This window comes from Callorhinus ursinus, unplaced genomic scaffold (genome assembly GCF_003265705.2).
Source record: "Callorhinus ursinus isolate GAN/ISIS: 27379988/994484 unplaced genomic scaffold, GSC_fseal_2.0 scaffold10, whole genome shotgun sequence".
NCBI classification, from domain to species: domain Eukaryota; kingdom Metazoa; phylum Chordata; class Mammalia; order Carnivora; family Otariidae; genus Callorhinus; species Callorhinus ursinus.
Window position 1 is genome coordinate 32,866,599 of NW_027397072.1, and position 72,089 is coordinate 32,938,687.

Below are 72,089 nucleotides of genomic sequence, written 5' to 3' on the forward strand. Positions count from 1 at the left end.
TTCCTTCAGGGAAAAACAGTCAACATTTTTTCTTTTTTTCTTTGTGACACTGGAATGTGTGGATTTGGTTGAAGCAAAGGGGAGCGCTCGGGTCTAGCATCCGGGAACTTTATGGCTTTGTTCACGTGGTTGGCAGATGACCAAGAAAAGTAACCTGTGTGTGGTTATTTGCTTATAAGATCTATATTGAGTGACTAGTGTGTGCCAGAGACTGACTTCGGTGCGGGGGATCATCAGTGAGCAAATCAACAAAGGCACTCCCTTCAGGAGCTGGAGAGACAGACAACAAGCAAACATGTCTCTTGTGCTGGAGGAAGGTGCTTTGAAGAGAAATCGAGCTGGTGAGAAGAATGTAGGGTGAGGTGGTGGGTCACTGAGCTAGGGAGGTCAGGGTTGGCCTCACTGATAAGGGGACATTGGAGTGGAGATCCTGAACAATGCAGGTGTGGGAGGAAGTGTCCCCGGAGAGGGGACGGAAGTATAAAGGCCTGAAATGGGACGAAGCTTTGCATATTGCAGGGTCAGCAAAGGAGGCAGAACGCAAGAGAGTGTTAGAAATGAGGTTAGAAGGCAGATCAGGACGCCAGGTCAAATGAAACGTCATTGGAGGCTTTTGAGCAGGAGAGTGGTATAATCTGACTTACACAAAAATAAAGACAAAAAACTTCTGGCTCAGTGAATTAATTTTCCTTGGTTTCCATGTCAATATCAGGAGGCCGGTACTGGGCATTTGGGGCATACAGGCAGAACACATGGTTAATATGCCCACTCTTCCGAGATGAACTCAATCTCTCGGACTGTGGAGGTGTTCAGGTGTCCAGGGCAGAGTCACAAAAGGGCGTCGGAAGTGTAACCACGAAGTGGTAGAAATAACGAGTAAGAGAGAGGGGGATGGCAGGGAGGGGGGCCTGGAGTAATTGCTCTCCTTTGTTACATCCCCGAGAAAGTAGTTACTTGCTGAAGGAACTTGATGAAAACTGACAATATTAAATGATTATGGCATTCAGATGGCAAGATTATGCTTCAAATCTCCTGATTCTCTTGAACATAATAAATTCATGGAATTTAACTGAAAGACAAAGAAAGCTGAACTCTTGTACCTAGGCATGTTTTCAGTTGTTTCTTTAAACTCCTAACAAATCCATTGCTTGTCACTCAAACATTTTCCTGGACTTCCTTCATCTTTCTGGGTCGAGCTTTTTCAGGGAGAGGTTTCATCCCTCCATTTCCAGCGGTCAGGGATAATCCTCTCTCTCCTATACTCAGACTTCTGGCTGGCGTCCCCCCCTGCCGAGCCCCTCCCCCCCCCCCCCCCAGCCTCTCTTTCCTGAGAGCTGTCAAGGCAGCATTTCAGGCAAGGCCAGTCTACCAAGGAGCATCCCCGGAGCCTGACACAAAGTACTCAGTCAATGCTTGATAGCTCAGTGAATGAAGGAGCAAATGAGTGAGTGAAAGAATAGGAAAATAGAAAAAGCTACACTACATACACTATAGGATATAGCGTTGGTATAACATGCATAAACAGACTCACTTGAGATTTCTTAATGACCAGGATTTCTCTGTGAAGACTTCCCATCTCACCTAATTTTAGTCCAAAGGCTTTCCTGCATAACTCCTTGAACAATCATATTTACCTTATATCCAAGTGAGTGGTTCCTCTTGAAAATTTATATATATTTTTAAAGATTTTATTTATTTATTTGTCAGAGAGAGAACACGCACAAGCAGGGGGAGTGGCAGGCAGAGGGAGAAGCGGGCTCCCCGATGAGCAGGGAACTCAATGCAGGACTCGATTGCAGGACCCTGGGATCATGCCCTGAGCTGAAGGCAGACGCTTAACTGACTGAGCCACCCAGGTGTCCCGAAAGTTAATATATTTTAAATCCCCGATGAGACTTAGCTTTCTAGGTCATAGAGGAAGTAGGTAATCCCCTGACAGCTGTCTGTCTCTTGCATGGCTTTCTGAGTGTCCCTTTGATTCACTGCCCTCAGAATCACAAGCATTTATTTGCTCCTCTCTAGCAGGAGCCAGTGCAAATTAGTTCAAGAAATAGTAATCGTTCTTATGTGCCACGCCCTGTACCAAAGGGGGGAACATACTATACAATACTCCAACTAGAAGATAACCTCAAAGTTTGGAAAATCCTCAAAAAGCTTTATTGCCTTATGCAGTTGATATTAAAGATGCTTTAGCGGAACTCGAAACCATGATTTAATTCTTATGAAATACACTAAGATAATTAGAACCACTGCATCTGATGATCTCTGCCGTTGTCATTCAAATCACTGAAGAAACACATTTTTCTATCTGTCGTTTGCTGCATCTTGGTGACACACCCAAAGATGTCCACCCCCACATGTGATTTTTTTTCTCTGAAAGATGAAAGCAAGGCTTCAGCACAGAGTAAAAAAGACCGTATTGTTCAAAATCATTGAGGCCAAAACATTAAAATTGAGACCTGGAAAATATGGCGAAAGGGAAAATGCAAACCACACGGAAACCCTCCAGTGAGATTGACACAGACAGTACCCGCACAACACGAGTGTGCTTAGAAACTTAGGTGTGCGGGTTCCCAGGTGCGATCAGCAGTCCACTTCAGGTCGCTTAGAAGAAAAGGAGTTCATTTTAAAATACAGTAAGGTGCTCAAGAGGGCCAGAAAATTTGTCTGGTTGGCCATATAACCGGGAACACCATGCAAACCCTATGACGGGATTGTTGCCACAATGACCCCTGGCAGCCTCTGCTGGACACCCACACCTCAGGTTGCACCACTGACGGTGGACCCTGAATGCTGCCCTCTGTCCCTGCTGACCCTTGAGACCCGACGCTTATTCTGCCACCCTTCCAGAAAGTAGGTTCCATTTTGGTTGCCTGCTTAATTAGAGGTGCTACGGTAACGAGTACCCTTCCCACTCTCACCCATTGGTCTCTTTATTCTGATTTTGGGAGAAAGAGCGCCATCTGTTGGTCACTGGATCACAGTGCACACAGCGTCCTGCAGGGAGGCATCTCGGCCTCTCCGGGAATTGGCACTGCTAGCCCAAGGCCTTCTGTTCAGGGGATGGCGTACCTGGTGAGAAAGCCCATGAGCATAGGCCTATGGTCTCACTTCCATCACTGTAACTGAGCTCTGCTGGGAAGCACTGTTGCATGAAATAAACAACCACAGATAAGGTAGTTTGGTAAGTCCATGAAAGGTGCTCCTGGCCTGGAGGATCCAAATCTAGAATGAGTAGTTATTCCAGAGAAGCCCAGTCATCGCCCTCTCCACAAGGGAAGGGGTCCCCACTCTAATTTCCCTTCCGCATGTGTATCATAACAAGTCTCAGGGGTGGTCACTGCTGCTGAAAGTTAATCAGCGGTGGTAGCGGCACTCGGTGACACGTCCTTCATTGGGCCAGTACATTATCTCCCCTCCTGAAACCACAGCCACCTTGTCCATGAGGCCCTGAGCAAGGGTGGCTAGGGAAAAGGGAAGGCACAGGGCGGGCAGACTTCCACCTGCGTACTTAGAACCTTAGAACAAGAGTTACTACTCTCGACCATTCTGGTGGGACACAAGTACTCCCCCCTACTGGGCCCTGTCCTGAGATGTCCACCCCAATCCTCTTTCCCTGACCTTTCATGTCACCGGCCAGCCTCTCAGACTGGTAGCCTGCCACGACAGGGTGAGCATCTACCTCTCAGGCTGTCTCTCCTTCCAGGCGAAGTGGACCATGTGGCCGACTCCAAGTTCTGCTCCCTGGGAAATTTCCTTCCTCATTGGCCCCAGTGGGGCTGAAAAGCCCCAGCAGTTAAACTCCAGCAGGTGCCAGCCAAACTTGCAGAACCATCTGTAAGCCAGATTGGACTTTTTTCCTCTTTGGTGAGCTGCTCATCAGGAAATCCCCCGTGGGGCCATGGTCTCGGGGGAGGGTAGGAGTGTGGCGGGCAGGAGGCACTTTGCAGGATAAGGTGCTGACTGCTCTTGTAGCTCATGAGGGCCATCAGCTGTGGAGCTCAGTGCTGATATACACTGCTTCCACCTGATTAGAATGTGCTGTTGGCCTGGGCTCATTGACGGATAAAATCACTCTCAGTTCCAGATGGGCAGTTAGGTCACACAGTCACCTGGTGTCCTGTGGTCAAGCCCTCAGCTGCCAGCCAAGAGTTCTTTCTAAAAGGAGAATAATTACTTGTACAGGAGAGCTTGGCTTTGCTCCAAAAGCGAAGAGGCTACAGCTATACTTCCCCTATTAGGACTTGCTGCAGGCTCCACACAGCATCCAGATTGCTCACAGACATTCTGAGCCACCATGAGATCCCCTGAGTCATAAGGGCAAAAATGCAGAGCTGCTCACAGTGGGCCTGGACCAGATGGAGAGTCCCTCCTTGCATAAGCCTCCATTAAAAGTAAATGAGTCAGAGCAACAAACCCAAAGGTGACATAGATTGCCTTCTGATGCCAAGGAATTCCATCAAGCATCTGTGCCTTTTTCTTAATAGCACTAATGGTTGCAGTTCCTACAAAGGAATTATTGCTTTTGTTTGGCCATTTTGGTAGGATGGGTGTGGGGCCAGCCTGGGGAAGATGGGATCTTGGTCCTCCAATAACAGACACCCTTACTCCATGGTTTGGAAGCCATTGTGGAGACTCTGCATTTGCTGAGGGTATCATTCCAGGCATAGAGTCAGGATCTAGGGAAATTACCACATAATTTGTCACTGAGAAAACTGAAGCAGTCAGAAGAGAACTTGCACAGTCTACCACCACCACATCCGCCCACCCTCCAGCATCTGTTCCCACTTACAGTCTGTTCTACAGTGCGTGTTTCTGTAATAGGCATTCACTCAAATATTATTGCTAGGTTGGGGATGATGTCACTCTAATGTGGAAATTGGGTCGGTTCATAAGTAACTTTTTCCCCCAGCACATTAATATTTTGTGCCACCAGATAAGAGCAGCTGAATGTGAAGACACTAATGGAATGAGCTCAATGAGTAATCTGCAGAAAGAATAAGGTAGTTTGCATGAGGCCTTCTTCACTGCATCTTCTTATTGATTCCTTTGGGCCACAGGTTCTGTCTTGGAAGTCCTGACTGTGTACATAGCAGCCAAATTCTCTCAAGCTGCCTTTGCCCTTTTCTTGGAAAGGTGAAATCCTTTATTTACTGATATATAGTTGACCCTTGAACAACCTGGGTTTGAACTGTGGGGGTCCACTTTCATGTGGTTTTTTTTTTTTAAGATTTATTTATGTACCGTGCACACGTGGGGTGGGAAGGGCAGGGGCAGAGGGAGAGGGAGAGAATCTCAAGCCGACTCTGCGTTCAGGGTGGAGCCCGATTCCGGGCTCGATCCCACGACCCTGAGATCATGACCTGAGCCGAAACCAAGGAGGCTGTCAGGCTGTCAGGAGTTAAGTTGCCGGGGACTCTGAAGTTATATGTGGGTTTTCGACTGTGTGGGGGTTAGGGCCCCTTCACCCCGGGTTGTTCAAAGGTTTGACTGTATTTATTGATTAGGAATGTTAACCAGTTCTTTACAAACTATGTTAATTGGTGTTTTGTTAGTAGGCAATTTCTAAAGTTGGATAAGTTTGGGATGGTCTGGCCGGTATTTCTTCCGTAAATTCTGCTATTTTTAGTGCATGAATTTGAGAATGAAACATTTTCAGAAGCACATTTATCATGTTATTGCAGAAATGCCTGTATGCTGCCTTCCCACTCGTAACCATGGAGAAATTATTCATGCTCTGATCGAACGCTAATTCCCCCACGTGTGGAATGTATTCCAGCCCCCTTTTCAAGGACACTGCTCCAGCAATTATCCTTGTCCTACCTCATGAGTTTTTCGCCTTTCCCGGAACATTCTCTTCAATATGAAAAACATGCTGTTACTTCTCCCACCTTAAAAAAAATATATCATTCTCTTGATTCCATATCCCTTACCAACCTACTAACTCCATTCTTTGCTCTCTTTTCATCACGAGTCGTTTGTATTCATTACCTCCGGTTTTTCCCGTATTTTCTCTTAATTCCAATCCAGTGTGACTTTGCTCCTTCCCCACGCCACCAAAACTCTCATGGTCAAGGTCACTAATGACCTCATTGCTAAATCCAAGGGTCAATGTCTAGTCCATAGCCTCTACTCATTTGCCTTCCAGGCAACCACTCGCTTTTCTCCTGCTCCCTTGCAGATTCCTTCCCTTCTCCTGACTTCTTAGTGTGGAGGAACCTGGGCCTCAGCCCTGTTCCTCTTCCCTCTTCTCCTCCATTTAGTCCTTTGGTGATCCCATCCAGTTTCATGGCACCAGTATGCTGAAAAATCCCCAAATTTATATCTCCAGGGCAGAACTTTGTCTTAAACTTCAGACTCATGTATTCAATTGCCTACTCGACACCCCCACTGGGATGTTTAATGCACATCTCAAAGTCAGCAAGTCTAAAGATGAGCTTCTGCCATCTCACACCCAACCCACCCCCTCCGCAGCCTTTTCCCCCCATCAATTGATGGAAGCACCCTACTCAGGGGAATTGGCCAAGTATCTTAGAGTCACTCCTGCCTCCTCTCCACCTAGCACACCACTTATCAAACACAGCTGCAGATACTGCTGGTTTAAGAAATGAAATATATTTCAGAATCCAGCTGCCTCTTACCACCTCTGCTGCTACCACCCTGGGGCAGGCTACCATTTTCTCTTGCCTGGATTATTGCACATTCTATAAAATGTATGTTAGATTTCTACTTGTTCAAACCTGTCTGGTAGTTTTAAGTCAAAGAGAGTCCTCCTAGCGATCTTCAAGGCCCTGTTTGGTCTAACCTGCCACTGCCACCTGCCACTGACTTGCTCTTCAAGCTCTCCTCCCCCCTCACTCACTCTGCTCCAGCCCGATTTCCTCTCTGCTGATCCTCAGATACATCAGGCATGCTCTTGCCTTACAGCCTTTGCAACTGGCTATTCCATGTGCCTGGAACACTGTTCCATGTCCTTTAAATATTTGCTCCAATCTCCCATTCTTAATGAGGCTTGACCTATTAATGCTTTTATAAAAAGAGCAAACTTTATTTTCCATCATGTTGGAGGATACTGGCTGGATTCACATTGTTATTATTCCCATTAATGTTTTATATAACTTGGGACATATAAAAGGTATTGCAAATAAAAATTATTTTTATTCCAATGGAGAAGAAAATTACATGTTTAAAAAATCAAGTTTAATATCAAAAGAAGTAACACATAAAAGTTTCTACATTTAGAAAAAATCTGACCGTGAAAACATCACCAACCTTGTGATGACTGCAATATACTTTATGCGAACCCCTGAAAACCTCTGTTCCAAGTTGCGGCTTCTGCTCAGAAATAGTGCAGGCAGGGCAGAACTTTTCACCTTCCGACAGAATACGAAGTTTAAGGGCCCCTTGGTATAAATGTTCATTCACTGGTCTTGGTCGGCAACTTTTAGCTCTTTAGGGTATAAAACTGAACTCTACTCAGAACCTGCGTCCAGCCGCCACACCTCCTGTCCTCAGGGGAGTCTGTTTCCTTGGGACTCTGGGGCCCTATCGGGGTCCCAAGACAACCGCCTTCCCTGCTGTGCAGCTGCCCTGGGACGACTTGATCCTGGCTGCAAGAGTCCCAAAGAGTGCGACTTCCTGTATTTGTATATGAACGCATCTGTCCTTCCAAGGCTAACTTGGTAGCATTCCATCGGCACTAAAGAGCCAAACGGTGGCATTTTGTCTAAGCCCCCCTGGCTAATGGCTTCGGATGAAGATGACACTGTGTCTGATAGGTCAGTCTTCTCTCCATGATTCAAGCACTTCTCGATTCCAGGTTCATCTGTGTGGCTGCCCTTGGAATTCAAAGGGATACCGCTCTGTTCACAATCTTGGAGGTGCTTGTGGTGATCTTCGCTGAGCAACAACACAATGGTTCCACCAACGTGGAGCACTCTTGACAAAAAATGGTAATTAGCATGAGTATTTCTTTCTTTTTAGACAACAAACAATCCCACTTTATTTTAAATATTTGGTGTTTTTAATTTGAAATTTAATTTTATCTATTTAAACACAAGGATTTTGATAATTAGGTAGTATCTTCCATAATGCATATTCATTATAGTAATTACAGAATCACTAGCACAAATCTGCTTTAATTATCTATTTTTACTCTACTTAAAAGGCAAGACTCAAAGTAATTCATAGTCACATTCTAATAAGTACAAAGGAAAAGGCAAATGAAAGAATCCTAACGAATCAGCATATATTAGAGGTAGTAGGCTGTTGGCAGAAGAAAATCACCAGAAAGAGTGAGGACATGCAAAAGGGAAGGACAACAGGGAAGACCCTGAGATGCAATCACTTGAGCAAATTCTGCAGAGCACGTCTATGTGGAGAAAGTGACCAACACCACAGTACCGGGAGTTGCTAAAGAGATTACTGACAGCGGGAGAGAGGCCAGCAAAGAGTTAAGGAGGGTGGCAAATGGCAAAAGGCAAGTCCGAGGTGCCCCAGGAGCGCATTAGGTGGGTCCCAAACCCGCGCTGTGTGTTAAGGACAAGCAGGAGCGACGCGGGCCAAGTGACAGAGAGGGACTGGAGCAAGGCAGGCAGCTGGAGGCAGAAAAGCAGCAGACAGGAAGACTCCAGGAGGGGGAGGCACTGAAAGAAATTCAGCAGGAGGGTGAATGAGAGGGGGTGGGAGGAGGAGGGAGGGAAAGAGCCTGTTGGAATGTGTGGAGGGACCAAAGGAACAGGGCGGGGTGAATTCCAATCCACAGTTGGATAAACAGCCTGGAGGCCAGGAGAAGACCAGGGCTCAGCAGTAGAGATTTTCAATAGTACACAGTAGCTAAAGCCATGATGGTGGAGGACATCATGGATCACGGGTGGGGTGGGGTGGGGTGGTGGCAGTACCGAGTGGGAAGAGAACAAGGGCCAAGGAACCGAGACTTCATGTTTAAGGGAGGAGAGAGGAGGAAGGGTCCATAATCCTACAAGAAAGTCTGGACAATAGTGATGGCATGGAAGCCAAAGGTGCACACTTTCCAGAAGGGAATGGTCTCAACAGTGTTTAATGTGGCAGGACTAACAAGTGACTAGGATTACGATATGTCGTTAGTGAACCTGGGCACAGCAATCTTGGTTGAGGGCAGGAGCAAATGCTGGTCTGCCAGAACTGAAGGGGGACTGGAAGGTGAGCAAGCAGAGATGTCAAGTGTAGACTATTCTTTCAATAAGTTTGGCTGTCTAGGTAGGGAAACGGGTGACAGCTTGAAGGCCAGGAGTTACAGGGAATCTCCCCTACACCCGACAAAGATGTCAGGCGCTCAAGTAGCTTTCCCTCATCTAAACAATCAGTGAATCAAGACAAGTTTGTCTCCAAACTACACTGTATTATGCTACACTGCCTGTATAAAACCTCAAACTATGTAAAAAGTAAAAAATCAAACCACAAAGGCTGTGGGCAGGTGTCAGGGAGGCATGGTCATAGACGTTCCTTCTGTCCAAATACAGACACGGATCCTACTGAGGCCTTCAGATTAGGGGGGAAATCTTGAATACCTTCCGGAAAGTTCCAGGCTAACTGTAAGTCATTGCTCACACATACTAGTATTTCACCATGAGCTGGCTTCATAGTATGGCTGGTGAATTACCTAGTTAGGCACAAAGGCTGTGGTTATTACCTCTGGCTGCACAACAGAATCAGCCCACGAGTGGTTAAGAAATACACTCACATTCTACTCCAGACCAATTAAATTGGAGCCTCAGTGGGGAGGGGTGGAGAATGAGTGTCGGAGTTTTTCAAAAGCTCGTGAAATGGTTTTAATATGAAGTCAGGGTTGCAAAATCTGCTTGAGGGGAACGTGTACAGGAGCTGAGGAAATGTCTGAATTATAGGTGTTGCCCAGAAAGAAAGACCTCACGTAATATGTCAAGGGTTAGGTAACTGTGCAGCAGAGGAGGTTGCTTAGAAATAAGATAATCCACAAAGGAGTGTGGAGCACCCAATTCACACAATGGAGCTGAGACGGCTCTTAGCTGGACTCAGACTTCATGTCAAACTTTAATTTTTCTTACGGAATGTCAGCCTTGACACTGAATTTTCTCCACCCAAAACCCATGGCTCATTTTTTCTATTGGTGACATTATTTATATACAGGCTCTCGAACATCTATGTTGTCTTGCTCTATCAAATGTCCAACTGAGACAATTTCATGAACTGACCTCTCAGTCATATCTTTTTATTCCTCCATGTGTTCTAGGTTCTCTCTTTTCTCAACTTCAATGATCAGAAAACAGGCCTCACTGTCTGAACTCCTCAAAGAAATACTTTCACTGAATTAGATTCCCTGAAGCCGACCTTAGAAACCACGACATGAATAAAACACTTCTGCAACTTCATTCTCCAATCAGCAGTGTTGTAACCTCTCTCTGTTACTGAATGTTCCTTATGGGAACTGTTGTGTGGTTTAGTAGCTGGGATCTTGAGAAAGTTCATCTTTCCGGGTCCCAGTTTCTCATCTGTAAAGTGTGGGGGATTAGCACACAGGAGGCAGGGTTTTTGTGAGGCTTAGAAGTAGACACGTAAATTACTTACCTCAGTGAGTAAAATACACGTCACTATTTCAGATGCTCAAATTTCAGGCAATAATGACAAATTAGTCTCTTTTTCAGAATAAAAGTTGTAATAGTGTAGGATGATATAGAATAACTATTTCAATTATAAGCTTCTGATTTGAAACATTAGAAAATTGAACTACAAAAGCTTTGGGGGGAATTACTAAGATGCAATCAAATCTTAACTGAAGAACTAGGATGTATTTTGGTCAAATGCCCCATAACTCAAAAATTATATAAATAAACTCAACAACTTACCTCTCCATTTCTTGTAGAATGTTTTTGATGTCCTTCCCTAACTTAAACTTCTTCCCAAATGGAATGTCAGAAATAATAGTATCGACACTCTCTGAGGGCAGTGGCAATTCTGAAATACAGAACCAGAGAATCTGGTTACATTAAGTTCAAATATTTACAACCTAAATAAGAGAAAATTGAAGTACGTAGAATTATTTTTGTATATTAAATAAAGTTTAGGGTTGCTAACATTGTTTCCAAGAAATTGTAAGTTTCCAAAAGGCTTTTCACTAAATAGTAAACGGTAAAGTTATTATATTCTGTTCTTTGAAAACTGGTTTTTCTGTTATGATAAAATGACATAAATTAAGCAGAATCGTAAATTAATCAGAAAATTGAATTCTCTAAACATATTACATGACTAGAAAGTTGCCAGATCCAAGAAGAAATACATTAAATTGTCTACAAGAAACTTCTACAAATGATATTCTGTAACTTTCATTTCTCTCCTCACAGTTACATACACAATTTTGCATGTGTAGATCTATTTGCTTTTAAGGGAGATGATCTCAGCTTTCACTGAAATTTTAAAGGAGACCCAAAAGGTTAAGAACATCTAGTTCTAAGGTCAGAGGAAAGGCTAAACAAATCAACAAAATGAATATTATCCTAACAAAATTAAATATAGTGTTTGATTACTAAATCTAATTTTTTTCTCATGTTTACATTCCTCAGAAATTAGATTATCAGAAGGTAGTACACATAATCTTAACTTCCACATTTTCTGAGTATACTTCTCATTTTTTACTTATTTTACTTGCCACCCATCATGTAAATTAGATATTAATAAGGTAGATGTCCCAATTTTTTTTTTTTTTAAGATTTTATTTGTCAGAGAGAGTGAGCGAGCGAGGGAACACAAGCAGGGGGAGTGGCAGAGGGAGAAGCAGACTCCCCGCTGAGCCAGGAGCTGGATGTGGGACTTGATCCCAGGACCCTGGGATCATGACCTGAGCTGAAGGCAGATGCTTAACCGCCTGAGCCACCCAGGCATCCCCATTATTAATAAGGTAGATGTCCCAATTTTCATTTTGAATAGCATCTAATTCTGTAAAAATATAATAAAATTTAAATAATCTTTACTATTTTGAATACCATATCAATTTTTGTTGGCTGGAAATTTAAGAACAAAACAAAAAGTCCCATTACCTGAGAAAGTCTAATGAACACTTGATAATCTCACCTAGTTCTAACCCTTGCTCGAGATTAGTAGAAGAAAGAATAGGTTGTTAGAAAAAGTTTCAGGATAATATTCTTTCAAAGCCAGGCAGGAATTCTTTTTTTTCCTAAGTCATATATTTCTTAAAAGATTTATCTATTTATTTTAGAAAGCGGAGTTGTAGGGGGACAGGACAGCCTAGTAGGAGAGGGAGAGAGAATCTCAAGCAGACTCCGTGCTGAGCACGGAGCCTGATGCGGGACTTGATCTCATGGCCCTGAGATCACGACCTGAGCCAAAAACCAAGAGTTGGTTGCTCAACTGACTGCACCATCCAGGTGCCCCCAAGTCATACTTAAACTTCATGCATTTAGTTTTAGGATGTTGATATAGGACATGTACATTTAAATAGTTTCTATACTTTTTGCAGAACTACTCAAGGCAATGTACAGTGAAGGCAATCATGGTTATTGGATGTTTTATACATGAGAAACCACAACAGTTTACTCTTGAGTTTGAGCCCACATCTTTCTTTTGCATTCACTCACACACACACACACACACACACACGCACACACACACAATTAGCTGCCCAATTTGTTCAGGTTTGGTTAACATTTTTTTTCTTGTCAGTCTCTCTTTTTATTTGCAACTTTCCTACTGTGTATTATATAATTTGCTAAGCTGCTTTAAAAAATTTTAGAAGTTGAAGGAACAAAGTTAACAGAATAGTTCTTTCTAAAAGTTCTAGAACTAAGCACTGTCCAGTAGAACATAAAATAAGCTTTTGTGGATGTGTGTGAGAGTGCAGGCAGGCCCTGGTATCAGACAGCTTTCATTTGGCTCTGCCACTAACTAGGGGACTTTGGGAAATTACTGTGTTAGTTAGTTTCCTCATCTGTAAAGTGATAAGAGTACCTATCTCTGAAGTTTACAAGTGAGGTCATTTATGGAAAGCATTTAGAACGGGGCCTGACACAGAGTGAGCACTCAATTACGGTTAGGTCTCGTTGTGGTTAGTATGTACAATGTCCTCTCTGGGTGTACGGGCGGGTGACAGCCGGGGGAGACCAGTGGGCCGGAATCCTTCAAAGCAGCTCTGCGGGACACAACACGTCCTTCCCCCCACTCCTCAAAGGCCATGCGGGGCAAGGGCTTCCAGGCGGGCCTCTTTCCTACTCCTTTCCTCCCACAGTGGTTCTCAGGGCCGCAGTATCTCCCGGGCAGAGCCATCAGGGGCTACCAGCAGCAGCAGTGTCTCCTGGGAAGTACAAATGCAAATCCTCTCCCCCTTCATCCCAAACCTACTGTCTAGTGTGTTTCAGAATCGAAGGAAGGGCTGGTGAAACAAAGGCTGTTGGCCCCACCTCCAGGGTTTCTGGTGAGGAAACTCCTGAAATCGTGAGCACCTGACCCATGATTTTCAACACAGTAAAATCTTTTAAATTATTAAATGCTTTTGAACTGCCTGCGAACAAAGAGTTTGCCTGTAACTAAGGAGATAAAATTCTGAAATAGAAACATAGCTCAAAAATGTAAAAATCATCTTTTTACAACTCAGCAGGATGATTCAAGAAGATGAAAAAAATTTAACGTACTGGTGTGTCTTGAACAAAAGAGCTGCTCTATTTCTCCTTCCTTCCAGGAGAAAAATGGGTAAGAACTGCTTAAAACTCAGGATTATGGCCCTAATATATTTTCTTCCAATACATTTTAAAAGCCTTCAAGATACCCTTTTGTGCATATATTTAGACAAATGACTAAATAAATTGAGGTCTTCCACAAAATTGGGCACACCTTTCTATTTTCTTTCCTCATGTTTGAACTGTTTGTTCTGTTGAACTGTTCAAACATACTGCTTGAACATTCTTTCCACTGTCCAGATTTATCACATTCGTATTCTGTCCTGTATCTGTAATTCTCATACTTTGTTTAAAATCAGTTGTATATTCAAGTTGATTCAGTCCTCATAACCAATCACTTTGTCTTGCTTTCTCTATTCTTCAGTTGATTTATCTCTTAGATGTTTGCATTTTATTAAAATTTTCCCCTAAAGGATTTATTAGTGAAATGATGCCTGAACTTTTTATTTTTAAAGATTTTACTTATTTTATTTTTAGAGAGAGAGTCAGAGAGCACGTTTGTGAGTTGGGGGGGGGGTACGGCGGATGGGGGTGAGGAGGGAGAGAATCTTAAGCAGACTCTGTGTTGGTCTCACCATCCTGAGGTCATGACCTGAACCAAAACCAGGAGTTGGACTCTTAACCGGCTGAGCCACCCAGGCGCCCCGCCTGAACTTTTTTATATTTGAAAATGTCTTTGTACTAAAATGGCATTTTGGATGGGTATATTTTTGGGGCCACACTTGGTGTCAATAACCTTAAGAGCCACTATTCTATTGACTATACTGCTCTATAACTTCCTGTTTCTTTCCATTGTGGCCAGATTTTTATCTTTATTGTATATAGATTATGCCCTTTCTTTGTTTGATTGTTGCTGCTGATTTTTTTCCTTCTATTTTTTACTATTCCTTTTCTTATTTCAATAAGTGCAGGAGAATACAAATCCTTCAATAAAGTTTCCCTCTGTCATCTTAATCCAGAAGCTCATAATTAGTCTTAAATATGCAAAATGTAGTTTGGCATCTGGAACTGGTGACCTTTTACTATACAGTCCAAACAGGAGCATTTTCAAGAACAAGATGATTAGAAATAAGATTACATACTTTTTGAAATACTTATTGTCTGACAAATTGGTTATTACAGGGGACCGAAAAATAATATCTGGGCACCCTGAAATAAAAAAAACCCCACAACTTTTAAGATATTATTTTAACATTAAAATTAACAAGTAAAATGATTTTTTGTGGTCTGTATTCTTATGCTGATTAGTTTCTTGGATGTATCAGTCTCTTGTGCTCGCTTCTGCAGCACATATACTAAAATTGGAACGATGTATCAGTCTCTAATCCCATGTCATCATATTTTTCTAAAGAATGCAGTATTTTTTTTAAGTAGGAACTTCAAATTTTCTCATAAAATTGCCTGTAATACTCTTCAAAGTTTCACTTTTATGGTTAATAAACTTCTCTGTAGACTCTAATATTTTTATTTGAGAAAATACTTTCTTTACAGGTTCTGAAGTAACAGTAGAGCTCAGAGCAAATTCTGCTAACTGGAGGATACTCCCAATTCTATTTCTTTCATAAGGAGAGTGTAAATATTTCAGCCCTCCATTTAGAGTATCTCCATTTAGAGTGCCTTTGACAAACATTTTCACAACACAAAGCTCAAATAAATTGTCTCTACTGTTCTTTTAATTGGTTTACCACGTGTAGAGGCTGCAGAATCTAAGCTCTTCTCAATTTGATTCCATTCCATTCTGGAATATACATTTATCCAATTAAAGAAAGCCATTAGAAGATTCTTCCTATAAGATATCAAAGGTGTATTTATAGAATTTCAGAATTAAATGTTGTGCATTATTGAGCTCTCAGTTTTAATTTGTTCATTTCTTCCTTGGTGTTTTCAGGGATTTTAATGTTTTTCATAACTGCAATTCATCAAAAATCGCAAAAACTTAAGTTTTGGGGCATTACATTTGTTAAATTCTTTGATTACAGATTTCCAATGGATTTTTTGAAAAATGCAACCTCAATAAGCCTATTGGTTTATTTAAGAAAATGTTTATAGGACAACTGTAGAATACTCTGGCCAATCCACAAAGCCATTCTTTGAAGGCTTAAAAATTTTTAAACCCATCTGACGATGGGCAAGGAAATAAAATGTGTTCTGTTATGTTGAAGATTTTTTTTTTTTTGGCAACCATCTTCATCACAAATAATTTGCAGGTCATTTACTCAATATATATTTAAAAAAATGTTTCTTGGAAAGTTTATTATCTTGATAACTTAAGTGTCTATTTCATTTATAGAATATCAGAGCTTGTTTGAAGATAATTATGAATTATGTGGGTACCACGCCTAATTCCATGTACATTTCTGCTTCATAGATTTCGTTAGTAGAATATTAATTACCACTAAATACTGCATAAACAGACACACATGCAGTTCTGAGCTCAATTTACAGGAGCACTCACAATTATGAAAGATGTTATCTTTGACAGAAAAAACTTCCTAAATTTCTAAGAACTGGGAAAAAGACAAGCTAAACCACCACTGGAAGAGATAATGCATTTTCTTTTTGAAGCTTCTGATAACACTGATGCAAACCTGGCAAAACTTAACTGTCTGCAAAAGTCTACTAATGGAACCAACAATTTAATAGCTATAGCTTCATTTTGTTTATGTACATAAGAAGACTTGGAATTGAAACTGAGCAAAATTAATTTAGAATAGTCATTTGATCTAAATGAAAAGTCATGCTTCACAGAATGAGAGTTAAATACATTTTCTTTAGCTGCCTTTGATAAATAGCTGTCTTTGGGCTCAGTCTCCTTAAAATAACTATTATGTTTTGGAGTAAATGCTAGATGCTCCTATAAACAGATCTGTTTCATTTGATCAGTGATATCACCATGGCCCTCACAGTGGATGATAAATGTCAACAAACGTTTTACTTAAGTAATGTGTTCATCAGCTTTCTTGAGAAATGGAAACTCTGTATTAACTTTCTCATTAAACATGTGCTTTAAAAAACTTATTATTGCTGAGTTCGTTACAGAATACAAGTGTTATCAAATAATTAAAAAGGATTAGTACCATACAACAAACTATAAAGCCATTATACCAAAAAACACTCAACTCTCTGTGGTAAGCTGCTTATTCCCTATTTCCACATACTCCACATACACCTAACCCATCACTTCCCACATTTCCTCTTGATTCCCCAGATGGGCAGCTTGGCAGCTTCGTAAGTCTCGCGTAACATGGCACAGGCCACAAGACATGTGGCTGGAACACCAGGGCCCAGGCCAGCAAGGCAGGATAGATACTGGAGAAAAACTCACACTGATATGAAAGAAAATGCAACCACCACATTATGGGCAGCTTCTGGGTGTACTGAAAAAAGGATGCTTTACTCCTTCAAGGGTTGAAATGAATGACACCTGAGAACAAAGCACAGCTGTTAACAATAAGCTTGTTATAAACTCTCACCGAAGTAATGTGTGACAGACTATATAATGTCTAATTGGAAGTGAAAACATTCCTTTTTTCACCTGTCAACAATTTTGTCATTTTAATTTATACATGTATTTCTTTTGCTCAAATCTGTATATATGACAGCTCTCTATCTTATCCTAGGAATGTATATATATATCTGTGGATTAACAAAAAACAAAGCCTAACCAATGACTAATTAGTTCCTAAGATAGCCTGTAACATAATACTCATCTGGTTCCAAACTTCATGATAATTAAAACTTAGGAATAAACACAAGCAATTTCTCCATATTAAAGGATCATCTCCTTTTATACCAGTAGAAAGTTACAAAGTAAACCTTACCAAAAAAGTAGAAAAAATACAGTCATTAAAGCACACAAAGAGAACAAAGACTGTGATTCCGCAGAAACAAACTGCGATGGGAGTATTACTAAATTCCTAGACATATCCACATTTACAGAGGTCTTTAACCGTGCTGTGTGTTAGGCAATGTACTCAACGTGCTTATGTGATAAATCTCCACCACAGGCTCTATGAAGCAGGGATTATCTTCATACCGTAGACGAAAAAACACAGAGGTCCAGGATTTTGCTGAAGGCCACACACTGGAGAAACAATGGTGGAGCCAGGATTTATACTCGGTCTGTTTGACCCTGAAGTCTCTGCGTGCTCTTACTATAGTAAAAAAGGCGTGAGATCCTCACACCTGTCAGTGTTGAACAAGGGACTGATTCATGGGTCTCAACATTCTAAATTGTGTTTACGATTAAAGCTTTTAAAGGTGAAACCGAATGTCCACCTCTAAAGTAAAGATGTGTAATGAAGGGCTAATTATTAGACAGTTAACACTGGGCCCTATGTACACAAGATATATATGTTTCCCTCTAGGCTGAAATTTAATGTTAAAAGGTTAGGATGATGAAACAATTTAAAATAGATGGTTTATTCTTTCCTCCAGAAAGTTACTTTGAGGACAATACAGAAAAGAACAATCTACAAATGACATAATGTGAAAAATGTTTTATCTCACTAGTAATTGAGGAAAAGTTTGAAAAATGTGTCAAATTTCTAGTTTTCCAGACTGCCACCCTGCAGTAAGATGACACTATCTAGCCTCAACAATGGTTGGGGGACGCGCCCTGCTGGCTGCCGCTGGTCCGGGGTAAGCCAGCACAACTTTGATTCTCAAGTGCTCGCCTCACCCCCTAGGCCTCTTTCCCTTCTCTCTCTGTCCTCATTTCCCAGGCGATCTGGATTTAAGTGTTACCTATACTGACCATGCCTCACTTCGCCCCTACACTCCAGATTTGGGTATGGGGCTACTAACTTGCCACCTTCTCCACTTTGTGCCTCATGATCACGTGGAACTTAGGCCCCAGAACTCCAACTTGTTCCCCAGCAGTTTTCCCGGCTCAGTGAACGGCAACCCCACCCTCCAGCTGCTCAAGCCAGGAAGCTGAGTCATTCTTGGTCTTCTTCTCACATGCCACATTCAACCCAACAATAAATCCTACTCGTTCTACCTTCAAAAATTAAGTATCTGACCTCTCCTCAACACCTCCATGAATAGCACTCGGGCCCAAGCCACCTCATTTCTGACTGGATTATTGCGATAGCCTTAACTAGTTTCTTTGTTGCCTGTTTCCATCCTCCCTGCTATCATCTGTTCTTAACATGGCACTTAGAATGATCCTTCCTTTATTTGCCTACTTGGTGCCATAGAGAACCTTCTGTTTTCAACACTTAAAACAACAACAACAACAACAACAATTGAACCCCTTTGCTTGTTTTTGTTTTTTCACTTTAAGTGAAATCTTATGGAAAATGCCCCCCACACGAAAATAGATAAAAATGGAGTTGGAAGCGTGGCAGAGGTCAGACAGACCTCTGGGTATTTCCTTCCTGACACCTCAGAGGCACTCTGGAGATTGTGAAGGGTTTGAAAAACAACTACTCTGCAATAGCTGAGGAAGCCATCCCAGTCTTCTTGAAAGTCCCCCCAAAACAACTTTCTGAAAGAAATTAGAGTTCATGAAAGCTGGTTTCAGCCTCATCATCCATTGGTTTCCTCTAGAAACCTGTGTCTTATGCACAGAGTCCCATTAAAAACCTTGACAGAGGGGCGCCTGGGTGGCTCAGTTGGTTAAGCGTCTGCCTTCGGCTCAGGTGATGATCCCAGGGTCCTGGGATCGAGTCCCGCATGGAGTCTGTTTACCCCTCTGCCTCCCCCACTCTCCACCCCCGCTTGTGAGCGCACACTCACATTCTCTCTCTCTCACAAAAATAAATAAAAAAATCTTTAAAAATGGGGCTGCTTTATTATGTATTTATGCATAAGTCACCCTAATATTTTCTTCTTGATACTCTACTACTTTTCTACTACAATAAAAAATTAAAAAAAAATCATTTTGTTCCTCCAGATTATAGGTTTAACACTGGGACCATCTACTACCTATTTACACTGTTGTCAAGAGAATACCATTTTCTTAGCTGGAATTAAATGTGCTCGGTTTTTAAGGGAGAAAGATGTACTAGAGGAAAGGAAAGAAATAAGGAATGTGAGGCTTGTCTAAAGTGGTCTAAATACTATGGGTCTTATGTAAATATTATTTTGATTGGACTGAGCAGAGTTGATTTCTAGTCATGTTTGTTACTGCTGACCCCCCATCAGTAAAAGGCTCCCCTCTACCTCACAGGGTGACCAACTGTCTGGTTTGCCCCAGGCGTTCCAGTTTTAGCACTGGAAGCACTGCTTTAGCAAACAGGGATGGTTGGTTGCCTCACTCCTATATGCCACAGGAATACTGTCCAATGTGAGGCAAGGGAAAGGCAAGATAATTCAGAACCTTTCAGTTTATCTGAAAGAAATGTGCAGCTTTATTATTATTATTATACTGTCCTCTTTATTTTATGCCTATATTAAGTGATCCCTGATTATGATGTGAGAAATGGTTCAGATACAACAAACATCTTAAAAAGGTATTTTCACTTAAATGCTTAGGGAGACTGAACAAATGTTGTTACTAATACTGAATCTTTTGAAAAATAAGTTATAATTATACTATTGGAAATAAATCAAGGATTAGTCCCACAGATACATTATAGGATATGAACAAGTCAACCTTTATATATGGAAAGTGAATTTTGTTTAATATTATGATTCTAAATATATTTACATGTTCATTTTCCCAAATGTTTGCATTTTTAATATCTTACCTATAACAGAAACTTTAAGTAACTCAATTTTATCCTGAAGGCCTGCAGCTTTCAGATTATCACATGCACCTAGTAACTGTGAGTCACTGACGTCAGCACCCACATAATACACATCCTATGAGGAAAGAAAGTCATATTTTAAGTATGAATTAAACTACCGGACACTTTATGTAGTTAAGAAAACCTACTTGCTTCTTCTCAAATAATTAAAATGAATTTAATAGATTTGTTAATTCAGGTTAAAACAAATTTTACAGTATTTCTTTAAAATGATATTCAATAGCAAAAAATGAGAAGGATTTGTTAATTTTTAAAAACTATCCATATTTTACAATAACAAATGTCTAAAGAATTTGGGGATTAGCGTAATCTGTCATGACTAACCACTGAAACTGCTCACATTTTCCTAAATTTAATCATAGTATTTTAAGCAATTTAATTAACCCATCATAATCCATTTTGACAACAGTAAATAGTAACTCATGTAATCAAAGCTAATAATCCTAAAAAGACAATCTACTTGTAAATAATTGGGAAGTGACTATACATATAATGATTAAAGTAAATATACTGCTTGGTTCATCAAACTTCAGAACTTACTGGCCATTCTTTAGCAGCTTCCAAAAGTATCGTTCCAAGTCCACACATTGGATCTAAAACAAATGCACCAGCCTACAGACAGAAATATTGATTTGGTATTATTCAGCCTATCACAAATATGTATTATAGAAGAAACCTAAAACTTGAGGAATCCACATTTCAAGAATAATGATTGCTTTTTATGCTTTATTAGGAATTTCTGGTGGTTAAAGCCATAAGGGAGGTGTATGCTCGGCATGTATGAAGATTAGGAAGGTCCCCGGTGTGGCCAAAGTACAGTGAGTATGAGAAAATGTGGCGTTCACATGAGAGGTAGCTGGGAGAGTCTCAAGATGCACTGGGTTGTGCTACACATAGGAACAATCCCTGCATCTTAGAGGTTGAAAACAACATATAGCTAATGCTACATCCCCACAGTAGGGCATCTGGGGCTTCTGCTTCTTACTTTGGAAGCCAGGCTCATGAAGTGGTCACCATCCAGAGCACTGCCATGACTGTGGCAGAGGGGAAAGGAAAGCATGACAAACGGTGTAGTGGCTCTTAAAGGTGCCATCTGGAAGTGAGACACATCACTTCCACTGCCATTTAACTGGCTGAAGCACGTTAGTCACACAACACACACAATTTGAAGGGGCCACGAAAGTGTAATCCTACTTGTACCTGGGAAAACAGGAAACTTGGAGAGAAAAGGAATTACTCCCATTCTGGGGGAGTCACATTTTGTCACATCTTGTAGGTACTGCAAGGATTCTGGTTCTATTCTGAAGAATGGGGAACTATTGGAGGGTTCTGAGGAGACGAGTAACATGACATTTACACTTCAGACAGATCACTCTGGTTGCTCTGCTGAGAATAGACCAGAAAAAGGTAAGGGTGTTAACAGGGAGGCTAGTTAGGGGAAGTAGGCAAGAGATGATGGTGACTTGAATTAAGAGTGGTTTTGGTAAAAGTGGTAAGAACTGGTTAGCTTCTAGATATATTTTAAAGGCGGAGCCAATGGCCTGGACGTAGAATGTTCAAGAATGACAATAATCAGAAATGACTGAAGTTTTTGACCTGAGCAACTGGAAGAGTTCCCTGTTACTGAGATGGGAAGAGATGGGAAGGAGAAGCTTCGAAGAGGACAAGAATATAGTTCTGGACATGTTAATTTTGAAATGCCTCTTAGACCAAGTATGGACGTCAAGTGATTTGTTGAACATACGGGTCTGGAGTTCAGGGGAGAGGTTCAGGCTACAGATATAAAGTTGGGAACACTCAGTGTTAGTCATAAATGATATTTAAAGCATCAGAACTAGATGAGTCATCCAGAAAGTGAGAGAAGTTAAAAAAGAGAAGTCTATGGGTTGGACCCTGGTGATCTCCTAAGTATAGACGTTGGTAGATGAAGATTCAGCAATGCATACTGACAGCAGCACATACTCATGTAGGAGGAGAACTAGAGTGGTGTTCCAAAAAAATGTGGAAAAGAACATTTCAGGAAGGAGAGTGATGACAGTATCAAAGTGCTAATAGGTAAGTAAGATGAGCAGTGTCAGTGGAGTGCTGGGGATGACAGCCTGATGGAAGTGGGCACAAGAGAGAAGGGGAAGAGAGGAAGTAGCGACACCAAATATGGACAACTATTTTTAAGAGTTTTTCTGTAAAGGGAAGCAGAGAAGGAGCATGTGGGTTCAGGAACGGGTTATTTTCTTAAATTGCAAGATATTAAATCAAGGGTACATGCTGTTGGGAATGTGTAGTAGAGAGAAAAGTCCTGAAGTAGGCATGAGGTAACAGAATCCAGGAAGCAAGTACTGGAGTGAAACAAGGACAGTTCACTTACTGCAATGATGCTAACGCGAAGTATGTGGGCACAGACTCCAATATGTTGGTAGATTTGGTGAGGAGAACATGTTGAAGTTCTTTTCTGATTCCAATATTTAAGTCAAATAAGAAGCAAGAGAGTGAAAAGTGTGGGCAAGGAAATGACTGTAATGGTAGAACATAGAATCCAAGCTGTGAAGGAGGGGTGAGTAATGGACAATGGTAAGGTCAAATGACTAGAGGCCCCAGGGGTTGAGGAACTGTGTGGTAGTGTGCTAGAGGAATTGAACAGGACGGAAAAAGAGGCTAAGAGCAGGATTCCTGAAACTGAGATTTGTGGAGGGTATACCCTTCTGGGTGTGACCAGGGTAGATCATTAGAGGTAGGGAAACGAAGACACTAAGGGGTCAGGTTACAGAGTGGACATTGAGATCATAAAGAACTATGACAGTAATAGTGGTTTATACTCTCCTTGAAATGATAGGAAGAGAGGTCTGCATGTGACTGGGATAATTTCATGGCATGTGCTTCAAACGCACAGAGAGGTTCTGGGCAGAAGGAGCAATGAGGAGCAAGCCGGACACCTACCACCTCCAGGCCCATGGTCCCTTGATATGTTTACAGAGGAAGCAGAGCGCTCAGTGGACAGCCAGGTTTCAGTCAGAGCCAGAGGGCACCTAATGGAAAGAAACATAATGTCCTTCAGAAGAGAGAGAGAGAGAGAGAGAGAGATCTTCCCCTGGGCGGAAAGTCTAAGGGGTGGAATGTAAATGAATAATGATGGGGTGGTAAGTAAAAAGAATAATGATCTAAATGACAATTTAGTTAAAAATAACAATGGTATGAGAACTAATTTTTATTAAGATCTTAATATGTGCCAAACACTGTGCTCTTCCTTCCCCCAACATGGTCCATGCTCCATGGTATAATCAGACCTTAAATATCTTTAATGTCTTTATGTTACCACAAGACCTTCTCTAGCTATGGCATTTGGGGACCTGGGCAGAAGTAGACAAGTATTTCTGTATGCTTATATTAATAACTAAGACTTACAGAACTTGATTTTCCTTGTTTGGATATGTAGGAAGGAAAAGAATTTGTGGTAAACATGAAAAATATCTATCATCCTCATGTTTAGATTTCACTGTTTGTGGCACTGGCATACCCAAGGTTGGATACTGAGATCATGTACACTGTGGGTCATTATAATGAAGGACAGTTGGAAGAAAGGCAGGCAGGGACAAGGGGTCCCTGCCCTAAGAGGAAACCACCTTAAAAGGATTTTACACCACCCTGGAAGGAGCCCTCCACCGTTTCTCAAGGGATAGGTAGATGACAAAAACCTGACTGGGTGAAAGGCACAGGGAGGGTTAATCAGATTAAAACAGTCCGCCAACAAGCCCATAAAAACCCCTAGATCTAAACTGGCAACATTTCGGGTCCCCTCCCTCTTTGGAAGCTTTGTATTCTCAATAAACTTTGCTTTGCTGCCCACCACTCTTCATCTGGTCTACCTCTTCATTCTTTGAAGCTGCGTGACCAAGAACCACGGGCACTAAAGGAAAAGAAATTCTGTAACAATTACTAAACTCCTCCAAAACAACTGTGCCTGCTACTTCTTACATGCTTTAACAGACTTCCTATGCTGGTGGTCACATTTAGAGAAACAATTCTTACTGTAGGTTCTAACAAGGCAAACTCACAGTAAGGAAACATTTTAACTAACATTAGCTTTGGATATTTTAATTTACTTTCTACTTTTCTGACAAATGGATGTTTATGTCAAGATAAAGGTAACATTTCAAACTTGTATAAGGTGGTTATATAAATTTATATTTATATAATATGTATATATATACACATATATATAGTTATATAGTTATATAAACTGTGGTGAGATCACTGGCAGTTTGGTAACCATAACTCTCCTTAGACTAAAAGAAATTTGGACTAAAGATTAAAATCAAATAAAAAAGAAAATCATGGATTCTGGGAACATGATAATCTTAAAGTAGCTTTCTTCCTTTCTCTCAACTCCAAGCTATTTACTTCCCTGGGCCCAAGTGATGCTCAGACGTAGAGGCAGCTAGGGGCTAAGAGAAAGCCCTGGGCTTCATTCGGGTCCCAGAAGAAAGAACTGGTATGGGGCCTCTCAGCCATGGCTGGGTGGGGGGTTAGAGACCAGCACTGGAGCCCAGAGGGGAAAATCACTGGAACTGGGGAGAACCTGGTCTTCAGAGATCTACAGACCTGTAGGGAGACCAGTGAATCAAAGAGCTTTCACCTAGAAAGAGAAAAGTCTTCCGCATGGCTGACAGATTCTCCTTACACTGCCAAACCCAGTGGCACCAGAGATCCATGTGCCTTCTACCATTTACAGGATTTTAGCCATTTAAAATATCTTAATAACCACAGTTGAATCCCAGTGAGCCACCGAGAAAATAATGGCACATCCAAAGGGCACGGGTCCATGAGTAGCTAGAGAGTAAACAGGCAGAACACTGAAAACACACATCTAGTGAAACAGAACTCCTGGGGGAGACAGATAAGTATTGGAACAAAAGAACGAAGAGCTTCTAGAGATATTCAAATGTAGCGTGCACACACACAGAACTTTTCAAAACTAAAAAACCATGATTTTTAAGCTAAAAATTCCGATGAATAAAGTAGAACATATCTCTATGACTCTTGTTATGGCTTGGAAGATTATGTTCAAGAATAACTCAACATGCAGACCCAAAATATAAAGAGATGGAAACCATGTGAGAAAGGATAAGCATCTTGGAGGACAGGTCCAGGAAGCTTAACATGTTTATAATTTCAGAAGCAGAAAACAAAGTAGTGTAGGGTAAAAAAGTCACTAAAGCAAAAACAGTTGAGGCAATAATAATTAAATAAGTAATGAAAGAAAGAGTGCCTGAGCCAGAGAAATGATAACTTGTATAATTATTATATATTCCAAATAATTATTATAACTATAATTATTATTGCGATAGCAGCAGCTAATACTTAAACACTTTCTATATGCCATGTACTGTTCTAATCACTTAATAAATGTTAATTCACTTAATCCTCACATGACCCTAGGAGCTTTTTTTTTTTTTAAAGATTTATTTATTTTAGAGGGCAAGCGAGTGCATATACTGGGGTGGGGGGAGGAACAGAGGGAGAGGGAGGGAGAGAATCTCAAGCGACTTATTACTGAGCGTGAAGCCTGATGCGGGCCTCGATTTCACAACCCTGAGATTGTGACCTGAGCCAAAGTCAAGAGTCTGACGCTTAATTGACTGAGCCACCCAGGTGCCCCCCTAGATTATTATTTTCATCTCGCAAATGAGAAACTGAGGCACAGAGATATTAAATATCTTGCCTAAAGTTTCCCAGTCAGTAAGTGGTGGAGCCAGAATTAGAACTCAGGCAGTCAAATACACCAAGTTCTGGGCTGAATAGAAAACACACATATGTAAGTATATCCTGCTAGTATTCCTGAACTTCAGAGAATTTTTTTTCCTTCCAAGATTTTATTTAAATCCAAGTTAGTTAACATATAGTGTAGTATTGGTTTCAGGAGTAGAATTTTGTGATTCATCACTTGTATATATCACCCAGTGCTCATCACAACAAGCGGTCTCCTTAATGCCCATCACCCATTTAACCCAACTCCTGAACTGTAGAGGATTAAAGAGAAAAGTCTTACAAGCCTCCCAGCAGCAAGAACAGGCAGCTATACAGGAAAAAGAAAATCATACTGGTATGTATTGTTCATCTAGAACACAGGAAAATAAATGGCAAGAGGACAGCATCTACAGACCTCTGAGGGAAAGGGACTGCCACTCAAGACTCTTACATCCAGCCAAGATGGGTATGTATGCCAGGATAAAAAACAAATTTGAGGATATATAGGAAGTTCAGACAGTGTATTATTTGGATACTACATTTGAGGAAATTACCTAAGACTTTTTTTTTTTAAGATTTTATTTATTTGACACAGAGAGAGACAGCGAGAGAGGGAACACAAGCAGGGGGAGTGGGAGAGGGAGAAGCAGGCTTCCCGCGGAGCAGGGAGCCCGACGCGGGGCTCCACCCCAGGACCCCGGGATCATGACCTGAGCCGAAGGCAGACGCTTAACAACTAAGACTTTAATCAAGCAACAAATAAACCAGAGCAGAGACCTCAAACGGGGAACGACAAAGTGAAGAACAATGGGGAGGAGCGATATGTCTCTGTGTACTTCTCCAGAAAGCGTGCGTGTACACGCAATTAGAGCCTAGTGATGAAGGACAGGCTGCTTAAGTGCTAAATAAGAACTTCTGAAACAGAAGGGGCATATTTCAAGGGAAATTCTGACACATGATAAATAATTTAGTTCAATCTAGTCATTGGGGGTTGATAGTGGAAGGGTATAAAAATGTTACAAAGGTCTCATTGTAGGGAGGGGTAAAGGTGGGTCAGGAGAAAAGAAGAAGAGCACTCTAGAGGCCCCACATCACGACAGGGAAGAGGGCACGTTTAGAGTGTCTTGGGGGTAAAAACAGTGTCTTCAGAGAGGAAAAGAGCTGATATCTTGTTTTAAAGAAACAGCAGAGTCCTATGTGTTTCATCAAGAGAGCTGGGAACAGGAGCCATTAGCAGAAGAGAACAATAAAGTATAATCTCCAACCTCAAGGAGAGCAATGAAATGATTATCAAGTAACTTGATCAAACTAGCAAAAATAAAACCAAGAAACAGTGTAAGAAGTTATAAACAGAGTAAAATAGGAAGAATACAATCAAGTATGTCTGTCCTAATACTGAACTCTCACTGGAAAACAGAGACCATCAGAGTGGATAAAAACAGAGCTGTTGTGTTTGTAAAAAAACATACTGAAAGCAAAGTTGAAAATAAAGCAGTGGAAAAGAAATGCAGCAAATGCAAAGAAAAAGAAAGGAATGAAAATATTAGTAAGACACGAAATTTAAGTTTAAACTCACTAATCAAGATAAAGAGAACTTTATGTTACAATAAAAAGGCACAACTCCTGATGAAACAATAAAAGTCATAAATGTGCATATACCAAACTAGACAGCAGCTAAGGCAACAACTAGCAAAAGTGCAAAAACTTAAAAATATAAATATAGTAACCTAATGAGATTTTGAAATACCTCTTTCAGAATTGTACAGATAGTAAAACAGTAATATAGCAGACATTCCTTGACTAAAAAATAAAATTATTTTCTTATGTCCACAGAACACTTGCAAAAATTGATCCAGATCTTGGTCACAGAGAAAAACTTAAAATTTACGTAGAGGTTTTATAGGCCATCTGATTGTGACATAAAAGATTAGAAATGATAAAAGTGTAGCTATCTTTGGACTCAGCTTTTTCGTAGCCAAAATACTCTCAGAAGTTCAACAGTATCTAAAACCATATTGCTGTAGCAGTTCATAAATGTAAAGGCAACAGAAAGAGAAAGAAAAGGATAGGAAAAAAAAAACAAAAAGAAAGGAAAAGAAAGCAAGCAACCAAGATGTCCACCAATCAGTTGATTATGCAAAGGACCTTGCTATTAAAAAGAATGCAAACATTTTCCTTACCTTAATTTCAGCGAGAGAGGCCATTGCCCATGCTATGGTAGATCTCAGGCCTGCTGTCTTGATGTAAGCTCTGCTGGCTAAAGGAACCCTACAAAGAAAAGAACCTGATGATACCCCCGGTATTACTGTATGGTAAAGAAGATCAGGATATAAATAAAAATGGTTAACCTGTTCACATCTGTGACTCACCTTAACATATTCATCTAACATACAGCTAAGTATCTGCTAAGTTACAGAATATTTTAACCTTATTACAAAATATCTTATCTAATTGGCACCTTGTCTAACCAGCCAGTGTGGTATTTCAGAAAGGTAAATTTGTGGGGCGCCTGGGTGGCTCAGTCCGTTAAGCACCTGCCCGTGGCTCAAGTCATGATCCCAGTGTACTGGGATAGAGCCTTTTGTTGCTGGGCTCCTTGCTCAGCAGGGAGCCTGCTTCTCCCTCTCCCTCTGCCCACTTATACTCTCTCTCTCTCAAATAAATAAATAAAATCTTAAAAAAAAAAAGGTAAATTTGTTGGACAATTGAAATTTAAACTCTTAAGTGTTTGACTTATAAAAATCTAATCACATAGGTGGAAAAAATCTTTTTCAAATGTTAATATACTTTCCTGCCTTCCCAAATGGAATATATGGGAATTTTTCTTGCTGATCTGGAGTCATCAAGAGGAACATACTGTTCTGTGATATGGATGTACTATGGGAAGTAGGGCTGAATGGATGCTAACCCTTGAAATCTGTTTCCTAGAAAAAAATCGCTTTTGTAAATTTGTTCTTTGCTCATTTGCATCTTTCTCAAAAGATGAAATGAAGCATGACATTGCATTGTCTAAAATAATTTATGGAACGAAGAGCTGAAGCAGACATCTCCCAAATGAGTTCAATGGCCTCCATTATGTATCACTTCATACTTTATCCTCTACCTCATCACTTTTATTATCAGTGTTTCCAGATTTGATAGAAGTTATCAAAATATTATTTCTATCTTTCTAATGCAATGAACAAGAAAGCTTGAGAAAATCTATTACAATAACCTTAAGCATTCTTTTTTACATCCTGGCTTACAGATGCCTAAATGTGAGCTTAGAACTAATGGGGTATTCCTATTGAATTTTTATAATCTTTAAAAATATTCCATGCCTACAATCTAGAAAAAGGGTATCTAAATCACATTATACTATGTAAACAGGGATGTGCATATAAAATGTTTTGAAGATGCCAACAACATTTACATGCTTCCAAGGAACTGGAAATCACTACTTTCATCCAACTAGTTCTTTGTTCCCAGAGCATCCAGAAAAGTACCTGTTATATGATAAGTGTTCAACAAATATTTTGGAATAAGGAAATGAATCATTTGCATTTATTATCATATAGTACCCTGCAAGATTAGAGAGATACCTGAAGTAGATTTTAAAAACTGGAAATACTCTCCCACAATAAAAGAATAATGGCAATAAAATCTGTAGAATGTTCAAATGTGAATTTTAAGAACTGTGCTGTATTTTCTATTTTAATAAAAACTCCAGATGCCAACAGACTAAGGGCCTGTGAAAATCATTTAATAATAGAAATAATTAGATATAATTTTCAGTATGAATCACAATCAGTGAATGATTGTAATCAAATCTTTTATAGCTCCAACTGGCCAGGTTAAATCATAAACATCAAGCACCAAGAAAACACTGGCTCAAGTAAAGAACTCAAATGCTTTGCCTCGAGCCCCCTCTGTTATATCGATGTTTCATATTATAAGTAAGAACATAAAGTTCTTACTTTTACAAACTCTAAGGGACAAACATAAAGCTTAGAGAACAATACCTACCTGAACACGGGGATTCCCACCACAGAGTAAATGTCATTTAGATGTATGAAGATCTGAAAGAACAAACAGAGAAGTTGGAACAGAACAGGAAATGCATTACCAAATGCACTGACAATTTGAAAACTTCCATTTTTAAACTATGTTTTATTTTAAAATTTACTTTGTTTTTTATTTTTTAAATAATCTGTATTTTAATAAAAAAAAAACTAAGGCCTTGTTTATCATATATGGAAAGATGTTCTATAATATTTTTTTCCGAGCAGAGACAAAGTAAATTTTTAGTACATTCCATAGAAAGATTCTGAGGATAATTCGGTATAGAAGGTATATGGACTCTCATGTTCTGAAGAGATCTTGAGTTCTTTCTTCCCAGAGATTCTCTGAATTATCATAACTGGATCAGACTTTTTAGCATTGTGGGTAGAGAAGACTTCCTAAACTCACCTTAATTCTAACTTCAAGTAAGACTTGAGGTCACACAGGACCGTCACAGGCTACATTTCCAGGGTAACAACATCTTCTTCAGGCCAAAGATACCATAGCAAGGGTGACCTTTTCTCTCTCTACTATCCGTAGCTGAGCTCCTTCCTTTCTACTACTCTTCTTTTGTTGGGTCATAAAGAGGATTTAAATGTCTCAAATTATAATTAGTAGCTCAATTAAATTTTAAAAGTTAGAATCTTACTTTCATAGTCTGATGAGGTTTATGGAATATTCTGACTCTGCTGTTTGACCTCAAGAGCATTTGATCCCTAACTTTGACCCCAAGGTTATTTTCACTATATAGTTTCATCAGAATTACTCCAATATTGACAAATTTTTATTAAGAAAAGAATGACCTGGAATGAACTCCATTTAGTCAATTTAAATCCTTGATCATCAAAGCTAAACTTTCCAATGTTTTGGATTATTCATTTCAGCAAAAGTATTAGGATTCTTTTCTATTTAAAATTGATACTCAAGAGAAGATACACTGATATTTTTTAAGATTTTATTTATTCATTTGAGACAGAGAGATACAGAGAGAGAGAGCATGAGCAGAGGGTGAGGCAGAGGGAGAGGGAGAAGCAGACTCCCCGCTGAGCCAGGAGCCTGATGTGGGGCTTGATCCCAGGACCTGGAGATCATGACCTGAGCTTAAGACAGACACCCAACCATCTGAGCCACCCAGGCACCCCGATACACTGATATTTTTATATATCAAATGTTATTAAGACTAGCTTCTCCCACTATAAAATTTTTTTCTCTTAATTTTGCTGAACAAAATTTATTTTAAGGTTTGATTCTTCTGTTAATTTTGGTCACAAATTTTACTGTGTGATTTTACTGTTGACAATTATGTTAATAGCTATTATTAATTACACTAAATGGCTGATAGGAATTAAATTAGCTATACTTATTTAGGCACTAAGCTATGAGAAAAGTGTAATTTTGAGGCAGTGATATGGGGCCAAGGAGACATGGGGAGATGGGAATCAGCAGAGCACAAGAGGAGAGAACTGGAAAGGAGAGATGGAAGGAGGGCATTCTCATGTCAAAACATTCTTGAGGTCAAAATATTTTTTTTCCTTTTTTTCTTTTTTAAGATTTTATTTATTCATTTGAGAGAGAGACAGAGAGAGCACAAGCTGGGGGAGAGGCAGAGGGAGAGAGAGAGAAGCAGACTCCCTGCTGAGCTGGGAGCCCTACCTGGGGCTGGATCCCAGGACCTGGAGATCATGACCTGAGCTGAAGGCAGAGGCTTAACCATCTGAGCCACCCAGGCGCCCCAAAATATTTTTCATGACAGTAATGAAGAACATACATTAGGCATTACTTTGTAAAAGTGAAAATATCAAATGAAAACACTGAAAAATAAAAACACAAAATGTTCTGATATGGCCAGCTATTACTCCATTCAAAGCTATAGAAGAATAAATTTATGAGTCAATGAATCATGAAAATGACTAAACTACCTGTCAAATTTATCAGATGGGGCGCCTGGGTGGCTCAGTCGGTTGAGCGTCTGCCTTTGGCTCAGGTCATGATCCCGGGGTCCTGCGATCGAGCTCCACATGGGGCTCCCTGCTCAGTGAAGAGCCTGCTTCTCCCTCTCCCTCTGCCCCACCCCCCAACTCATATGCACACACGTGTGCGTGCTCTCTCTCTCTAGAAAAAAAATAAGTTCGGCGGGGCGCCTGGGTGGCTCAGTCGTTAAGCGTCTGCCTTTAGTTCAGGTCATGATCCCAGGGTCCTGGGATCGAGCACCGCATTAGGCTCCTGGCTCAGCGGGGAGTCTGCTTCTCCCTCTCCCTCTGCCTCACCCCCTGCTTGTGTTCCCTCTCTCACTGTCTCTCTCTGCCAAATAAATAAAATCTTTAAAAAAAATTTATCAAATTGTTTTTAAAAAAGTGAAGAATACATATATACACACACATACACACACACACAAGATTTATTTATTTGACAGAGAGAGAGAGAGAGAGAGAGAACCACGTGAGCGGGGGGAGGGGCAGAAGGAAAGACTCTCAAGCTGACTGCTGAGCACAGAGGACCCTGAGATCATGACCTGAGCAGAAATTAAGAGTTGGACCCTTAACTGACTGAGCCACTCAGGCGCACTGTGAAGAATATTTTTGATAGCTAGCACTGGTTTTGCCATATAAGTGTTTTACTTTGTTTCAACGAAAAATCTCATGTAACCTCATTAAATTAATTTTGAAAATAGAGAAAAAAAAGAAAAACATAATCCCAGAGTGCTAACAAAGTCAATATTAAAATACTATTGATTTTCTTTTTTTAACATTAGCTAGAATTTTTTATTTTAGTGATTGTTATGTATTATAGTGACCTTATAATAAATTTTTAAAAACTCAACTGTGACCAAACAATTCCAGCCCAAAACATCTTATTTGGATAAGACATTTTCACAGTGAAAAGTACTAGCAAAATTATCTGCACTATTCTACTGCTAAAGAGAAAACAGACTGCTGGATCCATATAAACATGCTTTTTAAAAAACTCTAGAGCAAAACTGAAAAGTACAGTACAGATAGTTGACATTGTCTTTAAACAATTAGGTTACAGGCATATACAATAAAACAAACATTCAGTACCTCTAAATTTGGATTCCTCAAATCTGCTTTCCATCCATACTGTTTCATAAGAGCAATTCCAATTACTCTTCCTACTTCCTGAAAAGGCAGAGAGTTATAGAAAATACTAAAAATGAAAATTTTACATTTAAAGGTAAGCAAAAATGAAGAGTATGAGTCAGACTATCTGATGGTAATTTAGGGTTACAATATTAAAATATGACACGAAAGCATTTTCTGTTGAAGGCAAGAAGGCTGCATTTTACCTTTCCCACCCCCAACATATCCTATGGCATTGATGTCTACTCATGTGTAATCTCTATTCTTGTAATAACCAGATCATGAATCGATAAAAATGATCATTGTGGGTTTTAGGAAACAGATGCAAGGTTAAAGATGAACTATTTGAGCTACTACAATCCTATGTGTTTACAAATTACCAGAACAACAGCATTAGACTCAATCTTTAGGGTCTCATTTTAAGGCTGACCAAAGGACCCAGATCTGTGCTCTTGTATCACTGAACTTTCTAAGGGCCAAGTGATACAGAGTTTTGAAGGGCACTGTGGTGTTCACTCTCCCCTAGATAGTTGAGACTTTGAGTGCATTCGCGTCTTTGCAGTCTGGGTCCTGGTGACAATCATCATGCAACGCGTAGTGTAGAGCAACCAGAACTGAAGAGAAACCCAAAAAGCTTAGGACAATAATATTAGGATTTCCAAATGTAAAGAATATCTATGAGCTTAAGGAAACTTTGAGGGAGAAAGTTAAAAAAAGGAGGTCATTACATGGACTGGCATACCATCACTCTTAAGCATCTGAGGTAAATTGAAAAAGGAAAATGCATTTTTAAAGAGATTTAATTATATGAAATTAGGCCTAGTTATCTGCCTCGCCAAGTTATCTATTCTGTGAAAGGCTGTCATCTCATTTTAAATCTAAAGAGTGGTTAATTCTTTCAGAAAACGGAACTTCACCCTGGGAGGTAAGCATACCTGTCCGGTAAAGGTCTTTGCAATAGCTCCACTGCAGCGACAAGAAACTCTGAACGTCAAGTCCTTCTGGTCTGGGGTATCAACTGCTTTCACTACATCATTCTGAAATGCTTCTTGAGATTTTTCTCTGTTAGTGAGAAAATCTCCTTGCTCCACTGTTTCTTCTTCCATTTGCTTTTCCAGTTGGCATTGCCTGCTCTCTTGTAGCTCTTGCATTTGTTCTGTTTTTAATTTCTTAGGATTGGTGATGTCATTTTCTTCTATTTTTCTCTTTAGTGGGTTAGCATCTCTTTGAGAAAGTTTGTCCTTTTTTGCATCAAGTTCAAGAAGATTTTTCCAAATTGAAATGGCACTCATCCAACTTTCTGGATCATCATTTACAAGTCTTTGCATTTCATTAAATATTTTTCCTAAATAAATAAGATCTCAGTTTATCCTATACAAAAGCCTTAAAGACAGTTTATTACATTCATCGCCCCGTAATTCCATTACCTTTATTTCTTTAAAATAAGTTTTACTAAACTGCTACATGAATAGTGACTTCACCTTCACCTGGAATTTATATAATTTAACATAAGAATATTGTGCAAAACAAAGTTCATTCTTACATTCCATACTTAACATCAAAACTGTTTTATAATTTCTATAGAATTATCATATATTTTAGCAAGATCATTTGTCCTATGAAAATATATATCTATACCTTCAATATATGCATACACCTAGAGTACATATTGATTTTTGAAATAATGCTCATCTTGCCTATAAAAACTAAGTTAAAAAAAAACAGAATACATTGCAAAACAGAGCTCAGAAACAGAGCAAATGAATACTGAAACTTAGACCATACTGTATTAGCATACATCATAAAATGAGTTTTCATAAAGTAATACTTCAGATACACAACCCATTCATAACTTAGGGACTGCCAACATGCTGAATATAATGTAATCTTTTTTTGATGAACAAAGTTCATCAAGGTGACCCAAGAGTAATTACTGTATTCTCTAAAGATGAGAATGTGTGGAATTTTGGGATGAAATTATATTGACCCCATGGTATAACACCTTAGGATTTGCTTTTTAATAACTTTTCTGACCTGTTTTGACTTCTTGCCATTTGTATCTTTATTGACACAGTTTAGTACAGACCATAATATTACATGATCTCAGAAATTAAAATGAAATTTAAGGCAATGTCTAGTCTAGCAGTATCTGACCCTTGCTTCTATTAAGATCCTTAAATTATTTTAGCAGCATATTTATAAAATTAGAAAGTGGAGGGGCGCCTGGGTGGCTCAGTCATTAAGTGTCTGCCTTCGGCTCAGGTCACGATCTCAGGGTCCTGGGATAGAGCCCCGCATCAGGCTCTCTGCTCAGTGGGAGGCCTGCTTCTCCCTCTCCCACTCCCCCTGCTTGTGTTCCCTCTCTTACTGTGTCTCTGTCAAATAAATAAATAAAATCTTTAAAAATAAATAAATAAAATTAGAAAGTGGAAAGGGAATCTCTTAAGCCCCCTTTAACTGTAATGTTTTATAAATGGGTATAAATTTATTCAAAACCTTAAATTTAAGGTCCCTTAAGCAGGAGATTTTATTACATAGTATTTTTTCCAATTATATAATTCATTGGTTAAAATGTACAAAGTGACAGTTTTGATCAACTTATAAAACCATGCATTCTGGGTTATTACATGCTCCTGGGTCTAAATAAATGCATCTGACCATATGTATCTCTACATAAGGTGTCTGAACATAATTAAAATGGAAGAAATGTGACTTAGGACACTAAGGCTCAGAAAATAGGCAGCAGATTGCAAAGAGACAAAATTAGCTGATAATATGATTAATATGGTGATAATATTCAGGAAATATGGAAAAATACATAATTAATGACCCCATAGGTATGAATGAATCTTAAAAATGTGAAATGGGTACAAATTAATTATCAAGCAGAAAACTTTGGAGTACAATATATCATGGGGGTAAAAGCAACAGGCATCTACATACCTTTACTTACAGAAGAAACATTAAGTGGAAACTGCTTTTTAATCAGCAAAAATAATCTTTCTGCAGATTTTAATTTTTTCAGCATATTTAAGTCAGAACAGGTGGTGAAGAAAACTTTTCCTGAAATATATTCAACCTAGGGACAGAAAAGATTAATGTAGTCCTGTGTCAGAGTAAGAATCATTTCCCTTTTCCCCTCTTAATGAATTAAAACACAGTGTCTAGCCTGACAATAAAAACAACCATTTCTAAAATATGTACTATTTGTCAGACACTCTCCTAGGCACTCTGAATACATTTTCCCTCTCATCCTTATAACAACCTTCTAGAAACACAAACAAACAAACAAATAAATAAATAAAGGGGAACCTGGGTGGCTCAGTCGTTAAACGTCTGCCTTTGGCTCCAGTCATGATCCCAGGGTCCTTGGATCAAGCCCCTCATCGGGCTCCCTGCTCCACGGGAAGCCTGCCTCTCCCTCTCCCACTCCCCCTGCTTGTGTTCCCTCTCTCGCTGTGTCTCTCTCTGTCAAATAAATAAATAAAATATAAAAAACAAACAAACCAAAACAACCTTCTAAGGTAGATTTTATCACCCCCATTTCTTAGATTATGAAACTGAGGCTTAGATAGGTTAAATAACTTGTATGAAGTCACACAGTGACCAAGATCATAATCTATGTCATGGCACCTTTTGTAAAGTGTGTGTGTGTGTGTGTGTGTGTGTGTGTGTGTGTGTGTGTGTGTGTACGCACACAGGCACTCCTAGGACAAATCAGATGACAAGCCCAAGGTTAACATCATTAGCAGGCATTTATTAAACACCTACCTGGTGGTCTACCAGGAAGCATCCAGCATATGTCCTAAAGATGAATGATAATTTAATACCTATATACCGACATACAAATTAGAATGTAAAATTTATAAGAAAATATCTTGAATTAAACCCAAATGAAAACAAAAAAAGTTAATATAATAAATGCATTGATAAGCTGTAGGTACAAGGTACAAAAGTAGCACTGAATAGGGAGCCATCATTTGTAAAAGTCTCAGGAAAGAACCCTATAAGATTTGGGAAGAGAGCTTCTGACAGAAGAAAGGGCAAGATGCAGAGGTGGGAGTGACAGCCTGGCTGAAGCTAACTGTAAGTCAGCATGGCAAAATTTGCTGTGCTTTGCTGACTGACAGTGTCAGGTGGATGGATGGTGTAGCTCAGGCCAGCCTGATAAATGGTCATGAAAATCTGAGTACCCCAGATGGTAATGGTCAACCATTATAGACTTTTGATGAAAGCTGTGACAGCACTGAATTAGCTAGCAGAAAAAATTACTTTAGAAGAGGCATAAAGTACCAAGTATAGATTGTGATGCTGGAGGAAGAAGGAGATTACTGAGGTAGAAATAATGAGACACTTGGCTGTGGAACTGGAAAAGGGACAACAGCAAGAAATATGCATCACACAGAAAGAGGCTTTGGAGACAGGATGGATATGTTGTAAAAACCAGAGAAGAAAGGAAAATAAAAAAGTGCACTGGCAATAGAGAGTCTGGTGAGGTATGGCAAATGGTGCTCAATACCAATGGACTCCTAAAACTTTTGGGATTAACCCAATTCTCTCAAGCTCAGGATGGATGTGGATTGTCTTAAAATTTTCCTTTTAGTGGTGGCCCTGGGCTGACTGGGATGGTTCTAAGTTATCTCCTAGAACTGAGGTAATGGGGAATTTGGAGTAGCCCATGTGTTTAGGCAGCTGCCATCCAATGGGAACTTGAATTCCAAGTATTTTTGTACTCTTGATCTGCTATGGGCTAATTAAGTTTTTGGGATGGTAATTTCTGGGGTTGCCATTCTAGCTTGATGAAGAAGAATCACTGCTGAGGAAGCCCTAGATTGACATCACGTAAAACCCAAACACTTCATTATAAGATTAACAAGTTTTGGGGACCTAATGTACAGCATGGTGATTATAGCTAATAATACTCTATTATATATGTGAAAGTTGCTATTAGAGTTTAAATGTTCTTATCACAAAAAAGCAATGGTAGTTATGTGACTGGATGGAGGTGTTAGCTAATGCTATGGTGTTAATCATTTGCAATATGAAATTTATCAAATCAACATGTTCCACATCTTAAAATTACACAATGGTATATGTCAATTATATCTCAATAAAGCTGGAAAGTCAAATTAAATAAAACCCAAACAGCTTGGGTACTGGAAAGTGCAGCTGACCAAGATAGGTTGAGAAAGTAGGGAATGAGAAGAATGTTTAGGAATCAACATTAAAGGGGATAAGGAAGTAACAAAAATAAGAACTTCTAGTTTCTAGAATTTACTTCTTTCTCATTACAAAAGTGACATTTTTCCACAAAAGTCAAAACTAAATATATACCTCAAAATGCTTAGACCTTGAAAACAAAGTTTTAAAAAGTAACTTTTTAAAAGTTTAGATTTTATGTTACCTGACATAAAAATATAGCTTAATTAAAGCCATCACAAAACAAGCTAGAAGACATGACATACCTTATCAAGATTGTGGGGGGCAACTGAAATATTTTACTGAAAATGTATGGTTTTAAGATTCAAGTTCTATAAACAAATTGATGCAAACATTTAGACCAGTGATTTTAACCTAGTCAGTGATCTAGATATTAATTTGTAGTTGTTAATTGTACAAAGATCTTATCTTTTCTTACTTATTTGGATATGAAGGGAAACATTTTATACAGTGAACTTCCTCTAAAAATATCATTTTGGGGAGGTGGGATAAACAACAACAAAAAAAGAGAACATGATTGAAAATCAAGTTAATTAAAAGGAACTAAAGGCTTAATTTATTTGGGGAATCAAATTATAAGAAGGTTTTGAGGCATTAAAATGCTAAATACATTTTCAAAACCAAAAGCAACATTATTCTCTTTATTTCAAAATTAACATGAGGCCTACATTCCTTTTACAAGTAATATGCATGTAATCAGAAGTAGTTTACTAAGTTGCAAAACAGTCACTATGAAAATCAAATAATCATATATCGTGGAAGCACTGTAATGGTTTACCTTTGGTGAAGATACCATATTATATCTTAAAGCAGGAGGGAGAATGAATTTTGGTGCTTATAAGTTCAAAAACTGCTAAAGCTGGTGTGAACCTTTTTCTTTAGTTTATTGCTTGTAACATCATACTCAATTACAATACTTAAGGGAGAAACGTGGCATTTTAGGATATTTCATCCAAATATTTGTTACTTGAAAATTTATATATACAATCTGTTTTTTCCATTTGGAATTAAATCATAACCAAGTGTCTAAAACCAGCTGGTTTTATGTCTAACACTTTTGAAGATGAAGTAACAGTCTTTATTAAAGTAAAAACAGTTCTGTTATCAGCTAGCATATCTAAGCAGTTAGCGTTTTTGCCTTTCTTTTAGAATTCAGCCATTCAAATCTAACACAAAAACTGAAAGTTTAACTCTAGGCAAAAACGCATAGGAAGATAGGGAGATATCAAAATTCTCCTAATTCTACAGATGCCATCTAGTTTTAGAATTAATTTTAAATTGCTAAGTGAAGAGTTGAGGTGGTACATGAGCTTTTTTGATCCATTTTATAAGAATTAAAAAGTATATTTTATTTAATTAAAAAAATTCAAGAAATTTCTCTACAAGAAATGTGGAGAATCTTAAAAGATATCAACCTTATATAATTACCCCATTAAATAAAATAACTATGAAATAACCTGATTATCTGGTTATCTGGTTAGATCTACCCCATTACCCTCTATCACCAAGACCCCACTAAAAAATTAAAAATTGACTGCTTATTCAGGTTCAGGACCCAAGTTAAAAGTCTTTGCTATGTGGGTTTATAAAGACCAGTTAATCCACTGACAGGGCCTTTCTGGCTAGCTAGCATTAGGTACACCTCTATTTTATTGATTTTATCTTGAAAGTATTCTTGCTTTTATTGTTATAATAAATAACAGTATTTAATACATTAAACATTGTTATAAAGTAAAGCTTAATTTTTCCCAATATATTTCTTTAAAGTAGTCCAGGTAAAATAAATATATATTATGTATGTATATAAAATGTATTATACATCTAAAAATATATAATTATACAATATAAATTAAATATTTAAACATACCCAGGAACCTATAAAGAAGTTTGCCCCACCGCAAGAAGAAAAAAAAAAAATGAATCTGACCAAACTCTAGATACAACTTACAAGATTCCAACTTACAGGAAACAGAGAGGACATGTTAAACTACACCATGGAGAGGCAATTGGCAATATCTACTAGACCAGGGGAAACTCTAGCAGTGCTGTCCAACAACTTCTGTGATGATGAAATGTTCTATAACCTGTGTTGTCCAATGCGGTCACCACTATCACATGTGGCTTCTGAACACTTGAAATGTGACTGAGAGTGAATTTTTTAAAATTTAATTTTAATTAAAATAGCCACCATGCCGGATTGGGTAGCACAGCTCTAGACTAGGGGTTAGAAAATGAGGCCTGGTGAGCTAAGAATGGTCTTTACCTTTTTAAAGGGATGTAAAAACGAACAGTAACAAAGAACGTGTAACAGAAACCACAAAGTGATCCATATATGTGATCTACAAAGCGTAACCTATTTATTATCTGGACCTTTAAAGAAAAAGTTGGCCGACCCTTGCTCTAGACTATGGGACAAACAACCTGCTTCTTTAACAAATAATAAATTGCTGGGGGAGAAAAGAGAGGTGAAGGGAAAATCTACAGATTAAAAGAGACTTAATTTTTTTTTCTTACAAAAATTAAAAGAGACTTAAAAGAGTACCAGCCAATCATAATGTGTGGCCCTTATTTGAATCCTCACTCTTTATTTTTTTTTTTAAGATTTTATTTATTTATTTGACAGAAAGAGCACAAGCAGGGAGAGTGGCAGGCAGAGGGAGAGGGAGAAGCAGGCTCCCTGCTGAATGGGGAGCCCGATGCGGGGTCTGAATGGCCCAAGCCGAAGGCAGACACTCATCGGAATGAGCCACCCGGGTGCCCCGAATCCCCATTTAAATACACAAACTTAAAAACAAAAGTGACATTTATGAGACAAGTTGAAATTCGAACACTGACTAGATACTTGATAAGTTATTTTTAGATGTGATATTGTGGCTTATATTTTGAAAAGAGCCACTATATGTATTACCTCTTCTATATTACACATATATATTATGCTGTAAGAGCCCTCTCATTCCAGATAGAGGGTAGTCCCCTGCTACCCGTGGTACCGCTTCCTGCAGTTGCCGCGCTCACCCGTGTGATTCGGAAGCAGATGACCTCCGCTCTGACCTAAGGCCAACAGCGTAAGGCCACGTAAGTCAGTCGCAGTCCTGAAGCACTGTCCTCCTTCCGAAGGCCCATCAGAGAGTCAGTCAACGGTAGCCTAAGGTCTCGCACCTCACTTCATCTCATCACTTTGTCATCTCACACCATCAAAGGAAGGGTGAGTACGGTACCATAAGGTATTTTCAGAGAGAGGGAGGGAGAGTGAGAGAGAGACCACATTCACATTAACTTTTATTATGGTATATTTATAAGTGTCCTATTTCATTTATTGTTAATCTCTTACTGTGCCTAATTTATAAATTAAACTTTCTTATGGGTATGTATATATAGAAGATAGTATATAAAGGGTTGGTACTATCCATGTTCTCAGGCATCCACTGGGGATCCTGGAACGTATCTCCCACGGATAAGGGCAACTACCATATAGGCAAACATTTACAGATGAAGTGGTATCTTGAGTTTGCTTCAAAATAACATGGGTGGAATGGAGCAGAATTCACTATGGGATCGTTCTTGCAGCCGGTTGATGAGTATGTGAGATTCACCATACTATTCTACTTTTGTGTATGTTTGAAATTCTCCAGGATACAAAGCTAAACAGATTACACAGGGCACTTTCTATGCAAGCTGCATGTTGAAGGAAGCACCTAAATCAGTCACCTGAGGGGGGAAGAGTTTGCAAGTTAAAATGCAAACGATTGGGCTTATGTACATTCCTACTGAAAGAAAAGTTTTTGGGGGTGGCAACTAGGGACATGTATTTTCAGCAAGCTCCCTACATGATTCTTATGTTCACTAAAACTGGAAAACACTGATTAGAAAGGTGTGATTCATTTGTAAAAGTAAACAATCATTTCTAAATTAGTTTTGTAAATTCAGATTTTACAATATCAATTTTCTTGAAGCGAACCGAGGTTTCTAACAGACTCTTATTACTGCATGAATGATTTTAAGTATTCCTGTGCAACTCATTCTTTGGTAACATTTATTGATCACCTACTAATTGCAAGACACTGTGTTACACATGCTATCAATCTTTATCTCAAGGATTGCTCTAATCCTTTTTTTTTTTTAAAGATTTTATTTATTTATTTGACAGAGAGAGACACAGCGAGAGAGGGAACACAAGCAGGGGGAGTGGCAGAGGGAGAAGCTGGCTTCCCGCTGAGCAAGGAGCCCGATGTGGGGCTCGATGTGGGGCTCGATTCCAGGACCCTGGGATCATGACCTGAGCTGAAGGCAGACACTTAACGGACTGGGCCACCCATGCGCCCCTGCTCTAATCCTTTAAAGTAGGTATTATCATCTACATTTTATATCCAAGGAAAGTGAGGCTCAGAAATTTGAGTATTTAGCCCAAATTAAAAAATCTATTAAAAGAAGATTAAGATTTGAACATGTCTTTGGCCTCTAAAGTCTACATACACTCTTTTCCATGCTGTAACAGAAATAACCTATATGCTTCTGGGCGGTTTCCCACCATAATTTAATGTAGTTGCAAAGCACATGGGCTTCAAAGCAAGAAAGCTTCAGATACAAGTCCCAGCTCCACCATGTTGCATCAGTTTTCTCTTTATTTCTTTGTAAAATGGAGGGGAAAATGACCTATCATATAGGAGTCTTTTGAGTATTAAATCATATCCAATGTACATAAAAGTGTCTGACACACTTTAAGTGCTTTATAAATGTTAGATGCTATCATTATTCTTTTAGGATTGCCTTAACTTTGAGAGTTTATATTAGTGAAACGTAGATGGAATTTCAGGGGTTATTTGTTCAGATCCCATTTCCAAGCATATCTATCCTTATTTTTTTTTAAGATTTTTTTATTTATTTGAGAGAGAGTGAGCAAGAGAGAGAGAGAGGAGCAGGGAGAGGGGCAGAGGGAGAAGAGACTCCCCACTGAGCAGGTAGCCCAATGTGGGGCTCAATCCCAGGACTCCGGGATCATGACCTGAGTTGAAGGCAGACACTTAACTGACTAAGCCACCCAGATGTCCCAGCATACCTATCCTTAAAACATACACAATCAAAATATGGAAATCCCTAAATCTCTTGGCATTTAATTCCTCTCATTGCCAAGAAGTTTGTCCCTATAATTTACTGAATTTTTTTTGCTGTGATGAACCCTTTAGTCCTCCTGTATCTCATTTTGTCTTTAGAGAAGATGGAGAACAAGCAGAGAAGATAATTTTTCTAATTAGACATACTCCAGTTGGGTCAAGCCTTCTATTTTTCATACTAAGAACTCTACGTTAACATTTTTTTATTTTTTAATCAGTGCAGCATGATGTAACAGCTGCACAGTATCAACTGGAACTGGACCCAGGTACTGGCCTGCCTGGGTTGGACATGATTATATATACTCATGCCTGAGTTCACAGACAGCTTGGGTTTGAATCCCAGGTCTGCCACTTTACATGACTTGAATAATTTATTGGACTTATCTGTGCTTCATTTTCCTTTTCTGTTAAATGTAGAGCCTACCTCGTAGGGTTGTTGTGAAAATTAAGCAGGTGAATACAGAGTAAAGACCTAAGAACATGGGCCTGACACATTAAATACTCAATGTCAGCAATTCTTACATTGTTGCTTTTTTAGATTAGCTACATTCAGCATCCTATTAAGTTCTGTGACCCAAACCACAAATGGTTGGTAATCTAAGACTGATGCCATTTTTCATGACCCCCTCTATCCTCCACGCCCCCAGCTCCCTCATTGCAGAAAGTCCTTTTGTGGCTTCCAACGCTGTAAGGGTTGCTAGAGTTGCGGGGTCAATTTCATTTAGTAAGTTTTCCTCTCCCAAAAACACATCATTCACACTGTCATATAGAGCCCGTCAAGTTACTGGAGTCTGTTTCTATTACATCTTTCCCCTTTGCTTTCAAGAAACCAGTTCAGCATGTTCTAAAGAACCTAAGCTCAAGTTTAAAACCTTGTTCATTTCATTGAAATGAACAGATAGATACCACCAACTGTTAACTTCCTCCAGAAGTTGGACTGTGAGGCCTCCAAGACTGTATTACTTTAGTAGCTACTATTTACTCGGTGTTTACGGTGTTCTTGAGGTGCCCTGTATCATATAATCCTCCCAACAATCCTATGAAGTACATACAATCATGATCAGGAAACTGGCAAGGGTCAAATAACTGAACCTGAGGATAGTATTTGTATATAAAGGATGCAGAAAGGCTTCTAACTCTGACAGGTCTCATTCTAACTACGTGCACTATCCTATACCTTCTTTTTTAAGAATCTAGGAAATAACTTGCCTTAACCTCCCCCCCCCGCCCCTTTAATAAAATTACAGGCATGAGAGATACTCGGTCATACATGTGGAGGGGAGAACGAGTGGCGGTTCTTTCCAGTAGTAATTAAAGGATGTGTCAGAACTCCGAGGCCCAGGACCGTCGCCTCGGTGGGTCCGGGGCTTGAGAGTTGGGGACTCGCGTCGCTTTCCAGGGTCTACACCGACCCTGGCGCGGAGGGAGCAGGGCCTCCCTCCTTCCCACCGGGGCGTGCAGTGAGGCCGACTCACCTGCGTGGCCGCCAGCCGCGCCCGCACCTCCCTCATCAGGAAGGGCTCCAGGCCGCGGCCCGCCGTGCAGAAAAACCTGGCGCCCGCTGCAGGCCGTGAGCCGGAATCTGTCTGCAACGCCGCCATGGCGGCCCGCGCGCGCGGCCCCGCGGCTCCGGGTCACGTGTCCTGGGGCGCGCGCGGCGCGTCCCCGCGCTCCCGGCAGTGTGCGCAGGGGCCAGAGGGCGGGGTGGAGCCCGAGGCCAGCCGGCAGGGAGAATCCGGGTTGGGGCTGGGGGTGCGGTCCCCTGGGAGGGGTGGCTGCGAGTCTCCTTGGTTAACTGCTTGTAACTTCCCTGATTAGGCATCGGGAACTATTTAGAATCACAGTTGGAAGGGATACAATTGGGATCTGTTATTTGATCTACAAAAGGGATATATATCATCTTTTTTTGTTAATATTTTTTTAAAGATTTTATTTATTATTTATTTGAGAGAATGAGCATGAGAGGGGGGAGGGTCCGAGGGAGAAGCAGACTCCCTGCTGAGCGGGGAGCCCAATGCGGGACTCGATTCCGGGACTCCAGGATCATGACCTGAGCCGAAGGCAGTCGCTTAACCAACTGAGCCACCCAGGCGCCCCAGGGTATATATCATCTAATCCATCTGCCTTATTTTTGAAATTGAGGGAGTTGATCCCTAGACAGGCCAAGGGACAGTTAGTGGCACAGCTGAGGCTGGTCTTGATAGCCAGTATAATGAGCTTTCTTCTATTTCTCCCAACTTTGTCCTCTCCTCTTCTCCATCCCGCTCCACTACTGTCCTCAAATAAGGAGCCCTGTTCTGTCTTCACCAAGAATTGGGCCAAAGTTACGAATCCTTAGGACCAAGAGCAGAAATTCCCATTCTCCAACTGAGTGTTTTCATGTTCATGGAACAGGTCACGTTTCTTGTACTACTAAGTTAACCACGAAGGTAATGAATGCACCATCCAGTTTGGGTCACCTGATTTAATTGGCTCTCTGAACAGTATTGAAGGGACTTCTTTAATTTTGAATTTTCAATTGGCAATGAAAATATTACTTGGGGGGAATAGAATCCGTATTACAAAGTGGACAGCATTACATTAGCTCTGTAGTTATATGAAGTTATATAGAAGTCATATGTAGTTATATGAAGATATATAGAAACTATTAAACAAATGACTATCTTTCTGGCAAGTGCCTCTCATGTGCTTCCCAATGGGACCTAGGCAAATAACGGGTACTCCCTCTCTTCCTCCCTGCTCCACCCCAGCTCCTGGTCTACTGGGACAGTAGTAAGAAAATTCTTATGGAATCATGTAACACGAGTGTTTCAAAGTTTCAGTCCTAAAACTTCTTCTCAGATCCTTTCATTTTGACAAATTTTCCTTTCTTCCTTCCTCCCTCCCTTCCTTCTTTCCCTTTTTTTCTTTCTTTCTTTTTTTTGCCTCCAGACTTATGTTCTCATTCTTTTGGCAGTTGATATAGCTCATCCCAACTTCTTTATGCTTTGGGATTCCTGACACTCAGGTCTGTCTGGGGAAACCCATGAAACCTCCTTAGTACTTCCTACATTTTGTACCCAAGATGGTGAGCACCCAGACATAGTTCAGTAAATACTGGACACCTGCTCTCTGCCAGTCCTCACACTAAGTCTTGAGGATGCTAAGATGAGTAAGCAAGGGTTTGGACTTTAAGGGGTTTAGAGAACGGTAAGATTGATTTTGTGAGGATGTACCCAGGATGCTGTGGCAGCACAGAAAGGCAGCAGGGAGAGGTTCCTGACAAAAATTACTCGTGAGCCAAGTGTTTCAACACTTGTTTTACACTTGGTTGTGTAAGAGTTAAATGACTCTCTCTCTCTGGGGATGGAGGGTAGGGGTGAGGATGTTAGTAGTGGTGTAGCCTTTCAGGTAGTAGGAGCGGCAGATCCAAATGTGAGTGTGTGTGTGGTGGTGGTGGTGGTGGTGGGGTGGGGGAGAGGAAGGCCACAACATCAGTTAGGTGTTATTAGAGTATAAGTATATGAGTTGGGAAGTTGATAGAGATGAAGGTAGAGAGGTGGGTAGGGGTCATGTTATGGTGGTGCTGCCCAAGGTGGATGAAGAAATGACTCCTCCATGGCTAGCAGCACGCCTTCCTGGACAGAACCACTGCTGAGCTGAGGCTGCCGTCCTCCCGAGCCAGTCTTTCCCTTACATCCTCTTTTCCCGTCGTCTCTTGTCCTTCTGCCCCCGGGAGCCTTCGGTCGGCAAGGTCAGGGGCTACTCTTGCTGCCGTTGGGGATGGGGGTGGGGGCAAGTGCATTAGCTCAACTTTGGGCCTTGCTGCAGCACAGCACTTCCAAAAATGCCTTTCACACAATGCTTGAGATGAAGTGAAATAGGTGGAGTTTTGCCTGTTTAGGGAGAAAATAATTGATTTTCTGAGAGGAGAGTTGCCTGGAATTCTCTCTTCATTACTCAAATACTCTTTGCTCCATCATTTCTGCTTCTCATTAAAATATGTCTCTACTCAAAAAAAAAAAGCACCACTGATCCTTATAGATGCTTAGCATATCCAGCTGAGTTTTGCTGTTTCAATATTGCACATTCAACAAATAGGAAGTTGGCAGTTGGCAGGAACAATTTTACAACAGATATACTTTTAAGTGGGACCATTTTAGGAATTTAGGGCAGGATTATTTGCTTCAAGATCTCCATGTTTTGCTGTAATTGTCAATTCCTTTAATTCTTAAAAGTGTTTGATGTAGGGGCATCTGGGTGGCTCAGTCAGTTAAGTGGCTGACTCTTGATTTCAACTCAGGTCATGATCTCAGGGTCCTGGGATCAAGCCTCATAGACTCCAGACTCAGCGTGGAGACTGCTTGTCCCTCTCCCTCTGCTCCTCCGGCTTGTGCTCTCAACGCAGCTCTCTCTCTCAAATAAACAAATAAAATCTTTAAGAAAAGGTTTGATATATGTACTTAGATACTAAAATGCAAATGCTTTAGGTTGTGAGATCCTTGAGGCTGGGATGACTTCATTGATCTGGGCAGCCACAACAATGCTGGCTTGCCTGTCTCAGTCAATGTGTGCCGAATTGGAGAGAATATAACTAAATGGAAGGTCACTCACTAAGGAAGTCCTCCTTACCACTACACCAGCAAGGGGCCCTTGTGAGTGAGATATGGGGTTAAGGGTAGAGGATTGAGGCCAATGGAGGGCCTTGAGGGGTTAGAAGAACCCCAAAGATAACTTCTTCACAATTTTGCCTGCTACTTCCCCTCCTTCCTCAGCATCCTTTTTATTCTCCCCACATACTTTATAAATAATGTTCCTTAACTAGGAATACTTGTCAGAATGACTTTTAGGGTCTTTTCAATATGTCATGCTTGCCCACCCCCTCAGCCCCCCACCGCCCATGTTCTGGTACGGTTGAGTGAGGTTGGTTGCAAGTCAGGCCCCTTCTCCCCAAGAGAATAGGAACCATTGCTGTATCCCAAGGGATTCAGTTGCCAACTTCTCCAAAATGCCCACTCTTTCCCTCTTCCCAGGCCTTTGCTTATACTGTTCCCTTTGTCTAGAATCATCTTCCTTTCCATTTCTTTTCTATAAGGCTCAGGTAGAACGCCACATCTTCCAGAATGCTCTCTGCTGCCTTTCTAGCGTGCTTTTATTTACATATTTTATGTACCTTTATTATTTATTCATTCATAAATATTTATTGAGTCCATGTCAGTGTTATCAGTTAATATGACAAGGTTCCAGCCTTTGAGAAACTTTCAGTTTAATGGGTGGTAATGGTGATGGTGCTGGATTGCGGAGAGAGCAATCGAAAACATAAAGGATGACAATACAGTGCTATATGGTAAGGAAAGGAAAGCACCTGGGCCTGGCACATAGTAGGACTTAATAAATAAATGGAGTTGGATAAATGAACTTATCCTGAAGTCCAGTGAGCATTTGTTATGTTTGTGGCTTTTCATCTCCCTCTGAGCATCTTTGCCAAATCAGGACATTCTCCATCTTCCTCTTCTTTTTCTTCTTTTTTTAAAAGATTTTATTTATTTATTTAAGAGAGAGAGAGCACAAGTGGGGGGGGAGCAGCGGGAGAGAGAGAAGCAGACTCCCCATTGAGCCGGGAGCCCGACACGGGGCTCGATCCCAGGACCCTGAGATCATGGCCTGAGCCAAAGGCAGATGCTTAACTGACTGAGCCACCCAGGCGCCCCAATTCTCCATCTTCTGAAACTCACCTCCCTAAGGTTTGTACACACCATGGAGATACAGTGAACTCTTGCTCACACAACCCGGGGTAGTAACTTTAAGATTTTATAAATTTTTGGAATTCAGTGGAGTTACAGCATCATGGTAAAACCTCAGATACAGACACAGAAGTCTGTTGGACACACATTCCAACCAAGTCAGTAGAGATTGTGAAAGAATCAACATATTTTTATGGCTGCAACTGCAAAAGCAATTTGAGAAAAAGCTATTGGTTGCATAGTAATCATTTAAACCACTTATATGTACATGGTAACCACCTTGAATGGTGCTCCTTTAAGTATACAGTTAGAAAAGAGAAAATATAGCCGAAAATTACTGCGTTGTGCACGTAAATACTGCCTGTGGAACATTATTTATTCATTAGTGTTTATGTCACTGTAGTTTTAATGTAGCATCAGAATTCAAAAGGTGCAATCTCCATGCCTTGATCTAGAGAGACAATTCTTTTATATGTATTATCTCGCTTTAGTTATGCAGTGCATGAAATTATTATTTCATTATTATTTTGATGTACAAATAGACTCTAGTATATCCAGTGCTTTTTGGGAAAAGTATGACATGCGTTTAATGCATATTTCAAAACACTAGGGTATTTGATGTGATTTTATTTGTTTAAATATATTTTGAGCACATAAAACTGTATTTATATCTGATAGACACTTATGATGTCCCAGCTGGAAGAGGGTATGGAAATTATTTCTTTGATACATTTGCTGACTGAACAAATGACTGACTATACAATTTTCTTCCATTTACTTGGATGACCTATATTGCCTAAATAAAATAAAGCCATTTTCTTCTTGCAGTTATGTTCACCTCACTCAGACTGTTCTTTTAATATTCCTTTTCCTTGTGTTGCATTTATGTGTATATTTACTATGAATATTTTCCATTAGAGGCTTGTTATTACCCATCTTCCTATTTCTTAGTACAAGGAAAGCCCCAGATATGTCCCAAACTAGCTAGGATTCCCTTATTTTGATATTTCCCTCTTCCACTTTCCGATAAGACTCACTCCTTTCTAGTAGATGGTCATTTATTTTGCCTGTTTTATCAGTGGCAATTTAAACAGAATCACCTGAAAACTCAAGCAAATATGATCTACAAATGAACAAAAACAACCAAGGGACAGATTCTATTTCTTCAGAAATACAGATAGAGAGTACCTTGTTTTAATGTGAGTGGTATTTGGCAGAAGAAATCTGAAGATTTTATTAGCACGTTGGCTTAATTCAGTCAGCTTTTCTCCCATTGTTGGCATGAGAATTGAGAGTGGACTGTGGAGCAAGCAAGCTTATATGTTTTCATCTCTATTTTTCTTTTTGTTGGAGGGAAGTAATTTTTCACTGCTCGTGGACATTTTGTGCTATTTTGAAAAAAAAAACATTTTAGCACCCTTGAAAACCTTTTTCTGATATCTATCCATACATAATCAGGCTTGCCTTTCAACACTGTTCTTTCAGAAAGTTTGAAATTTAATAGTTAAGAATATACTACTTACATTTAATGTTATGATTTTTTATAATGATATGAATTACTTGGCTAAACAGAAAAACAATATAGATACAAAATAAAAGCATGCAACCTGCAACATTGGGTTATGTCATCATTTGGTTCTTCCATGAAATCCCTTCAAAATAGGACATAACGCCAGAAATTATTTGGTACTAGATGAGCTTCTAGATCACAGGTGGATAATACTTGTATCTTTATTGTGATATGTTGCTTTATTGTCCTGTCACTCTGATTAACTTATACCATACAGATTATCTTAAATCTTCAAAATCTAAATGTAGCCAGGTTGGGAAAATCTTAAAAGCTGGCTTCAGAATTCATCTTAGGTACAAAATAGTCTTTAGGAAATTTCCTTGATGGAGTTCAGCAAGGCTTCAAGTCACTGACCAGAGAAATACAGAAATTATTAAACTGCTCTGCATAAAAGTCAATAGGAGATAGAGAATATTGTGAGAGGGAAAATCTGATAAGGAAAGGGGATGTGTGGGACAGCAGTGTGGGAAACTGAGGCCAGTGGGAATAAACAACCGGTGAGAGATGGCGTGTAGTATGGTACCTAAAGAACTTCTAAGGATATTCAGTGCTCAATTTAAATTTGTTTCTGGTGTTACCATGTTGAACCCTCTTCTGTGACCCCAACTTTCTGTAAAACAAATAGACAAAACATAGCTTTTTGCCTGAGGTATTTTAAGATTCAAAGTATCAGGGTGTTTTGATATGGAAAAGAGGCAGCACCCTTTACATGGCCTATGGATGTCTCTGATCTGAGAAAATTCAGCAGAAGCAGAAACTCAGAGCAAAGCTGGTAAGAGAAACCTAAGTGTGTGGGTCTGTTACCAGGGAATGTACAGAGAGGGGCCTGCAGTCATTACGGACATAGGGTGGGGATGCCGGCCAATTTCAAACGATGGAAATCCAGTTGACATCTGGGTTCAGCTGCATTTATCCCTCATCTGGAACAATAAATTTTATATAAACCAAGTGTCTAATATTTAAGCCCCACTGGTAGACATTGAAATCTTGGGGCAACCCAGAGCAGGTTAACTAGATTAGAATCAGGGAATCAGGGGTTGGACCTAACAGTTTCAATTTTATATTTTTGGATGATCACTTTCTTCTAGTTTTTTAAGAAAAATTTAAAATAGTAGTAGCTTTGTACTAGCACAGGGATTAATCACATTAATCAGAATTGCTTAAATCTGTTATCTGGACATTGAACGTAGTTTGTACTGGATGTTATATTGGTTGTCTACATTGGATGTAGATCCTAGTGTGGATTTCCCAGACTTTTTAGGCTGAGCACACATGCTCTTTAAGTTGGCAGCATTCTTCTCCACTGTGGTGGTGAGCTTGGCTTCTTTTACATGACAGGTTTCTAAAGTTGTGAAAGAATGTGTGTGTTGGAGGAGGGGAGAGGTGCTATTACAAATTTAGAGACTCTTTGTTTGTGGACTGAGAACAGCAGTAACAGTTTTAATAAGAGTTGGATTTCCTCAGAAGACAGAGCACTTATAACAAATAATTAGAAACCATTATTAATCCAAACAATTCCGGATCAATGTGACACCCATTTGTTTTAAATGTATTGCTCAATATGGTATTTGCTCTTTCAAACTGGTTATAAACAAAATAAAAACATTCATGCACATAACTTTGTTGAAAACTGCATGAGATGATAACTTGATTGGGAAATTCCTCGCTCTTCTTCTTTAAATTATGGTTAGCCTTCTACCCAGATGCCATCGGAGTGATATTAAAATATTTGAGAAAAAAAAATCTCAATAATAAGATAAATCTGTTGGGAGCAAATGCAAGGGAAAAAATGGAGAAAGACAAGCGAGGCACAAGTTTAAAACAAATCTAGCTGTTCTAAGCCTAACTGCTAAAAGTGGATGGCAAACTGACCATGAATTTCACATTTATTTCCTATGAGTTAATATAGTATTTTTCTGACTATTATAATCATTTTATTTTGACATGGATATGAAAGTAAAGAAGTTCAGGAAGAAAAATAAAAGAAGGAACTAAGGAAAATAAATCTTGTGTGAAAGGTTAAAAGGAGTTGAAATTGTTTAGCTTTTGAAATGAAGGAAAGGTTAAGAAATGCCTTAAGTATTTTCAAATATATGACTGGAATCCTTAGTAAGATACTTGCCTATTTATAAAGAGGACTGGAAAAGGGCACAGGCTCAACGCTTCAAAGATTTTTGAGACTGGTACGTCCCCTGGTCTGATGTTCTGGCCGTGTGGCATGCTGATTCCTCTCCCACGATGGTGTATTCTTGGTGTCCTAGAAGGCAGCAACTGATGTTTCCTCTGTTGATCACTTTCTACGCAAGGTGGGTGTCCCAAGATCGGGTCAGGAAGGGTGAAATCACAAGGAAGGCAGAGACAGATGATTACTGAAAAAGATAGTTGGATCATTATGCACTTCCAGAGATTTTGGTGAATGAAAAAAATCCCCCCCCAAAAAGAACAAAAGATTCTCTGTTCTTGCATGAGCTCTTTAGCTTTATTCTTCTATTAGGATTTCTTTACCAGATTGGTTTTGTTTTGCTTCTGTTTCTTCGTTGTAAAAATCACATCCCATAACATTTACCATTTTTTAAGTGTGCAGTGTTAACTAGAGTCATGTGGTTGTGCCATGGATCTCTGGAACTTTTTCATCTTGTAAAACTGAACAGCTTCCCATTTCCTTCTTCTCCTTGCCCTTGGCATATTGGATTTTGTTGGATTTTTTTCACATGTTTGTCCCCTTCACTAGTCTCTAAGTTATGGAACTTATCCATCTTTTGTTCCCAGAGCCTGACACTTAGGAGGGGCTTAATAAATGTCTGTTGAATGAATGTCAGAAGGAACATCAGAACGACTCTTTTCAAGTGGAGTTATGGAACTAATAGTAAGTTGAAGGGTGTGGCTGGCACTGTTATTGGCTTTCCTAACCCATCATCTTTTTTCTTCTCTTTTTAACAAAACCCAGGGCGCCTGAGTGGCTCAGTTGGTTAAGCGACTGCCCTCGGCTCAGGTGATGATCCCAGGGTCCTGGGATCGAGTCCCATGCTGGGCTCCCTGCTTCTCCCTCTGCCTCTGTCTGCCACTCCTTGTGGCACAAGCACACTGCTTGTGCTCTCTCTCTCTCTCTGTCAAATAAATAAATAAAATCTTTAAAAAACAAAACCCAGATTTCTCTCATGATGACAAAGTGCCTATCCTAGTAATGACTCTTGAGTGATCCAGTCCGTGGCTCTCATCCCTGCCTGCACATAGAGATTCCTGCTCCCCCTCCATGGTTCTCACTTAATTGGTTTGAAGTGGGGCCTAGGCACTAGAATTTTAAAAACCTCCCAGTAGAATAGAGAACCACTGTCAGGCAATCCTGTTCTTCTTTGCCAGATATTTGCTTTTCCAGGCTGTTTATTCCCTAAGGATGGCCATGTGACCTAGTTCTGGCCAATGAAACTCTGCTGGGTTTTCTGGAAAACCTTTTGCTTTCCTGATAAAAGAAACAGATACCAGAGAACTCAATGGTGTAGCATCTTCCTCTTTTCTGTCTTGAATGCAGATGTGATGCCTCATGCTCTGGTAGCCATCTTGCAACCACGAGGCAACAAGCATTAAGAACAAAAACCCAACAAGAATGGGAAAACAGAAAGTTAGAAAGAACCTGGATCCCTAATAACATTGTTGAACCCTCAGACTGCCTGCTTTTTCTTGTTAAGTAAGTTATCAGTGTCTTTATGGTGTAATCTCCTTAACAGTGGTCCTCCCATTAATTACCTGCTTACAAAAGCATTTTGAACTGAAACAAAGGGTATCCTAAACCAAACTCAAACTAAATGCAAATAAATCCCCAAAATGAAATGGTTTTCAGAAGACCTGGCTAAAACTCTAAAACAATTTGTCTAAATATATAACTGCTATCACAAACATCCGTGATATTTCCCATAAAATACACTGGGATAAAATTATCAAAAACAGACCATGGTTAAAAACGTTCCATGCTCATGGATTGAAAGAACAAATATTGTTAAAATGTCTATGCTATCTAGAGCAATTTATACATTCAAAGTAATCCTTATCAAAATACCATCAACTTTTTCATGGAGCTGGAACAAATAATCCTAAAATTTGTATGGAACCAGAAAAGACCCCAAATAGCCAAAGGAATGTTGAAAAAGAAAAGCAAAGCTGGCGGCATCACAATTCCGAACTTCAAGCTCTATTACAAAGCTGTCATCATCCAGACAGTATGGTACTGGCACAAAAACAGACACATAGATCAATGGAACAGAATAGAGAGCCCAGAAATGGACCCTCAACTCTATGGTCAACTAATCTTCGACAAAGCAGGAAAGAATATCCAATGGAAAAAAGTCAGTCTCTTCAACAAATGGCGTTGGGAAAATTGGACAGCCACGTGCAGAAGAATGAAACTGGACCATTTCCTTACACCACACACAAAAATAGACTCAAAATGGATGAAAGACCTAAATGTGAGATAGGAATCCATCAAAATCCTAGAGGAGAACACATGCAACAACCTCTGTGACCTCAGCTGTGGTCTTGCTTCTTGCTAGACACGTCTCCAAAGGCAAAGGAAATAAAAGCAAAAATGAACTATTGGGACTTCATCAAGATAAAAAGCTTTTGCACAGCAAAAGAAACAGTCGACAAAACCAAAAGACAACTGACAAAATGGGAGAAGATATTTGCAAATGTCTTCTCAGATAAAGAACTAGTATCCAAAATCTATAAAGAACTTATCAAACTCAACACCCAAAGAACAAATAATCCAATCAAGAAATAAGCAGAAGACATGAACAGACATCTCTGGAAAGAAGACATCCGAATGGCCAACAGACACATGAAAAAGTGCTCAACATCGCTCGGCATCAGGGAAATGCAAATCAGAACCTCAGTGAGATACCACCTCACACCAGTCAGAAGGGCTAAAATTAACAAGTCAGGAAATGACAGATGTTGGCGAGGATGCGGAGAAAGGGGAACCCTCCTACACTGTTGGTGGGAATGCAAGCTGGTGCAGCCACTCTGGAAAACAGTATGGAGGTTCCTCAAAAAGTTGAAAATAGAGCTACCCTATGACCCAGCAATTGCACTTCTAGTTATCTACCCCAAAGATACAAATGTAGTGATCCAAAGGGGCACCTACACCCCAATGTTTATAGCAGCAATGTCCACAATAGCCAAACTATGGAAAGAGTCCAGATGTCCATTGACAGATGAATGGATAAAGAAGATGCAGTATATATATATATACAATGGAATACTACTCAGCCATCAAAAAATTGAAATCTTGCCATTTGCAATGACGTGGATGGAACTAGAGGGTATTACGATAAGCGAAATAAGTCAATCAGAGCAAGACAATTATCATATGATCTCACTCACATGTGAAATTTAAGAAATAAAACAGAGGATCATAGGGAGAAGGAGGGAAAAATAAAAAAGACAAAATCAGAGAGGGAGACAAACCATAAGAGACTCTTCAACATAGGAAACAAACAGGGTTGCTGGGGGGGGGTAACTGGGTGATGGGCATTAAGGAGAGCATGTGATGTAATGAGCACTCAGTATTATATAAGACTGATGAATCACTGAACTCTACCTCTGAAAATAATAATACACTATATGTTAATTAATTGAATTTAAATAAAAAAATAAAAAGGCAAAAAAAAAAAAAGAACAGACCATGGTTGGTATACTATAATTCTTACTCAGTTTAGCATTTATGTTTTTATATTTCCAGTCATTAACATAAGCAACAGTAGAATGGCATATCTAATTTTAAAAAATAATATTATTCATTAAACAAAAAATCTTACTGAGCATCAGTCAGCTCTGTGCCAGGCATGATTTTAGCTAAGCATACGGGAAACACCAGTCAGTGAAAAAACAAGTATTTCTGTCTTTAAAAATAGTCCTGTGGCACTTATATTCTAGTTGGAGGGTGAGTGAGTCAAGCAAAGAAACCATTATCGTAATAAACAAGACACGTAATGTATCAGAAGGTGGGAAGTGCTATTAAAAAACAGAAGAGGCTAAGGCAGGTCAGGAGTACAGGAAAGAACATGACTCAGTTTTAAGTCAGGTGGAGAAGGCAGGCCTCGATTTTACTTTTGACATTTGCTGTATCTTTACTTAGATCCAAGCATCATTATAGAGAATGAAATATAACCTTAAATACTAGACTCATTTTCTGAATATGTATTGTAACCAATATGTGCTCTGCAAAGGGCCAACGAAGTTTATACCTGTTAGCCCAGATAAGGGGAAAAAGATCGATCCTTGGTTTTGTTGAGATTATATATCCTCCTGTCTATCTTACATTGTCATTAGACATCTTATGGTGTGTAATCTTTGGAACCTAAAAGTTGGCATTATTTTCTGCGGTTTAAATTTCAGAATTAAAAACAATGGTTTTTAAAAATTATAATGATGTCTCTTTTAGGTCCTTTGAATATGTTAATGAACAAGACAGAAAAGGTCCAGTCTCACAGAACTCATTTTCTAAGGAAGTACCTCTCTGGGTTAATAAATATGTAAGAGTTGCCTGCTGCCTTTGGATTTTGGTTTATTTTGGTAAGACTTGACATAGCCGATATTGTGATGGCAACATATTGTTCTATCTGGAAATAGAAAAGGAATATAACCAGTAGTGGCCATTCCTTTCTGACCTCTGGCAGGTGCCACTCTTGTTACTCTTGGCTCTCCTGCTTGCTTTGGTCAATTTAACAGCAGTTTTGTGAATTCCCAAGAAAATCCACCAACCATGAATGCAAAGAGGTGGGAAAGAGACAGATATAGGAATTAGTTTCTCCTACTAAGAGTCTTCCTCAGATTTTACCTCAATTAATGGCTTGAGAGATTTATAAAAAATCATGCACATAAGTTATTAATTTTTTTATTATGTTATGTTAATCACCATACATTACATCATTTTGATGTAGTGTTCCATGATTTATTGTTTGCATATAACACCCAGTGCTCCATGCAGAACGTGCCCTCTTTAATACCCATCACCAGGCTAACCCATCCTCCCACCTCCCTCCCCTCTAGAACCCTCAGTTTGTTTTTCAGAGTCCATCGTCTCTCATGGTTCATCTCCCCCTCCGATTCCCCCCCTTCATTCTTCTCCTCCTGCTATCTGCTTCTTTTTTTTTTTTTAAACATATATTGTATTATTTGTTTCAGAGGTACAGATCCGTGATTCAACAGTCTTGCACAATTCACAGCACTCACCATAGCACATACCCTCCCCAGTGTCTGTCACCCAGCCCCCCCATCCCTCCCACCCCCCACCACTCCAGCAACCCTCAGTTTGTTTCCTGAGATTAAGAATTCTTCATATCAGTGAGGTCATATGATACATGTCTTTCTCTGATTGACTTATTTCGCTCAGCATTACACCCTCCAGTTCCATCCACGTCGTTGCAAATGGCAAGATCTCATTCCTTTTGATGGCTGCATAATATTCCATTGTGTATATATACCACAGCTTCTTTATCCATTCATCTGTTGATGGACATCTTGGCTCTTTCCACAGTTTGGCTATTGTGGACATTGCTGATATAAACATCGGGGTGTACATACCCCTTTGGATCTCTACATTTGTATCTTTGGGGTAAATACCCCAAAATACAAATGCACTACCAAAGTAGTGCAATTGCTGGATCGTATGGTAGCTCTATTTTCAACTGTTTGAGGAATCTCCATACTGTTTTCCAGAGTGGCTGCACCAGCTTGCATTCCCACCAACAGTGTAGGAGGGTTCCCCTTTCTCCACATCCCCGCCAACATCTGTCGTTTCCTGACTTGTTAATTTTAGTTGTCAGACCATTCTGACTGGTGTGAGGTGGTATCTCACTGAGGTTTTGATTTGTATTTCCCTGATGCCGAGAGATGTTGAGCACTTTTTCATGTGTCTGTTGGCCATTTGGATGTCTTCTTTGGAAAAATCTCTGTTTATGTCTTCTGCCCATTTCTTGATTGGATCAATTGTTCTTTGGGTGTTGAATTTAAGAAGCTCTGTATAGATTTTGGATACTAGCCCTTTATCTGATATGTCGTTTGCAAATATCTTCTCCCATTCTGTCGGTTGTCTTTTGGTTTTGTTGACTGTTTCCTTTGCTGTGCAAAAGCTTTTTATCTTGATGAAGTCCCAATAGTTCATTTTTGCCCTTGCTTCCCTTGCCTTTGGCGATGTTTCTAGGAAGAAGTTGCTGCGGCTGAGGTCAAAGAGGTTGCTGCCTGTGTTCTCCTCTAGGATTCTGATGGACTCCTGTCTCACATTTAGGTCTTTCAACCATTTTGAGTCTATTTTTGTGTGTGGTGTAAGGAAATGGCCCAGTTTCATTCTCTTGCATGTGGCTGTCCAATTTTCCCAACACCATTTGTTGAAGAGACTGACTTTTTTCCATTGGATATTCTTTCCTGCTTTGTTGAAGATTAGTTGACCATAGAGTTGAGGGTCCATTTCTAGGCTCTCTATTCTGTTCCATTGATCTATGTGTCTGTTTTTGTGCCAGTACCATACTGTCTGGATGATGACAGCTTTGTAATAGAGCTTGAAGTCCAGAATTGTGATGCCGCCAACTTTGCTTTTCTTTTTCAACATTCCTTTGGCTATTTGGGGTCTTTTCTGGTTCCATACAAATTTTAGGATTATTTGTTCCATTTCTTTGAAAAAAGTGGATGGTATTTTGATGGGGATTGCATTGAATGTATAGGTTGCTCTAGGTAGCATTGACATCTTCACAATATTTGTTCTTTCAATCCATGAGCATTTTTCCATTTCTTTGTGTCTTCCTCAATTTCTTTCATGAGTATTTTATAGTTTTCTGAGTACAGATTCTTTGCCTCTTTGGTTAGATTTATTCCTAGGTATCTTATGGTTTTGGGTGCAATTGTAAATGGGATCGACTCCTTAATTTCTCTTTCTTCTGTCTTGTTGTTGGTATATAGGAATGCCACTGGTTTCTGTAAATTATTAATTTTTATGTAAAGCATTTAGAAAGGTTTTTATAAATTACTTTTGAGACAATGGTAGAAAACTAGTATCAAAGAAATACCAAGATCTCCATAGACCAGGGCTTGAATATTTTTTTTTTTATTTTTAAAAAAAATTTAAAAACTTCAAATTTTATTTTAAAATTTTATTTATTTACTTATTGTAATTGAATATTAGTGATATTTAATTATTATCAACTAATCAGAGAGGTTCTTATAGGGAACTCAGTAGGGATAATTCTTCACTAGCTACCCCTTGGCTTATTTTTTTAAAGAAAAGTATTTTTTTTTAAATGTGTTTGGGAGATAAAGAATAGAGCAAATGGGGACACCTGGGTGGCTCAGTTGGCTAAGCATCTGCCTTCGGCTCAGGTCATAATCCTCGGGTTCTGGGATTGAGTTCCACATCAGGCTCCTTGCTCAGTGGGGAGCCTGCTTCTCCCTCTGCCTGCCGTTCTGTCTCTCTCTCTCAAATAAATAGAAAATCTTAAAAAAAGAAAAAAAAAGAGCAAATGCTGAAAACCAGGGAGAAGGCTATTTTTTTTTTTTTTTTAAATATCCATGAAAGGGGATGTGGTTTCCCTGTCAGCCAAATGGTAGCAATGTAGAGGAGTCCTCATGTTCTCTTTAGGGCAACTGATAATCATAGGATTTTGCTCATAAAATTTTTTTAAAGGATTTTATTTTATTATTTTTTAAAGATTTTATTTATTTATTCACAAGAGACAGAGGGAGAGAGAGAGAGAGAGAGAAGCAGAGGGAGAAGCAGGCTCCCAAGGAGGAAGGAGCCTGATGCGGGACTCAATCCCAGGACCCTGGGATCATGACCAGCCGAAGGCAGACGTCTAACCATCTGAGCCACCCAGGCGCCCGCTCATAAAATTTTTTTTTTGCAGAACAAACAGAAGTCTCTGGAGGTCAGGGCCTTCAAGAGATGTGGTCTAGGCTGGTTGATGTTTTATGGCTGCATGGTTTCAGCCCACTTTGGTTTTATGAAGTGAGAGGAGAAGAAAATGTTCTGTTTGGATTGCTCTGTGTTCTGATTGCCTCCCTGAGTTATTGTGATGGCCTTCTGGTCTCAAGTTTTATGGCACCAAATGAAAACTGTTTATTTTACCCAGGCTTCAATATCTGACAGAGGCAAATCATCCAATCTTGCATCCTGGATGAGGTGTAAACAGAAGTGTGATACCTGAGGAACAAATTTAAAAACTAGTAATCATCACGGGAAACAATTTTTTATAAGCGCTTTCCTGTTTATGCCACTTGATTGCATTAACACTGGCACTGCCTACCTAAATGAGACTCTATAAGGTGATTTTTCTTTTCTTTTTTTACTGTTCAACACATTCAGAAGATAAATGCCAGAAGGAAATATGTATCAAATTCCAAGTTACTTAGTGTTACTTCTATGATTTTGGAAATCAGCACAACTATATGTTTTGTGCATGGTTAGGCCTAATTCAATAAGAAACCAAAGAAAATATTTTTTCAGTACACCCTAGGAAAAGGCAGATCAGTAGATGGAATGTTTATAAACTCATTCTAATTATTTTTCCTTTGGAGTTGATACTATAATTTATTTAAATACAAGTTTTAATTCTACCAGTGCAACATTTGACAAGAACAGTGATACAACTCAAGCTATTAATTTTTCAGAGTTTATTTTGGATATTTCTAAATAATAGCTTCAATGAAAATGACCAATTGTGATCTTTATTGCTGAGCCTTGATGAGATAATAGAGCATGCTCTCCTACAAGGACTTCAAGGCACAAGAGAAAAAAAGGCTTTAGGAAAAAGATGGGCTTTAAGGTTTCTAATGATCACTTAGGAGAGTCCCATGTTTTATATAAAGAGTCTCAGGTCACATAAAGCCCATGATACACAATGTCAGCCATGAGTCAATTGGTTCTATTTATATAAATGATAATATTCCCAATTAGACATTTTCTACAGAAGAGATTCACAATCTTGTAAGAAACTTTACCTAAAATAATGGACGTACTCTAATCTTCCTCTCTAGGCTTCCTTTGTTATAGAGATTATGGTTATTTTTTGAGTATACAAATTAAAATGTTTATCTAGAGGTATGTAAAGTTAAATTTTCCCCCAAGCATCATTAATGACATACTCTGGGTCCAAGTTCTGCTCTTAAACCAGATCTTTGAGTCATGAGCTTTGCCAGTTTTTCTTGCTCTGCCTTTTTTTTGATGCCTGTATGCTAAGAAATGGATTCCCTAAATGTTGGTAAAGTCTGATAACCCTGTTTCTTTATCTCTTCAGCCCTGATCAGAACGAGTTAGTCTTTTGAACAACAATACAACATCATGGTTAGAGTTAGAGTTAAGAGAATATATACTTTGCCCTTCTATTCTTAAAATTAATTTCCTACCACAGAGAACCTTGGCAACAAATGTCTTGCTTTCTACAGTATTGATCATAAACACATCTCTGCCTTGGCCATCACTCATAACAGTCATTATTAGGAGATAGTCACAGAACTAAATAAAAGATAGCCTCTTAAACTTGGATTTCCTTTCGTCTTGAGTCTATTCTCCCCTTACGAATGTCAGGTTCTTTCCCTGACTCCTCTCCTACAACCTTCTTGCTACTATACTTGGATATTTTTAGTAAATGAGAAAATAGTGGATAATAGCAAACTGAACTCTCAAAATATGGCTGGTTCAGCTGCTAAAATGGGAAGAAGATAAAAAAAAACTTAAAAGGAAGTAATCTCATAGCACATTGTTTCTGGAGTCATGGTGGTTTCCCAATTATCAATTGAGTGGTATCCCATTTACCAATAGATACCGTTCAGTAGTATCTTGAAAACTCCCTGTGTGCTGGGAACTATGCTAATCCCTCTTCATTTACATTATTTCACTTATTACTCCCAATAACTCTGATCACAGAGTTATTGGGTATTATTATTAGCCTCATCTTACAAATCAGGAAACTGAGGCACAGAGTGGTTAAGTGACTTCCCCAAAGACAACACTGCTAAAGGGCAGAACTTAGAATAGAATTTTTGCTGCACGACCTCAATACCCAGATTCTTATCAGCTTTCTCCATCAAGAAATGTGCAGTAGATGCTTCAAGTAATTGTGCAGTAAATGTTGACTAATATTCACAGTTGCATTGAGACATTTTACCAGCCCATATCTCTACATTCATTTAAATTAGCACCAAAGATCTGTGCATTTCACTGTCACATTCAAATGTCTTTTCTTAAGGCACTGATTTTCATCTTATTTATTTTGCCCTTATGTTTGTTTATTCTCTACTATTGTGATTAGGGTTATATTTTGGGCAGCTGTGTTATTGTGCAAGGCGTGTGGAATTAGAGCTTTATAATAATGAATATGATGCACTGTGTGGAAGATGTGCAGACCCTCTTCTCTGGGATGATGCTCTTTGTATCAGTGGTTGAACTAGTTAATTTTGTTTAAACCTTTTATAGCATGTGCTGGCAAAGTTTCCTAAAGGACAGAGGGTAAATATTTAAGGTTTTGCAGGCTATACAGTCTCTGTCATAACTACTTAGCTCTGCTTTTGTAACATAGGAACAGCCATAGATGATATAGAAATGAATGCGTGTAGCTGTGTTCCTCTAAAATTTTATTTACAAAAATAGGTGGCCAGTCTGCAAGCCATGATTTGCTGATCCATGTTCTATTTATTACTTTATCTACCTGACCTATCAATTTCTATAGGGTGTGATAAAATTTCCAAATAAATTCATCTTTTATTCTTGATTTATCTCCTTAAAAACCTGTCCATTATTACTTTACAATTTAGAAGAGTAGCAGAAAATCGAGGTTGAGAATGTCAACTCTGAGTCAGACGGCCTGAGTGTGTTCTGTGGACAGGTCTTAACCCTCTGTGCCTCTGTCCCTTCTCTGCCAAATGGGGCATAAGAATGATATTTACCCCAAAGGGTTGTTGAGGATTAGATGAATTAATACATCTAATGCTCTCCAATAGTGCTTCAAATATGATAAGCACTAAATGAAGGAATATAATCATTGTACCTTTTTGGTTTATATTCTTTTAATCTATATATCATATTCATATTTTCTCCTGCTATTTTTGGCCTTGAATTTACTTTCATCTGACATTAAAATTTCTTCTCTGTTTTTTTGGTCATGCTTACCTATTATATCTTTTCCTCCCTTTATTTTCAACTTTTCTGTATTTAAGTGTATCTCTGTAAACAACGTATTTTTGCATCTTTTTGTTTTTATGCCAATCTGATACTCTATTTCTCTTTGTTAGTTTTAACCATTTACATTTATTTTAGTTATGGTCATATTTAGAGTTATTGAGACCATCTCATCAAATGATCTCTCTCTTTTTTTTAGATTATTATTATTTTTTATTATGTTATGTTAACCACCATACATTACATCATTAGTTTTTGATGTATTGTTCCATGATTCATTGTTTGCATATAACACCCAGTGCTCCATGCAATACGTGTCCTCTTTAATACCCATCACCAGGCTAGCCCATCCCCCCACCCCCCTCCCCTCTAGAACCTTCAGTTTGTTTCTCAGGGTCCATAGTCTCTCATGGTTCATCTCCCCCTCTGATTTCCCCCTCTTCATTTTTCCCTTCCTACTATCTTCTTTTTTTTTTTTTTTTAACATATAATGTATTATTTGTTTCAGAGGTACAGGTCTGTGATTCATCATCTTACACAATTCACAGCGCTCACCATAGCACATACCCTCCCCGATGTCTATCACCCAGCCACCCCATCCCTCCAACCCCCTACCCAAATGATCTCTTTATCATACTTTCATTTGACTGATATTTTTCTCTTTTCCTTCTTTCCTTTTTTTTTTTACATTTTTAAAAAAGATTTTATTTATTTATTTGACAGAGAGAGAGCACAAGCAGGGGGAGTGGCAGGCAGAGGGAGAGGGAGAAGCAGGCTCCCCACCGAGCAGGGAGCCTGAAGCGGGGCTCAATCCCAGAACCCTGGGATCATCACTTGAGCTGAATGTAGACACTTAACTGAGTGAGCCATGCAGGCACCCCTTTTCTCCTTCTTTCCAATGAATAAATGAAATATTCTTATACTGGTTAGATAGCTACATTTTTTGTTTTTGTTTATCTGACGGTTACCTAAACCTTATTAAGATCTACTCTTATGTTTGTTTTTTCTTTCATAGTTCTTGACTTTATCACTATTTGTATCTTCCCCTTGAAGACTATACTCTGAACCAGATGGCCTGAGTTTGAATCTTGGCCCTGCTTTTTACTGGTTTATGTCCTTGTACAAGTTTCTTAGCCTCTCTCTGACTCAGTTTCCTCACTTGTAAAATGGAGTCTTACTTCTTTCTGACTACAACCTTTATTCCCCTCTTTCCTGAAGAAAGACCATTTAGTATCATCCTATTTTAGTTCTGGATTATTAGGTGTATTAATTTTCCCCTTCCTGTTTCAGACAAAAGAAGTTTTATTGAATTATTTGCTTACCCTGATTTCCTTAATATCTGACTTTATTTTTTTTCGTCCTATTAAAATACTTTTTCTAAGAATGTTTTCACAGCAAGTCTTTGTGTGGTAAACCTTCTGAGGCTTTGCATGCAAAGAATATTCTTATTGCCTTCCCCTATTTAAGTGTGCTTTACAGGACTTAAAATATTAAGCTTAATGTTTTCTCTTGAAATACTTTAAAAATATTTTTCCATTGTCTCAAGTGTAGTTGTTGAGAGAAGGAATAATCTGAATTTTATTCTTTGTAGTTGAATTATTCTTTCTTTCTAGAGGCTTTTAGAATTTTCCCTTAGACTTTGAAGTCCTTTAGTTTTTCCCCATTGATATCTGGATTTTGAATTTTCTTTTCCTTTTCTCTCTTCCCTTTGGCTCTTGACACTATGTGTCTTCTTAATCTGAGGTCTTTCATCTTTGCTTCTGGGAAACTATCAATCATTAATTCTTTGAATATTTACTTCCTTTTGTTTATTCTCCCATCATACTACTAAGCAGATGGTGACACTTTATTTTCTTATCTCTTATGTAGACTCATAATATTCCACATATATTCTGTTAATCCATCCCTGAATCCTTCTGGAATGGTTCTTTGACTTGGTCTTCCAGCTCACTAAATTAGTTTTCCACTTCATCCATACTGTATTTCATGATTCTTCATTGGCTCTTCTTTAAAATTTTTATTTCTGTATCATGTAACCAATACTTGATCGTATGCCTACTTTAAATTCTTTTTTTTTTTAAGGTTTATCTACTTATTGAGAGAGAGAGCGAGAGCATGGTGGGGGGGGCAGAGGGAGAGAGAGAATCTCAAACGAACTCCCTGCTGAGTGCAGAGCCCAGTGTGCCCTGATCTCACCACCCTGAGATCATGACCTGAGCCAAAACCAAGAGTAGGACACCCAACTGATTGTGCCACGCAGGCGCCCCTGCCTCCTTTAAATTCTTCATCTACTCCTTCATTAACTCAGCTTTGTTTGCTTTTTGCTATTGTTTGTTGTCTTTTGTTGTATAGCATTTATGTCCTTCATATGCTTGTATTACCTGGGGTATTTGCTACCTTAACTTTTAATGAGTATTCAGGGAGAGGAGTCTGACACTCAGGCCCTGGTTTGTAAACCTCCTGGTGAGACCACCATTTCCTCCCCACTCATGGTCATAATCACTTTCAGTGTCTCCAGGGGTCTCTTAGGAGGTTTATTTTAGTTTTTTAAATGCATCTTATTTCTTCTTGTTTGTTTTTTGCTTTGTTTTGCTTGTTTTTGCTCTATTTTGCTTTTGCTTCTTTAGGGTAGGCGTCAGTAGAGGGAGCTAGCAGCCTGGGCTAGTTCAATGTCATGTCACAAGTGTACATTCTTTATAATATTGGCAGTTCTCAAACTGTATCATAATGTTTGAGAAGGCCAATGTATACCATGGCTCCTTCCCAAATTTCAGTGATTTTAGTAATTATAGTAATTTCAATAATTAATCTTCTGGTGATTACTATATAATTGACTTAGCAGTACCAATCACTGTCTCTGGTGACTGCTGACATGGAAAGAATGGTGTGCCTGTAGTATATGGACTTGGCTCAGCTTCTCTTTTCGTGATGGGCCCAAAAGGGCCGACACTCTACTTTCAAGGGTATAATTCATGTGCTTGAATGATGATTCTCTGGTTCTACCTCTAGTAATCCTTACCAGTCTTGATGATTTACTTTCACAGGAAAGTCACATCTTAAAATTTATGTTATTTTAATAAAAAGTTTAAATTGAATTTTACTTTCATTGATTTCCACAAAGTTAAGCAATTCACTTCAGCATTATAAATCCTGCAAACCACACCAGATCTGTCAAGCAATAATGATGAAGATCAGTATTCTGCTCTTCCTTTTCTTTCCATTTTCATGTGACTTTCTACTTTTGTAAGTCTTCTTGTGGGGAGGTTTGCCTGAGAGTTCCATAGGGCATCTTACCACTAGCTTTCTGGAGCTCATATAATATTTATCTTCCATGAGGAAAAAAATTAGATTTAAGATGTAGGTTAAATTTAGTTTTTTTTTTTTTTAAAAGAAACTCCTGTTAAAGTTGTGAATGATAATTTAGTTGATAAAAAGAATTTGTGTTAAGTGCTAAAATTAATTACTGAGATGACATGTGAAATCTTTCTCTGGAGGTCTTTAAATATAGAATATATTTTTACCTTTTTGAGGTGGCTAGTTTAGGGGTATTTTTAAAGATGGAGGGATTGAGATGGTATCTTTTCTAACTCTATTTGAGCCCTTTGAAACTGCTAATTTTAGTTAAAAAATGCACCTTCTTAAAAAGTGCTTTTGTGCAACTGATATTTTTCAAGGGATGTGGGTGAAGACAGACATAGAGCCTTGAAGGAATTATATTTCATCTGAAACTTTGTATTAACCAATTCTTCTTCCCTATCTCTTCCAATCATGTGTATCTGCTCCTACTGCTCTTTGTTTTTGTCCTAATAATTCCCAGAAATAGCTGAGACATTCTCCTTCTCCCTAACCCTGTAGAGGTTTTATAGTTTTAAGATTTGATATATATATATGTATATATATATATATATATATATATACATATATATATAAAGATTTGCCTGATATATGTGCACTCCCTTCTTCTGTCCCTAACCTCTCTTCAAACAAATATGTTACCAGTGGCCTAGACTAGAAAAATAAATATTCCTACAATGGTGGGCTGACTTTTCCCTAGCTTTCTCAATCATTGTAATATTCTTGACCACTCTCTGCTCCTTCATATATTTCTTTGGGGGAGGGGGGATAGTTAATTATTTGCCTGGTAAACTTGGGTAAACTTGGGAACAGAAAGTGACCACTTCCCTTCCCCTCCCCTTTCTTATGAGATCAAGTTGCTCCAAGGAAGAATGCATTTTGTTCTGCTTCTCCCTGCTGCAAAATTTACAGGGTGGCTTGCCTCCATCTCTGTCCAGGAGAGGCCTGTGATTGTTTCAGCACCTCCTGTGACTAGCTGAGGAGGGCTTTCTAATTCTGAGCTTCTGTCCACTTAATGAAATTATTGAATGTTTAGATTTAAATCTACCATTTTGTTTTGTGCCTTCTATTTGTCCCACTTATTCTTTCTTTTTTTTTCTTTGCTTTTTGCCTTCTTTTGAATTTAATTATGATTCCATCTTTTAAAGATCTATTATTTAAAAAATTATACATTTTATTGTATTCTGTTAGGGATTACCTTCAAAATTAGAAGTTACATTTATAATTACCAAAAATATTCATTAGTAATTTGTGAAAGTTTAAGTTCATCAAGATTTTTACCCTTCTCCCAGGTAATCCAAGAACCTTAAGAGTTTTTTTTTTTTTTATTTTTTTAAGATTTTGTTTATTTATTTGACAGAGAGAGATATAGCAAGAGAGGGAACACAAACAGGGGGGAGTGGGAGAGGGAGAAGCAGGTTTCCTGCTGAGCAGAGAGAGCCCGATCCAGGGCTCCATCCCAGGACCCTGGGACCATGACCTGAGCCGAAGTCAGACGTTTAATGACTGAGCCACCCAGGCGCCCCAAGAGTTTTTTAATTCCATTAATCACCCTCCCAATATGCTATTGTTTCCAGGTAATTTTGTTATTAATACTTTAAAAGTCACAAGACATTATTTTTATTTGATACAGCTAATATTCTTTCATATTTACCCCATATTTTTACCACCTTATTCATCCTTTATCCTTTGCTACATTTCAGATTCCATCTCAGATCATTTTTCTTTTGCATGAAGGATATTTTTTAGAATTTCCTTTAACATGGGTCTTCTGGTGATGACTTAGTATTTTTTCCTAATTTGAAAATGTTAGTATTTTGTCTTCATTTTTGAAAGGTATTTTCCCTCGATATGGAATTCCACACCCACACACTGAAGATTTCCATTGTTTCCTGGCTTCTATTGTTGCTATTGTGAAGTCAGTTATAACTCTAACTTTTGATGCTTTGAAGCTCTTTCTACTCTGGCTGCTTTTAAGATTTTCTCGTAGTCTTTGTTTTCTGCCTTTTTGATATGATGTGCCTAGGTGTAGATTTCTTTTTATGTATCCTGCTTGGGATTTATTTGTCTTCTTCAGTCTGTAGATGAATGTCTTTCATCACTGTGAAACTATTTTCAGCCACTCTCTTTTTTAGATAGCTATTGCCTCTGACACATCCTCTTTCTCCTCTTCTTTGGGAACGCCAACAAAACATACTTTCTCAACATATCCTCCAGGTACCTTTTTTTTTTCTTTTCTGAGTTTTTTGTGCTATATTCTAGTTCCTTTTGACCTTTCAGTTGAACTTACAGTCTTCTAGTTGACTAATTTTCTGTGTGCAATGTATTATTCAGACCATCTGCTGAGTTCTCAATTTTAAGAATTATATTTTTCAGTTCTAGACTTTTACTTGTTTTTCTTATTATCTGTTATTTTTATAGTTTTCAGTTTCAGCCTAAAATTTCAGTCTTGGCCTTATTTGTTTTAACATAATAAACAGTTTTTGTTTTTGTTGTTTTGCTTTTTTAGTAGTGTGCCTTATAATTTCAATACATCATATACAGTTGACCCTTGAACAATATGGATTTGAAACGCGTTGGTCCTCTTACATGTGGATTTTTTTTTGATACAGTACTGTAAATGTCTTTTCCTTATATATTTTTAAACAATATTTTCTTTAGCTTACTTTATGACTGTTTATGTTCTTGGTAAGGATTTTGGTCAACAGTAGGCTATTAGTAATTAAGTTATTGAGGAGTCAGAAGTTATACATGGATTTTTGCTGCATGGGGGTGGTGCCCCTAACCCATGTTGTTCAAGGGTAACCTATGTATGTGAGTCATTTCTGTTACTTACTATTTATACTGTTTTTTGCTTAGGGTGTTTATTTCCTTGTGTGCTTGGTTATCTTTAAGTCTGTGCTGAACATTGTTTTTAAAAGATATTTAGGGAAATATTTTGATGCCTAGGCTGATGGTATCTTCTCCCAGAGGGGCTTTCATTTGGTTCAGCTAGGTGTTTTGGAGTGCTACCATTCTGGGACCTCTTATTCTTGATGCAAATTTTGAGATTCCTGGACATCCTGCTTATTAGAGACTAGATTACAAATCCCTGCTCAAGCTGATTTATTTTTAGTTCACATCTATCCTAAGGGCATGTTTTTCATATTCAGTTGAAAGTGGAAATTAACTTATCAGAGTCCCACCCCTTGGCAGTGTCCAGGCTTTGATTTCTGTCTCTTTTGCCTCAAGACGACTCCAAAATGCAAATGAGCTTCATAGTTTCTTTTCCATCACAGGCAAGTGCCTTTGGAAAAAATGCATCTTTGAGTGGCTGAGCTTACCTTTCTCAGTTCTTGTCTAGTCTTGGCCTAGCAAAACTACATAATTTTGTAAGTTATTTTATTTCATTGGTGCAGCTTTCTTAGTTGTCCTCAGTGAGAGGATTAGTTCAAATTACCTAGTCTGCTATTCCTTTTTTTCCTTGAGAACTCCCTGTCTACAGGGATCAGGAATGTTGGTCTGCTCTTGTTTATGACCTTAGCTTGGGAGTAAAGGCTCTTGTGAGGCTATTAATTCTGCCACATGATTCTTAAATTGTATTTATCAGTTGATTATCTGATTAAATATGATGAGCTTTTTTGGGACTTCTCTGTGATATGTCCTAATCTATTTCCCTTTAGGCATTTGTTTCTGAAATAAAAACAGATTTCAAACTAGGTAAATTCTCACACAAAATGCTGTTAGTATGAATTTTTATAATAAAATGGACAGTCATTGAAATATTTGAGAAGCCAAGAAAGGAGAAAAAGTGGTCAAGTAAGATGTGCTAAAATATTAAATGAGGGGCACCTGGGTGGCTCAGTTGTTAAGCGTCTGCCTTCGGCTCAGGTCATGATCCCAGGGTCCTGGGATCAAGCCCCGCATCGGGCTCCCTGCTCAGCGGGAAGCCTGCTTCTCCCTCTCCCACTCCCCCTGCTTGTGTTCCCTCTCTCGCTGTCTCTCTCTCTGTCAAATAAATAAATAAAATCTTTAAAAAGTATATTAAATGATTTGGCAGGCAAGAGATCATTGGCTACCTGGCCAAGTGTAATTACTGGTGAGGTGGCAAGAAGAATGGATGGGAGCTGGGAGAGCAGAGAGAGCAAATGTAGCATGTTTTATGAAAAGGTTGTAGAGAAAAGAAGTGGGGCAATAGTTAGAAGAGTCATGGGAGCAAAAGATGACATAAAGATGAAAAAGATATCTATGCTGAGAAAAAAGAGCTCATATGAAAGGGAGAGGATGACGATGAAAGAGAGATAATTGATAATATTATGAAGTTAATCAATTTTCAGATGGCGGTGGGCTCAAGGGTAGAGGTGAGTTGATCCTCTGACCAGATTTTGAACACATCTTCCACTGAGTTTGTTTGCTTCAGGGTTAGGAGACTTTAGGATTGAATCTGAGTGTCAACGCTTAGAGTAAGTTTTCCTATATAGACTCTTAAGATAAGCTAGACACCCTCCTGTATATGCTGCTTCCAATCTACTCTCTTAAGTTATTAAATCAATGAATTTTAATTTACTTACAGTTCTTGGCCCTTTTCTGGCCTAAAGGTGACAACCAGCTTCGCTCAAATAGCAAAGTACAAG

The 72,089-nt window shown here is 39.1% G+C and overlaps 1 protein-coding gene across 5 annotated transcripts; it reads right to left on the reverse strand.

Moving 5' to 3' along the window:
• Positions 1 to 7,138: 7,138 nt before the first annotated feature.
• THUMPD2 (THUMP domain 2 tRNA and snRNA guanosine methyltransferase) lies at positions 7,139 to 45,296 on the reverse strand. Of its 5 annotated transcripts, none has more exons than XM_025868118.2 (11): positions 45,146 to 45,280; positions 41,575 to 41,744; positions 36,283 to 36,418; positions 34,275 to 34,684; positions 33,301 to 33,378; positions 30,206 to 30,258; positions 28,381 to 28,468; positions 20,999 to 21,070; positions 20,399 to 20,513; positions 10,863 to 10,971; positions 7,139 to 7,938 (listed from the first exon to the last, which is right to left on the reverse strand). In XM_025868118.2, exons 3-11 carry the CDS (start codon positions 36,365 to 36,367, stop codon positions 7,512 to 7,514), a joined length of 1,437 nt encoding a protein of 478 aa, XP_025723903.1. In that variant the 5' UTR covers positions 36,368 to 36,418; positions 41,575 to 41,744; positions 45,146 to 45,280; the 3' UTR covers positions 7,139 to 7,511. The 5 variants fall into 5 exon arrangements, with proteins under 5 accessions (XP_025723903.1, XP_025723904.1, XP_073753431.1 ...); XM_025868119.2 differs by having other exon boundaries at positions 41,575 to 41,735; positions 45,146 to 45,274; XM_073897330.1 differs by lacking the exon at positions 41,575 to 41,744 and adding an exon at positions 37,111 to 37,144 and having other exon boundaries at positions 45,146 to 45,254.
• Between the last annotated feature and the right edge of the window lie 26,793 nt (positions 45,297 to 72,089).

Coding starts and splice junctions, on each gene's coding strand:
- THUMPD2 (XM_025868116.2), bottom strand. CDS start 45,271: ATGGCGGCGTTGCAGACAGATTCCGGCTCACGGCCTGCAGCGGGCGCC. Junction 28,469..30,205: donor GTGGGAATCCCCGTGTTCAG/GTAGGTATTGTT, acceptor TTTTCTTTGTAG/GGTTCCTTTAGCCAGCAGAG. Junction 7,939..10,862: donor ATTCTACAAGAAATGGAGAG/GTAAGTTGTTGA, acceptor TTTTTTGTCAAG/AGTGCTCCACGTTGGTGGAA.